Source organism: Callithrix jacchus, chromosome 3, assembly GCF_049354715.1.
Source record: "Callithrix jacchus isolate 240 chromosome 3, calJac240_pri, whole genome shotgun sequence".
NCBI lineage: Eukaryota > Metazoa > Chordata > Mammalia > Primates > Cebidae > Callithrix > Callithrix jacchus.
Window position 1 is genome coordinate 12,195,938 of NC_133504.1, and position 72,089 is coordinate 12,268,026.

Consider the following 72,089-nt stretch of genomic DNA (forward strand, 5'->3'; position numbering starts at 1 on the left):
GAATCCAAAATAAACTAAGAATTCTTACAACTTAAAGAGAAGGAAGTGGATAGCCAAATTAAAAACAAACAACAAACAAGAAACAGTTCTGAATCAACACCACCCTCAAAAACACATAGAAATAACCAACAAGTGAAAAGATGTTCAGCATTTTAATTAGAAAATTATAAATTCTCTTATATATAAATATATAGGAGTAAAATTGTTGGTAACAGTATAACTTTAAGTTTGATATTTTGAGAAAATGACAAACTATTTTGCAAAATGGCTTCATGTAATTTCTCCACATTCTTTCCAATATGTGTTAATTTTTCTTTTTGATTTTAGCTATCTTAATGCATATGTAGTAATACCCCACTGTGCTTTTGATTTATATCTCCCTACTGACTAATTGCATCACACATCTTTCTGTGTGCTAATTGGTCACTTCTATGTGTGTATGTTTGATAAAATGTCTATTCAAATTATTTGCTCATTTTATTTTATTTATTTTATTTTATTTTTTATTGCATTTTAGGTTTTGGGGTACATGTGCAGAGCATGCAATACAGTTGCATAGGTACACACATGGCAGTGTGCTTTTCTTTCCTTCTCCCCTTCACCCACATTTGGCATTTCTCCCCAGGCTATCCCTCCCCACCTCCCCCTCCCACTGGCCCTCCCCTTTTCCCCCCAATAGACCCCAGTGTTTAGTACTCCCCTCTCTGTGTCCATGTGTTCTCATTTTTCATCACCCGCCTATGAGTGAGAATATGCGGTGTTTCATTTTCTGTTCTTGTGTCAGTTTGCTGAGAATGATGTTCTCCAGATTCATCCATGTCCCTACAAACGACACGAACTCATCATTTCTGATTGCTGCATAATATTCCATGGTGTATATGTGCCACATTTTCCCAATCCAGTCTATCATCAGTGGGCATTTGGGTTGATTCCAGGTCTTTGCTATTGTAAACAGTGCTGCAATGAACATTCGTGTGCATGTGTCCTTATAGTAGAATGATTTATAGTCCTTTGGATATATACCCAGTAATGGGATTGCTGGGTCAAATGGAATTTCTATTTCTAAGGCCTTGAGGAATCGCCACACTGTCTTCCACAATGGTTGGACTAATTTACACTCCCACCAACAGTGTAAAAGTGTTCCTTTTTCTCCACATCCTCTCCAGCATCTGTTGTGTCCAGATTTTTTAATGATCGCCATTCTAACTGGCGTGAGATGGTATCTCAATGTGGTTTTGATTTGCATCTCTCTGATGATTCATTTTAATTGAGTTATGGTCATTTGTCTTTTTATTGTTAAGTTGTAAGTGTTCTTTATATGTTCTGGGAACAAGTCACTTATCATATATATGATTTACAAATACTTTCTTTCATTCTGTGGGCTGTCCTTATTAATGATGTCCTTTGAAATACATAGATGTTGAAATCTGATGAAGTCCAATTTAGTTATTTTTTCTTTTGTCGTTTGTGCTTTCATTTCCTAATTCGAGGTAGTAAAGATTTACTCCAATGTTGTATTCTAAGAATTTTACAGTTTCAGTTCTTACATTTAGATATCTTTTTCATTTTAAGTTAATTTTGGTAAATGGTTTGAGTTCAGGTTTCAACTTGTTTTGCATGTGAACATCCAGTTTTCCTACCACTATTTTTTGAAAAGTCTATTCTTCTATCATTGAATTGGATTGACATCCTTATCAAAAATTATTAACCATAATGTAAAGATTGATTCTGGACTGTCAATTCTATTTCATAAATCTACCTTTCTAGCCTTAAGTCAGTATCATATTATCTTAATTATTGTAGCTTAATAGTAAGTTTTGAAATCAAGAAGTGTGATTTCTCAGTTTTTTTTAATTTTTTTGTCCTTCAAGATTTTTCTTGACCTTTTGAGTTCCTTAAATTTTCATATGAATTTTGGAATCAGCTTGTCAATTTCTGAAAAAAATAAAAAACAAAGCAGGAATTTATAGGAATTTCATTGAATGTGTAGATCAATATGAAGAGTATTTACATCTTAATAATATCAAGCCTTACATTAAATGCAGGAGTGTAACTGTAAAGATACCTCTCTATTTGTTTGTCCTTTTTAATTTTTTCAATGACATTTGTGATTTTCAGACTTCCTCTTAAATTTTTTGTTAAAATCATTCCTGAGTGCTTTTTCTCTTTTTGATGCTATTGTGAATGAAATTATTTTCTGGCTTTCATTTTGGAATTATTCATTGCTGTTGTTCAGAAATACAAGTGAATTTTGTATATTGATCTTTTATTCCACAACATCGCTGAAATGGATTCTTAGTTCTAATAGTTGTGTGTGTATATGCGCGTGCGTGTTCTGTAAGGTTTTCTACATAGATCATGTCATCTTTAAACAAATATACTTTTACTTCTTCCTTTCCAATCCAGAAGTCTTTTATTTCTTTTTCTTGCTGAATTGTCCTGGTTAGAACTTTTAGTACAATGTTAAATAAAAAGAATTGTGAATTTTAGCAAATAAATAATTTTTACTTTGAATGCCTAATGACACATAAGTTTATTCATTGCAAAGGAGCAAGGCGTGATAATTTGTATTTAGCATTGCAAAATCCGTAAAACTCACTATCGAATATTCATCCTTTTAATATTCTCTGGACTTAATAGTCAGCAATACAAAACTGGTTTTGCACACTGAAGTGCACAGCCCTTAACAAGGGATTAACGTATAAAATAAGTTTTGTAATGAGATTGGTGATTTTAAAAAATAATCTTTATGATAATGTTCATATGAGTAATGACCATATCTATTAATTCAAATAGCCTTGCTGAAGTATCTTCTCATATAAATGTATTCAGTATCTGAAATTGCTTAGGCTTATCACTTCAGAACCAATATATCAAAACTTTTATTACTAGAAATAATATATCAGGATTTCATAGCAAGACTGATTGGTAATAGAAGGAGATACATTGCCAACAGTTTTGTAAGTTTATTATAGCCAATGATTTTCTTAAGTATTGTGGAATATTGTTATTTTTCTTTCTGCTTCTTCAATTGACCATCCATATTCCCCTTGTCATGGTAACCAAATCTTGATTTATACTCAACTCTAACTCCATGTCTGTGTTTTAGATGGAGTTTATTCTCACTAGCAGTGTGCACATGATCTAGGTCCTGTTACAGTAGTATATCCCCTTCCCTTGTGTTATTTATTTACGCATACAAATGAGGCCTTGCAAACAATAATTCATGATTTTTTAGTACGAATAAGCTAATGTTCTTTTTTTTTTTTTTTTTTTTGATTTAAAAACAGGGAGATATTAGCCAATAGCTACTACTAGATATGGGACATATCAAGGAAAGGCATGGCCAGAGAATGCAACCAGTTATTTATTAAGAATTCTATCCTCATCCTTTCTCAAGTTGAAACATGTAAACTTGTAAGTTCTTGATGTCATATTGTTGTTTCATTAGCAACTAATAGACTCAACTGTGAGTTATAAACTCTCTATTTTACAGTAAGTAAAGTATAGGAGTTATCCAGTTTTCTAAATAAAGGTATCAAACATAAAGAAGCAAACAAAAAACAACCAGATATTTTGGTGAAAGTCTTTAAAAAATTCATTCCTTCTTTCAATCAGTCCTAATACATTTATTGAATAACTACTACCTATCAGCCTGCCTTTTAAAATTGTAGATATAAGAGTAAGATGAACCCTTGGAAATCATGGAGGTTCTTTCCAATGGGAGAGGGTAAGACTATAAAGGACAAGTAAGCAGACTTTGCGGTGGTAAATGCTACAAAGAATAAACAAATATTAGGAGGGATAAAGTGTGAAGTATGGTACCATTTCAGATATAATTGTTAAGGATGTTTTATTGGAGGAGGTTACATGTGAGCAGAAATTCGAAAGAATAAGGAGCAAGTCATGCAGCTATATTGGGAAAGAACATTTCAGGGAGAGGAAAGGACAAATGAAAAACGACTTTAAAAATACTATTGTTTATCTCGCTGACAGGAACTGCTATCAATTCAAGTGTTATTATAATAATTACAAATATTTTTGTTAAAATTGTAATGAATATGTATGTAAAATAATGTTTTATGTGTAGGACAACAAAGTTAATTCAGAAAGTAAGATAAACTTTCTTTGACTTGATAACACCTTCTACGAGCTTGGTTTTCACATCCCACTCAAAAGGAAGGTGAATTTGTACTGGTGTTGGAGGTGTTGAAGGGCTCGCGTGTATGTATGAAAGTGGGGGAAGAGGGAATACTACCAGGTAAACTTTTCATATTTTTTTGTTATTGCCGTTCTTAAACATGGTAAATTTTGATATGGAGTCTGATATATATATTCCTATCACCTAAAAAACCTTTATTTTGAATGTATTTTCTGATTATATAATCATTATATTTATATTATTATAACTTTACGTAACATAAACTTAAAAATTAAAATATAACTTTCTTGTTTCACTCATGCATTATAATTTATTTTAAAAAACGCCTCATAATAAATCCTGGGTGATATACAAAATGCATAGTGTTAAAAATCTTAATTGCTATTCAGGCGATATGTTTCCTAAGCACAATTCTAAACCCAGCCTTTATTCCTACACTTTTTTCCAGGTATTGCGACGGTCTGCGGTAGTGAGTAACCTTACAGACCATGTCCTGTATGTTTAAAAGCATATAAAAGAGTTTACATATTTTTTGTGTTGATTTTGAACTCAAAATATCCTCGATGTATTTCCATGTCAATATGTTTATCTTCTTCATTCTTTTTAACAATCACATGCTTTCAATATATTCAATTATTCTCCCAAGTTGATGGGCAAAAATTCCTGTCATTGTATAATTTTGCATTAGCTCTTTAAGAGGGTTAATTTCTAGATTGTTTTCAGTGCAAACAAAAGCATTCTGTAATGTTTCATCAGACTTTGCACTCATCTACCCTTAATACTTCAAGGCTTCTTACATCACTCCAAGTCAAATCCAATACCCTGGATATTACCTCCAGGGCCACATAATATCCTCTCGCCCTTCCGCTCGCCACCATGACCCATTCCCACTCCCTCTTCATGCTGCTCCACGCACACTGGCTTTGCCACTCCTCCATTGTAACAACTACATTCTTACCTTATGTACTTGCACCTGCTATTTATCTGTCTGCAAAGTATTTCTTCTTTCAAAGCATTTTTATTATATATATGTATATATATAATATATATTTAGATGGATGGTTGAATAGATAGATAGATAGATAGATTCTACTATTTTAGTTTCTTCAAACATTTGCTCATTTCATCCGCATCAGATCTCTAAATCAGAGACCTCGCCCGCTCATTTTATGTTACCATGCACTGCCTCTGTTCCTTGCCATCTGCTTGACCCGCTTTATCCTTTCCATGTGGGATCTTTCACTTGGCCTGTTGTATATTTACTTTTTCATTGATTTTCTGTTTTCTTCTGTTGACATTCCATAAGAATGTAAGCTTTTGTTGGTAGGCTGTTTGTGTGTTTTGTTCCCTGATCTGTCTTTAGCAAGGATTTTCTGAAATGGCATTATAATATATTTTCACGTGTTTGTTTATCTTTTAGTATTTTATTGTGGAATTCAACATTTTAAATTTATATGTAGGAGTCTGGTATAGCTTCGTTTTTCAAGCATGTCCTGAAGAAGGACCAAATTCCTGTATTTTCTTATTATTTGAAGGAATAAAATTAATTATGAAACTTAAAAATTTTTACAAATATTATGTACTATGGTCTAGAGGTTTTATATAATTCTAAGTTGTTGCTACATAGTATGTACTGGGAGAAAGTATAGGAGATAAAAGAAGAAATTATTGTGATTAATGGAAGGGGATAATTTAAAATAAATCATGACTCCTTATTCTAAATGTTCTTAAACGTTTCATTCCCAGTGGAAGAGGAAAGGAACTGTTAAGATGTAGGGCTGGACATATCTCCCTGAGTTATAAAAGCTGAGGAGACATTTAGCAGTTCTTTCTACATTCAACCTAAATATTATTGGTTTAGAGGTCTTAAGAGAGTATGGTTGATTTAAACTCAATTGCATTTTGACTTAATTTATGATAGTGACTTTCTATAACAATACCTAGTTTGAAACATTTGCTAAAGAATGGAAGTTCAGTAATTTAGAAAATATTATGTCATAGTTAAAATTTGAGTACCCTTAATTATGAACACTTCACATATCAAATAGTTGAATAGGATTTAATCACATGTACGTGTGTTCATTTTCAAAGTTTTAAATTGTATTTTACTTACTTTGGAGACTCTAGGTTTAGATGAAGACGTTTTATGAAAGTGATCCGGAGACTGCTATTTGTTCATAATTGTGCCTGTTTATAACAGGCAGTAATCTCTTAATTTATGAACTGCACATGTTTCACATGTTTAGCATCTGTGAAATTAACTTGAGTCTTGCAATGGTTAACATAAAAATATAATTGGCAAGATTTTTCTTTTTTGGTGGTATAAGTAAAATTATACACATAAATATCAACTAAATATAATATTTTGCTTATTGGGCTTTGCTTTATACATGTATATGAAATTCTACTCATTTTTCCAATGTAATTAGAGAAAAAAAAGTAAGCAAATAAAAATGAAATTAAAACACTATTTAAATTAAAACTTAAATTTAAAGTAAAAATTAAACCTAGGTAATTATATAACTGGATATCCCATTTTAATAAAGAGATTGTACATTTTTAGAGAGTATTTTGTTTTTTTTTTTTACTTAATAATGAATGATAATTGCAGGAATAAAAACTTGAAATGATGCTAGGAATTGGATGCACACTATTATAATACACATACTGAATATCCTGGAAATAAATAAGTTCAGGTAAATATTTGCATAAATTATGTTGTTGCAATGACATTAACTGGCATTAGGAACATAATGACAAGACATATCATTGTTTCCACTTCTGATCCTGAATGCATAATCAGAAGAATCCAGACGACTGAGATTCTGCCCTTACTAATCATACCATAGAGCCAGACCTACAGGAGAAGTACATGCAACAAATAGCGAAAAGCCAAATAGCATCTTGTTGTCATTTTTTTACTTCAATTTAAACAGAAATTTGAAGAAACAATTATAGTAAATATACTGCATTTTAAAAATAGTCAGGACTAAATAGCTTGAAATTAACACAGACTTCCAGGCTCTTGTAATCAATGAAACGTATGAAAGTCAAAACGGGAGTCTCAGAATGTATACCTCTACATAAGAAGTCCCACTAAACAGTGCCGCAATGAACATTCGTGTGCACGTGTCCTTGTAGTAGAACGATTCAACCCAAATGCCCATTGATGATAGACTGGATTGGGAAAATGTGGCACATATACACCATGGAATATTATGCAGCAATCAGAAATGATGAGTTCGTGTCGTTTATAGGGACATGGATGAATCTGGAGAACGTCATTCTCAGCAAACTGACACAAGAACAAAAAATGAAACACCGCATATTCTCACTCATAGGCGGGTGATGAAAAACGAGAACACATGGACACAGAGAGGGGAGTACTAAACACTGGGGTCTATAGGGGGAAAAGGGGAGGGCCAGTGGGAGGGGGAGGTGGGGAGGGATTGCCAGGGGAGAAATACCAAATGTGGGTGAAGGGGAGAAAGCAAACAAAACACACTGCCCTGTGTGTACCTATGCAACCGTATTGCATGCTCTGCACATGTACCCCAAAACCTAAAATGCAATAAAAAAAAAGAAAAAGAAAAGATAAAAAGAAGTCCCACTAAAAATATTCACTCTACAGGTTGAGCATTCTTAATTCAAACATCTGATATTTGAAATGCTTCAGTATTTGAAACTTTTTGAGATATAGCACTGTCAGTGGAAAATTCCATAGCTGACCTGAAAAGACAAATCAAAAACACAGTCAAAACACAGATACACCACACAAAGTCTATTCAGAGTCCCCAAAAGAAAAAATATCCCCTTATACCCTGTCAGCGGCAATATATCTTCTTTGTGCATTCCCATATTCTCCCACCAAAGCACCCATGAAGGATAATAAAATGGCACATGTGTAGGCCAGATGTGACAATGACAATTTCTCCAAGATGCCTCACATAAGGTCAAGACCTACAGGAACTACTCACATGTTTTTTTTTGTTGTTGTTTGTTTTTGCTTATTCTCTGATATGTGGTGTAACGATATTATTGAAAATGTCAAAGAGGCTGGCAAAATGCCCATAGAGTAATGCAAATATTTCATGATCTAAAAAAAAAAAACCCAAATCTGAAATAGTTTTGGTCCCAGGCATTTTGGATAAAGGATTTTCAACCTGTACTAGAATATATCTAGTTGAAAGCAGAAACAGATTTGGCCCAAACTGATAGGAATAGGTAAGACGTGTGTGATCTATTTCCAGAATCTGTAAAATAAATAAAAAAATAAAAGTTTAAAAATATGCTTATTTTAGATTTATTAATTGCTAAGTTCTTCCTTTGAATACTTTGCCAAGTCAAATAAATTTGATTTGTAAGACCAAATATTATCTCCTTTTTTGGAATGAAATTTTTTTAAAAAACTAAATCTTTGAGCTCAATGCAGAAATTTTTTTTTAAAGTCATAAAGTTTCATGTTCAGAAATGTCCTCTGGAAATTTGCATCTTTGTCCAGGCTTTTAAATTTTTTTCCTGTTGTATCTCAGTTCCTCAGTGAAAGCTTCCAAAGTAATATCTTACAGAGAAGAGGAGGAAAGTACAAACAAATCAAAAAGTAGAAGAAATATCTTGCTTGCCTTCCATCACTGCAAGTTCTTGCCTGGAATCAGCCCTGTCATGGGGAGGAAAGTTGTCATGTTTTTAGGAAGCTGCTGATTTTATTTTATTAAATTGTAACTGACATTCAAAGTGCTGAATTAAAACTGTCTTGTAACAAGATTGAGTTCAGTTCCAACTACCAGGATACCCCTGTCTTTCTAAACTGCCCCTTAAGTGGATGTAGATAAGCTAATGGCATGTCTGTGCAGATTGTTGGTGTTAGCATTGTGCTTCCCAACTCTCTCCAACCCTACTTGTGTGAAGAGCAACACTGTCTTGCTTGTCATGTGGGCCATGTATGTAGAGACCCTATGTGCTCTACAGAGGAGCCAACATGATCACATGTCTGACAGGAATCAGGTACCATTCTGAGCACTTAAAAATATTAGTTGATTCTCTCAACAGCTGTAAATGGAAAGCATTGCAGTAATATGCATTTTAAAGCACAGGAGAACTATATCTAGAGAGCCTAAGGAACATGTCCAAGTCTCCACAGTTATAAATGAGCAGAGCTGAAATTTGGCCTCAGGCATCCTGGATACGGTGGACACTATTGTTTCCACTGCCCTGCACTGTAGCATAGTCCCTTCCTAAGATCCGAAGCAGGGAGTGGGCTTCTATCATTCTGATAAGTCCAATAGGCAGCTGGAGGAGGATGAGTGGGAGGGTTCAACTGAAAGGAGAACTGATAAAAGGTATCTGGGCAGGAAGAAATCAAGAACTAAGCTGAGACAGCAGCATACAACAAAGAAACAGTGAGAGGTGAGATAGTGAGGCAACAGAATGTAGAGGGAGGTGAGTTCATGATAGTCTAGGATTACTTCATTGTTCTGACTTTGCATTTAAAAACCCCCTTGCCTTTATTTACTTCTAATTGATTATTTCAATTCTGTAGATAGACAATTGTAGGAGATTTCTAAATTTTCCAATATATGTCATTATGTCAGGATGAAATAATTTGGTAAATACAGACCCAAATCTGAAATTCAGATGGAAATTTTTTTTTAAATGAGGAAACTTTAATGAATTACAAAGCCTATACTGAAATAAGTATTCTGTTCCCAAGGACACTCATTTATAACTTGCAATCTATGAACTTGGCTCAAGCTCTAACGAGTCTGAGCTACCTAAAATTATAGGCAAACTTGGGCCAATTCTTGAGTCCATACAGTTCTCTGGAGAGAGGTTCCCTAGCATGTGGAATACTCTCAGAGGGGTTTATAACAAAACACAGCTGGTAGACCGCATTCCAGATGCTTGATATGATGCCATACTTATTTATTATCACATACCATGGCATGGTGGCTATAGTCTGTGAACAGATTGCCTTAAAGTACAGCACCACCCCCTGATGTTTATTATCTTGATCAGGTTTCTTAACCTCGCCATGCCTCAGTTTCCTCACCTGAAAAATGGGGAGTCAATTTAGACCATGGTAAGGATTAATACAGATAAAGTAAATAGGGCAGTCCCTGGAACCTACAGTAAGGTCTGATAGCTGTCCTTATATTACTCTTTCTTTGAACCAGCATTTTTTTCTCTATGCAGCATCATATCTTCAATCACTTCAGCCATGGAATTATATTGAAAGATTATATTAACATCACATTGTGTAATATTATTAACTAAGTGACTTGTGAAATAAAGAAGTCCCCATCAGATAGGAAGGGGTGGCACTGATCATAAAATCACACTAAAAGAGAAAATGCACAGAAGTCACCAAAAGTGAATATTTAATGGATCCCAACCTGAATATGTCCTGATTCTGTAGATCTGCATTGAGACCAATATTTTTCATTTCGAATGAAGGATCTAGTAGAGTATAAATGATCAGATGATCCATAGATCAGTATGACAAGCACTGTTGTTTTGTTTCAGACAGAGTCTCTCTCTATCGCCCAGGCTGGAGTGCAGTGGTGCAATCTGAGCGCACTGCAACCTCCACCCCTTGGGCTCAAGCAATTCTGTCTCAGCCTCTCCAGAAGCTGGGATTGCAGGTATACACTACCACACCCAGATAATTTTCATATTTTTAGTAGAGACAGAGTTTCGTCCTGTCGGCCAGGCTGGTCTTGAACTCCTGACCTCAAGTGATCCTCCCGCCTTAGTCTCCCAAAGTGTTGGGATTACAGGTGGTGGCAGAGCACTGCTTTTATTTGCTCAAATTTTGCCTTTTTTTTTTTGTTGTTGTTACCCACAGACTTCTTTGTTACCTCTGTCAGGTCTGATAAGATTTCTTAGACCAACAAATCACACTCAAATTGAGTACACACCACACAGAAGTAGAATGGAAAACGACAACAACAAAAATGAACACTCTTTCTTTTCAGAAAAATAGCTTCTTTTCTCTCTCCTAAAAAAAGTTTACCTATCACCTTTCTACTCCTAAGCTAGCCTGTGTTTTAAAAATATTACCTATTAAAATAACTTTGATTATCATTTGAAGATTCTATATTTCCACCTGCCTGTATACCTTCATTCCCTGTCGTAAGAATGTCATTGTCACACTGCATGCAAGAAATGACCATATCAATCATAGTCCACAGTCATGAATAGCCACATTTTCTGTTTTCCAAGGACATATCTAAGAAGCAAAGCAGAAACACACACACACACACACACACACACACACATGCATGCACACACACAAAAACACCCATCATATTTTATCATATAAGTTTTCATGAGAAATATGAAAAACTGCAATGATTGCCAAGACTTGTAAGCATCTTGCGTCAAGACATTAAAGATATTCTAATTTTTCATATTCTTTAAAAATTAATTTCTTATCTTCAGTGTAGCCAAATATTTTGAAACTGTGTAATTATTCCAACATAGAAAAAAGAATTTAGAAACATATTTCTTGGCATATCATTCCAATGGGAATTTCATGCAAAAGTAATATTGTAACAGCAGGCTGGAAAGAAGACTCATTGCCTTGTCAAATGCCAGTTACAAAATTAGACACAGCCTTAAAGGGAATAAATGGGGGATTAAAATGTTTTTGAAGCTGCTCATTTGTCTAGACTATATTAAAATTTCCATGAAAAGGAAATGATATTGATCGATATATTGTCATATGTACAGAACAAAAACAAGGTGAACAAAAGAATGATAAATTATTTTGTCTTTAAAATTAACTTTACTTATGGCTAATGCTTTATGAGTAGTATTTAGATGAATTAAGCAGATGCTACACCTCCATTTTTAAAGAAAGACATTCACTTCAACTAAAACACAGAAAGATAAATCTTGGAAATATATGTAAGATTTAAAACCAAAGGCCAGGATGGTGGCTCACACCTGTAATCCTAGCACTCTGGGAGGTTGCAGTGGATAGATCATGAGGTCAGGAGTTTGAGACCGTCCTGGCCAACATAGTGAAACCCCATCTCTCTAATAAAAATACAAAACAAAAAAAATTTAGCTGGGTGTGGCCTGGACTTTCTCTTTTGTTCTACTGGTCTATGTTTCGGTTTTTTTTTTTTTTAATGGAAGTGCTATGTTATTTTGGTTACTATAGGATGTAATATATTTTGTAGTCAGGTAGTATAAGGCTTCTAGTTTTGTTTTTCTTGCTCAAATTTGCTTTAGCTATTCAAGAGGTTTTGTGGTTCTATTTGAATTTTAGAATTTGTTTCTATTTATATGAAAATGGAATTTTGATAGGGATTGTGTTAAATCTATGGGTCACTTTGGGTCGTATGCACATTTTAACTATTTGATTCCTCCACTCTGTGACAGGAGATATCTCTCCACTTTTTGTTTCTTCTTCAATGTCTTTCATCAATGTCTTATAGTTTTCAGTGAAAAGGTTTTTCTCCTCTTTTCTCAAATTTATTCTTAAGTTTTTTTTTTCAGCTATTGTGAATGGGAGTGTTTTATTGATTTCCTTTTTGGAGAGTTTATTGTTCACATGTAGAAACACTACTGATTTTTGAATGTTAATTTTTGTATCCTGAAAATTGACTGAATTTATTTGTTCCACAAAACGTTTGGTAGAGTCTTTAAGGTTTTTTTACATAAAAGATCATACTGTTTGTAAATAGGGACAATTTAACTTTTTCGTTTCCAACTTGGATGGATTTTTCTTCTTTCTCATGATTACATTCTCTGGTTAGGAATTGTAGGACTATGTTGAATAAAGTAGTAAAAATGACCATCTTTTTCTTATTCTTGACCTCAGAGGAAACTTTAAATATTTTATTATTTAATATGATGATAGCTGTGGATTTTCTTTCATATGTAGCCTTTATTGTGTTGATGTACATGTTTTCTATACCTAATCTCTTGAGAATTTTTTATCATGAAAGCATATTGAATTTTCACATTATTTTTCTGTATCTACTGAGATGACCATATGATATTAATAATTTCCTTTGATCTGTTAATGTCGAATGAGATTCTATTTTAAAAATGCTATTTTGTACATGGAACCAATAATGTATAGAAAGATTTTAGAAAACTCTTAAGGGTTAACATATAATAAATGAAGGAAATCTGTCATCAGGGTCTGCATATTTAGAGTATTGTGTGTTATGAAGCCACTCAACTGTATTTACAAATCAGTATTATGGCCATGTAAATAATATTAATGAGATGATTAAGTACCATGGTGGACTCTTAAGTACGGAATGGAAACTTTTGCTTTTAAACAACTTGAAGAAGAATGTTTAATACTATCAGGTTAAATTTCTTACACCCTGTCAATTGCTCAAAACTATATTATATATTAGATTGCATTATGATCACACCATAAATACTTGTAAAGTATTGTGGATTTCCTATAGTCTCTAGTTAATGTTTTTATACATAGATATGTCATATAAAACTATTTCAATTTCATTTTCCACAACTTGCGTTTTACTGATTGAGAACTACTTTTTGGTTGACCAAAGAGATATCTTTATGCTCCTACTTCTGACTCTTTAAATTTAACTAGATTAACCTTGCTAACACAACATTCTTCATAGAACCTCCTTCTTTTTAGAATCTTGTTTTCAGTTGCCTAGAATAGATATTGGACATCTGAGCCAGAATGACTCCAAATAATAGGGACATTAATAAAAAAATAGCATATTACTCAAATAAGTCCAAGATGGTTCTTGTTGAAAAGCAGTTCCATAATTGTTAGGCTTCTGTGCCATATTTCTGTCATTCTCAAAACATGGTCTTGTTCTTGTGGTCCAATATGTCAAAACAAATTTCCTCTATCATCTCATTATTTCTGCAAAAGGGAGGAAGAAACAAGAAAGGCAGTAGAATAAGGAAAGGTTCCCTTTCTGTGAAGGAAATAGCCTAGATAGCTCTCACATTTACATAGCATTGGTTAGAACCTAGTCAGAGAGCAACACATAGATGCAAGAGAGGTTGCGGGGTCTTATCTTTAACAGCATGATCATTGTCCATTGCAAGAAGAGATAGTAGAGGACAGTTAGCTCATACTGCCACAGTTCACACTCTTGAAAAGTCAAAAATATGTCTGAATATCTTAGTTTCACTTAGCAGCCATGAAGTTTGCTTGTTTATTGAGATGGAGTTTTGCTCTTTTTGCCCAGGCTGGAGTGCAATGGTGCAATCTCAGCTCCCTGCATCCTCAGCCTCTGGGGTGCACGTGATGACTCTCCTGCCTCAGCCTCTCAAGTAGCTGCGATTACAGGCATGCACCACCACACTTGGCTAATTTTTATTATTATTATTATTTAGTAGAGACAGGGTTTTCTCATGTTGGTCAAGCTGGTCTCGAACTTCTGACCTCAGTTGATCCACCTGCCTTTGTCATCCAAAGTGCTGGAATTATAGGCATGAGCTACTGCACCCAACCAACAGCAATGAAATTATATCCTATTATATCATACACTTCCAGATTCCTTGCTGATGTGTTGTCTTCCATGTGATGTGGCTACATATTAACTAAACTTAAAAAAAAAATACGAAAAACAAAGTTAGGATATTTGCACACGCTGCCCACCCCAGAACTCAATAAACATCAAAATAAAACACTTCTGTTGGAACAGGTAATTCCAATATAATATACCATGTGGAGAAGAAAATAAACACTGTCACTATCAAAAGGAATGAAATACACTGGTCTATAGCTATTATCCTATTTTGCTAGGCCAGAATTATTAAGACTTTCTGATAAACTATTTTTCAGCCATGGTTTGCTCTTTGGGAGAAATTCTTTGTCTGTTCTCTGCGGATGTTGGTTTTGCCCTCTAAGTGGTCTTTTTTTTTTCCTTTTATCCTCTGTACCCATTTTGAAATTTACAGATCATTTGCAGCTAAATGTTTGCTAATGCAAGTTGAAGTAGAACAGTCGCAGCCTTCTGTAATCTAACAAGAAGTCTAACAACATATTTTCAGTGCAACATAAAGTAGGTTTCCAATCTGTTTGCTTTTTGTCAGTTCCTTCTGCAAATAACCCATACATAGAGCCCAGAGAGATGCAGAGATTAAACATAAACACTCTTACATTCTATGTACTGGTTTTTGTATTTTTCTCCATCAAGATTTCTCTTGGACCACAGGAAACAATAATTGAAGCAGTTTTTAAAAATATTTACCAGTCAACATTGAGTTTATAAATCTGTATTTTTGGTGACAAGTGTGATAATTTTTTAATTCTTATTTCATTGTAGATAGCTCATATTTTCATCACATAAACCTTTGGATTTTTCTATTTTTCACTGAAATGTTGAAAATGTATTTCTGTGTGTCTAGGTCAGGGAACTGTGTGGTTTTCAACTAAAAGATGTAATCCCTTTATGCAACTCTAACAATTTATTCTAAATGGAAGATATGCAATAGTTGGAGCAGAATGGTTTATTTGGCAACAATTTAACTAGTTGCCAAAGATATTCTTTGTCTTCTTGGGCTCTGTTAATGTGTCTGTATTCCCATAACCAATGTTATTAAAAATATTGTATTTTGGGGGCATATTTAATGTAATTTTGATGGGATTGTGAGGGAGAAATGACACTTAATTCATGCTTATCTAAAGCCTCAAAAACATTAACCAATGTAATTAATAATTATAGTTTATGGATGAGAATATTTACCAGGTATATATCCAGCTACCAAACTATTTAGGGGAGCAGAAACCTCAATAATGTAAATTTAATTTTCTTTTCATATATAGCAAGCATAAAAATAGCTTTTGTGTAAATAAATTTACTTAATTTTTATTTTATTTTGTTGTTATCTTTCAAATATTTAATAATAAACAACATATTCTAAAATTAGATACTGTTAGATCTTTGAGTATTTTGAAAATAGAACAAAGTGAATAAAAGGATTGATAAAATGCACTACAATTTCTTCCTTGAATAGCACCATAAGAAAACACAGTGTGCTTTATATGTAAATAAATGCTGTTTGGATCTGTATTTTCATACTCATATGATGCTAGAATATTCTGATCTATGGTTTTATGTTAATAAACCTGTGAGATACTGCTTGGGTTGTTGGAAATGAAAAAGCAATTGAGCAGCGAAACACTGGAGAAAACCATGCATGTACACTATGAATATGGCTGCCTATTTATATTTAAAGTATATACCCAAAGGATTATAAATCATTCTATTATAAAGACACATGCACACGTATGTTTATTGCTGCACAGTTCACAATAGCAAAGACTTGGAACCAACCCAAACGTCCATCAGTGATGGACTGGATAAAGACAATGTGGCACATATACACCATAAAATCCTATGCAGCCATAAAAAAGTGATGAGCTCATATCCTTTGCAGGGACATGGATGAAACTGGAAACCATCGTTCTCAGCAAACTGACACAAGAACATAAAACCAAACACCACATAAGTGGGTGTTGAACAATGAGAACACACCGGGACCCAGGGAGGGGAACATCACACACTGGGGCCTGGGAGGGAGGGGGAACGGGGAAGGAACATCACACACCAGGATTGGGGAGGGATAGCATTAAAAGAAATACCTGGACATGACAGGGTGATGGATACAGTGAACCACCACCATGGCATGTGATAACTATGTAACAAACCTGCACAATCTGCACATGTACCCCAAGAACTTAAAGTATAATAAATAAATTTCAAAAATAAAATAAAACATTGTTTGCCATATTTTTCATAAATTTGTGTCATATGAAACTTTAATAAACCAATATTTAGAACTAACTTTTGTATATCTGTTTATAAATATATATGTATGCATTTAACTACTCGGGAATGATTGTCTACTCGGGAATAATTTTTTTTTTTAAGTGTGGAATTTTTTTTTTTTAAACTGTGTGTAATACAAATCCAGCCAAAACAATAGTGCAAAAAGTTACAAAGCAACAATCTCTTGGGTTAATGCAGTATAGGCTATACAGAAACACTCACCATGAAATGTGCAGATCAGGCACGATGAATACCAAGGAACCAGGGAGACGGTTAATATTTGAACCCACAGTTTGTGTTTTGGATTTTTTTCCCCCCAAAATTTCCATACAACAAACAGACATCTAGATCAGCCCAGCAAGCTATGGTGGAAGTGTGCAGTCCAGAAGAGCCCATGGAGAAACAAGTCTCCTGAGGCCATGAAGATCCGCAACAGGCTGAGTGAGAGTAGGTCTTGGAACATAGCCACGTTCTGAGGTGGAGGAGGTGGGCCTCGTTAGACTGCTCAGATTACTGGAACGTCGTTATCACATCCCGTGCTACAAGTTTTTCACTGAATGCTTCCTGACATCTATAAATGAGGGTGCCTGCCCATGTTAATGCTGATTAAAAAACACAAGTACACAAATCTATCGCCTTCATTGCTGGTGTATGGACCCAGAACACCACCACAAAATATTTCCTTGGCCTAAAAGATCACTGGATTAACAAGGAGTTTTAACAGAGGAACAGGAGTGCTGTACTGAGAGGCTTCCGAAGGGAAACACAGATACCGCCATTTCCGATGAGTTTCTGAAAATGCTAGAAAAATGACAGACTGCCAAAGACAGCTGTCATGCTGTTCTCCATGATAACAGCACTAATATTAAAAAATAAGAACTTTTAATGATTGTAATGTATACAGTTTGGGCTGTTTGGCAAAGCCCTGCAGATGTGCATTAATGATGCTTTATTTAAAAAAAAAAAAAAAAAAACAGTCCATGTTGAAATTGATCAGTGTAAGTTAAATGGTGGTTTTCAGGCTTGGACCCATGATTTAAGCTGTACCCATCCAGCTCAAACCGAAAAAAAAAATCACTTGAATGTTAAAGCAATTGTTCAGAGTCTTGAAGAAGAAACCAGGCAGGAAAATGCCAATAATGATGATTGGCAAAATCAAAATCGAAAACAAAGAAACTTTTTATCGAGCCGCCGACGAAGAAATCTTGCATGGAGACTACAAGTCTGGAGTTTCTGGGATGAAATTGTACAGAAATCTTAGTCCACAGTTTCCTCAATCGCTGCGGAGACGGAGCTGTCACTGAATCTGACAGAGCCCTGCACTCCCCGGTCCTCCGACCCTTTCTGTAATCCAGTCTTCACTGTAGCCTGATGAACTATTTCAACCTGCTCCTTTTTGATCTTCTTCTTTGGCACGACCTCAGTGGATTTCTCTGATTCAGAACGAGTTCTAATTGATCTTCTCTGTTGCTTCTTTTCTACTGAGCCTGTAGAACCAGATGTTGCTTCAGGAGATGATACACTCTGCGTTGGCTTTTCATTTCTCTGGTTTGGTGTAGAAATTATGAGCCTGTCTTGCCCCCTGACACTTATTTCTGTTTTGTTACCAATTCCCTTTGTTGAGTAAACAAATGGATCGATAACTTTCCCATCCCCTGTAGCATTCTGAAGAGCAAACACTTGTTCAATTTTCACAACTGGAGTCATGTTACACTTCTGCAAATCCAGGCTCCCTTTGTGCATTGTAATGGAAGCTGGTAAGGATTTCCTTGCTGCCGCAGTTTTCCAGGCTATTTTAACAGGAGGTGGCTCTTTCTCTTCCACACTTGTGTGCCGCCTCTGGCTATGGCTCCGAATTTCAGTACTTGAGAGTGAGGAGGCCACCTCCCCTTCATTGGTCTGTCCTGGTTGAGTATTCAGCACAGATCCAGGTTGTCGGGTTTTTTTAACTTCAGTTTTGGAGGCAACATTCTTTTCTGCTTGGGATAAAGCCTCTTCAGGCTGTTTATCAATATAGATAAAAGTATACTGTTCTATTCTTTCTTCTCTAGTCATTTTCAATGCTTTCTCTGCATGGGCAATGCCAATATCCCACTGAGCACGTTCTCTCTGAGGTCGGGGTTTCCGAATCTTTTGTTTCTCAGAGTGATTGCTGGCTTGTTTGGTTGCCTCAGCCAGTAATTCTTCATACTGTTTATGACCTTTATACTCCCGTACCCGTTTTTCATGAACCCACGCTCTCTCTGGCTGGTTGCTAAAAAACTGGACATGATATTCTCGTGCAGCTCTTGTGTTAATTTTGGTATGAACCTCAAGCTGGGGATCACTTGAAACCATACAAGGCCACCAAGGATAGGTTCCCACCTTGGACCACACAAGATCACCAACCTGAAACTTAACACCAGTGGACACTTCGGTTGTTGGAAGAGAAGATAGTATTGGCTGAACCGGGGCTTCCTCTTTTAGTACTGGATCTTCCCTTGGTTTTTCTGCTACACTGTCAACCCTCTCATTTGGTCTATTTTGTTCCTCTGGTTCTAATTTGGGGATTTTGTGTGACTTGCGCTCTTCAGATCTCGATGAGTCATGCTTGTTGCTTTTTTTTTTCTCTTTTCTTTTCTGCTTTCATGCTTTGACTTGGTGTGCTCACTTGCCTGTACTTCATTTAAAAGGTCTCCACAAAGGGAAGGCTCAAACAATTCCCTGCCATTCTGGATAGTTTTGGTGATTTTTAGTTTAATTTCAGGTGAGCCAGTCTTCTTTGGAATCACCGTTTGTGGTACCGAAGGAGGAGGTGGTGGCTGTGGAGGGGAAGGTTTTTCCAGAATTTCATGTGGTCTTGTGTTTGGAATTTCCGAATGGTAATAGTCAGTGGGGCTAAAGTTTCTAACTGCACCAAAGCCACTGGCTGACCCATTAGGATATTGATTATATGACTGGTATTTGGTTTGAGGTTCATACATGCTGACTGATGATGGATAGCCATTTGTGAGTGGAGGAAGATCTTCTGTTGTAGCTGGGTACTGAAAACCTTGCTGCAAGGTAGCTTCATAGGGTGTCTGGCCACCATCTTCAGCAATGTCACTGTTGTTATCAAAGGCATCCTCCTGACGGATGTTAGTGGAGTCAATGAGTTGAGGTGGTTGCTGAATTGTGTTTCCCATGATCCCTCGCATGAAAGAGAAATCCATTGTTCTGCTCCAGCATCCTTAACTTTCCCTTTCTCTCATCAGGCCTTCAGTTTGTTCCATTCTAACCCCCCGGCCATGTCAGTGCGATCACAGGAGAGACACGGAGGCCCGGAGTGGGGCTGGGGTGCGGGCAGCCGCCGGGGCCGCGCGGGGAGGAGGCGGAACCGAGCTAGGCCGCATGAAATCCCCGAGCTAGATTTTCCCCGCGCCGGACGCCTCTGCCATTGCGGCCGGCACCGAGGAGGGCCGCAGCTGGGCAGGGTTGGGCCAGGCCTGCCGCGGAAGAAGGAAGGGGAGAGAAGGGGAGGCCGAGGGACTGGGGTTGGGAATGATTTAATTAGATGAATAAGTCATATCATTTCTTAGCTTATTTAGATGACCTGACCATAATTTATTTTTCTCCAGAAACCCTAAATAATAATGAAAAATAAATATCCAAATGATATTCTTCTTTGTTTTTATATTTGACATAAATCAAATAATTTATTTACTTCACTGATATCCTAGGCATGATGAATGAGGTAGATTATTCCAATGATAACACGTCTTCCTTACATGTATTATTCCTTTAGACTTTCAATTGACTTATTTTATAATTATCCGTTAAGAAATTTGTTTTGAAAAGGAGATGTTATGAATTATTACTGTTGGTTAACTTTGTACCTGAATACAAAATTTAGTAGATTCATAGGGACCATAGCTAAATTTGAGTGAATTTAAGAAAAGTGACAAAAGAAGATACTTTGCAAAAGAGGGAAAATATCCTGGATGGTAGTTGTTTGGGAGATATGGGACCAAACAGGTTTTTGTTGTTTTTGGTTATTTCATTTCGTTGCTTAGTATATAAAGAGAAGTGATATATTTTTTGTTGCTGGGAAGACAGCAGCAGAAATTGTAAAATCAGTAAGAGAGTGGAAAATTGCTAAACAGTATACTTAAACAGAAAGAGGATCTGGTCTAGAAGGTAAGTGGAGGAATTGGCTTGGCATAGAAACTGTCAGTCAGTTAGGTTATCAGTGGGAAAGGGCATGGCGTGCAGATGTTGATAGTTGGGTATATGTGGTAGTGAGAATCCGTAGAACATCATTCCCAAAGTTTCAGTTACCTTAGCAAAGATAAATCAAAAAGGCTTCCCCTTTAATTAGGGAGAGGAGAGAGTTGGAGGTTTGAGGAGAGGAAGAGATGAGTCACTAAGGGGAGTGAGAGATGAATGACCTAGGGAAGTGTGATTGTCAGACAGCCCAGTAGGTCACTCTACTTTTGTATCATTAGGTAAGGCCAATTCGATGCATGGTTGCAGAAACAGAGGTATGAAGATGGATTTAACCAAAAAATTGTCTTTTTGTCACATGAGTTTAAAAAGTGAGATAAACACAGAGGAATCAAGGAATTATATAAAATAATTATTTTCACTGATCATGGTATTTAAGCTGGTTCAGAAAAAAACAACAAATGAATTACAAGCAGTGAAAATGTAGTAAGATTTGAAACCCTTTTGGGGTAGAATTGTTAGAGCCTTCAAATCCTAGTCAGTAGTGATCAGAAAATAGGATGAATGACACTGAAATTACAAAGTTTTTGCAGTTGTGTGTAATGACAAGACCTATAGTAAATTCCTTAGGTAGAAAGAATAAGAGCATCAAGGGAGAGGACTCATCTGAGAAGTCAGTGTGCTAAATGGCCATCTATGCATATACTAGAATCATGAAGAATTAAGACAGGGTTACTTATAAAGAACATGTCATTGAACTAGAAACTGAAGCCATCCAAAAATAGGGGTAAATGGTCCAGTTATTGAGAAATGACATCAATAAAGCTTCATAATTGGTAATACAAAGTGAGGGTAAGCATTTTAAATTTGGGCAATTTTAGGAACATGGGAGAGAAAATGGTCTCAAGGATACACAAAGAGCAGGAAAGGCAGGTGTCCTGCATCCAAAGCTGGTGTTTGAAAATCTTTTGTCAAGGAGAGTCTGTAGAAATGACCTCTCCAGCAGAGTTGAGGTTCATTGGAATAAGCAGATGAAAGAACTGTTGATAGAAAATATAGATGACAAAGTGGATTTTCAGAAGGCATGATAGAAAGATTTTACGGAAGATGACAAAGTGATGAGGATAAGGAAGATTTGGATTATTTTGTGGAGTGGAGTAGGGAGATAGCTGGTAAAATGAGAGGCTTAGGTGTTTTGTGACGATCATTTACACTGCATGAGGGGGTTCACTAACAACTCCGATGAGAAGAAACCAAGACCTCAACAAAGTGAATTTTGAATAGAAAGAAAAGCAAATGCAAAGACTCTAAAACAAAGGCAAAAAGCGTTTGATATGCTTAAGAAACAACAAACAGTCCAGATAGAATGGAAATAATTGAGATTAGGTCAGAAAGGTAGCCAAAGGTTAAACCATAGAGAAGCCACGAGGCTCTAGAAAGAGTTGGATTCAATATTTAGAATGAGATGAAGAGTCTTTGGACAGCTTTGAGCAGAGAAAAGATTTTATCTTAATTTAGGTTGTGAAAGCCTAAATTTGGTTAAATAGATATGTAGGCAAGCAAAAATGGTAGCTTAGAAAAATTGACAAGTGGTGGAGGTGTTGAGAATTCACAGGATGTTGCATATATTTTTAAATGAGAGCCAAACAGATCTGTCATTGTAATGTGTATACATTTGAAGAACAGTAAAAGAATCAGAGATAACTTGAAATCCTTGGTTCCTGCCAACTGGTAATTTCCACTTACTGAGATGAGAAGGCCAATATATAAGTCTCACCCCCTTGGAGAGAAAGTCAAGAGTTCTGTTTCAACATACGGTAACTGACAGGTGTTTTAGACAAGCAAATAGAGATGCTGAATGGGAAGCTGATTTCAGGAGTCTGGAGTTCAGCAATAAAGTCAGATTTGGAGATTTAAATTAATTAATCTTTTATTTATTTTTTGTTTACATGTTTTATTTTAAAACACCATAGGTACACTACTAGTTCTGTTTCGACAACATGTTCACTTTTCTCTCTGTGTTTTAAAGATGCAAGTAATACTTTCCTACTTTTTAATGTTCTCACCTCTTCCTTCTATTTCATACCATCTAGAAGTTACACCTCTTCCTCTATACACATTACCTTTTGCTTCACAGTTTCTCCTATAAACATTGGCCCTTCCCCTGAGAGAGCTGTCTTATTTCACTTACCTGTTTGTTAGGTTTCTCTCTCCTCCTCTTCTCATTCTGCTCTTCAGCTCATTTTAGCTTTCTATTTTCTTCACAACCAAAATTTTAATTTTAAAATATTTGCAGGCTATTTCATGGAAGTGCTGCCTCCCATATCATTCTGAAGTTATAATTTATATTTGTGTTATTTTATTCTGTTGCTTTATACATTGATGTTCATTTTGTTATTTTTAATTTTCTGTGTGTTGAGTTGATCACTCACATTTATGAGGTTATCTTTTCTGAAAGTTTGATTGATTCTTGGTTTTATTCTCATATTTTGAATCTGAGAATGCCCATGGCCTGTTTTACAAGTATAATACATGCTTATTATGCCCTGCCTGCAGTGATGATGCAGGAGGGGACAGGCATGCTTAAGACTAGTATTTTGGAAATGAAAACTTTTTTGAAATCCCTGTGTTTCTTTGTAGGATTCTTCCCTGTTTTCTATACACAAGGCCTATATCTTCTTTCTCTTTCTCAAGAAGATACTGTTGCCTACTGTTTGGTGTAAGTAAGTGAGGAGCAGGCAGTCTAATTAGGTCCGCTGTCCCTTCAAACAAACATCTCATGTCTCTTCCCCAGTCCCAAGATTTGCCACGTTTTAGTTCAGAGCACCTCTCACAGTAAACCAGGCTGCTACAAAAATGAGAGCAGGGTATGAAGTTTTGTACCCATCTTCCTGCTTAGTGTGTGGAAGGCATTCTGCTAAGCTCTTTATATAGATGGAACTATTTCATTCCCACAAGACATAAAATAAATCCTTTGGGCCAGGCGCGGTGGCTCAAGCCTGTAATCCCAGCACTTTGGGAGGCTGAGGTGGGTGGATCACGAGGTCAAGAGATCGAGACCATCCTCGTCAACATGGTGAAACCCCGTCTCTACTAAAAAAATACAAAAAATTAGCTGGGCATGGTGGCGTGTGCCTGTAATCCCAGCTACTCGGGAGGCTGAGGCAGGAGAATTGCCTGAACCCAGGAGGCAGAGGTTGCAGTGAGCCGAGATTGTGCCATTGCACTCCAGCCTGGGTAACAAGAGCAAAACTCCGTCTCAAATAATAATAATAATAATAAAAATAAATCCTTTATTATCCCCAGTTTACAGATGAGGATACTCTCAAAGAGAGTTTATGCAATTTTACCAAGGTTATAATCTTAAGTAGCTGATCTGGGCTCCAATTTTGGACAGGCTGGCTACAGGGTCCATGCCTGAGCTACCACAATTGATTACCAACACTCAATAACATTTTATATTTTCCTTTTCTGAAATCTGGGTGTTAGTCCTTTGACTCCTTTAGGTCTCTTCTCTAGGATTGACTCCTCTTTTCTCCACCTCTCTTTTCATTATAATGTTCTAGTGTCTTTGGCCTCTTTTATGCGATCTTCTGAATTTGTAGAAAATGCAAAAGTATTATGAGTTAAGTTTTGTGTATTAACCTACCCACTCGTATTCATTTCAAGTCTAGGTACAACACTGAAGCATTTTTAGAACTGCTAATTGTGGCTGTTTCCATTGTTTTAGTTTTTATTCTTTGTATATGAATGTGAAGAAAACCCGGGGTATATCTGAAGTCTCTTAAATTATATACAGCACTGTGTTAATGTATTTTTTTGTATTTGTATTTCTTTCCTGTGGGAAAGATCTATAAATTTTATTAGATCTTAAAATTGTTGAAAATCACAAAATATATAGGAAAGAATTGTCCCTGCATGTTCATATTTACCATACTCCTATTTTCTAAACAAAATGATGAAAACAAAAAATGCATACACACATAGCTCCATTGAATGAAAAATGCAATTTCCAAGTGGATTATTTACTTAAGAAATTTACCATTGGAAATGCGAGTAAAAAGAGATCAGTAGAAGCACAAAATGTTAAATTTTAAATCTTGCAAATATATATGAGCACAATAGGGGAATATCTCTCATTTCCTCATAAAATATAGCATTATTTACAAACCACATAAAACACACAAAATGGCTCTAATGGTAGTAAATATGTATTATCATTCTAAATCAAGCCATAACTAATGACACTCTGGGAAAGGTTTAGTGTATACTGAGACTAGGTGTCTTGCAAATGAAAAGCTATTTAAGTGCTAAAATCAATTGACTATATAATACCATGTTTTCTGATGGGAATAGTGCACAAAAGATGCCTGGAAGTTGTTTGTTACAATGGCTAAATGAGATTCTACCTCTGGTTATTATCAACCCATACATTCATCATTATAAACCGCTTCATTTTTATTTTATTATATTGATTTACCTTAGCACCCATGATAGTTTGTACTCCTACAAAATTCAGAAAACATTGATTTACTTAAATTATTCAATACTTTACTGTATGGCTATTATGTCATTTAACATTTTAGACAAATCAATACAACTTTTTTTAATTGCCTGTCACATACCTAAGGTATCACAAATGTGTTTTGCTGGAATCATTAATTTCCACTATGCTGATGACATTTTCATAAATCAACTGGTTTAAAACAATGAAGTAGTAAATGTGGGGAAAAAAAGTACTAGGATATAAAATGAATAATTTAAACTGGTTGGACTATGTAACACCGCAGAATACTTTACCAAGTTTCTAATAATCCTATTTCACAAATAGCCAAAAGGTAAGCTTCTGTGTTCTGTGGACAAAGTGCTTGTGTGTATGTGTGTGTGTATTCTCTGTTAAAATCTACATAGTATAATCGATGGAATGCTAAGTAAGCTTAAGCTAAATATAAGGTTTGGCATTTTGAGAAATCTACTGCAGATGATTTTGACTAAAAAGCATTGAACCCATTGTAATGAGAGGAAATCCATCCTTCAGACAATATTTACTCTATTTGTCTAGTAAAAGGGACTGAGAAAGTTAATAACTGAAAGGGCAATAATGAAATTATACAGCAAGATGATCATTTAAAAATGTTATTTCCACCTACCAATATTATCTTCTTTCTGATCATCCTGAAAGGAGTTAGTATGAATGTTGGGCTTATTCTCTTACCTAGAAGATAAGCCCTATATGGGCAGAGATTTATGTTGTTTTATTCATTTTCCTATACACATAATACCTATGACAGTCCTAACATAGAAAGATGCTCAGTAAATATTCATTAAATGAACATTGCATCAAAAGTATAACTATGTCTTTGATTTAATTGCTGTATAAGCACAAGCTGCTAGGCAAGCCTATATGTTTAATTTTCTATATTCTTAAATAATATTGAATGAAATAAAACATGAGCAACATAAAAAGGTATCAAGTGGCTGGGTGCAGTGGCTCACAGCTCTAATCCCAGCCCTTTGGGAGGCCAAGGCGGGTGGATCATTTGAGGTCAGGAGTTCGAGGCCAGCCTGACCAACATGGAGAAACCCCATCTCTACTAAAAATACAAAATTAGCCATGCATGGTGGCACATGCCTGTAATCGCAGCTACTCGGGAGGTTGAAGCAGGAGAATCACTTGAACCCGGGAGCCTGAGATTGCAGTGAGCTGAGATCCCACCACTGCACTCCAGCTGGGCAACAACAGTGAAACTCAGTCTGACAAAAAAAAAAAAAAAAAAAAAGAAAAAAGGGTATCAAGTGTAAGTGGACACAGCTATCATAATATATGTAGGCTGAATTTAACCTAAGTAATATTTCTAAAATGTCTATACATTATAGAATGAAAGAATATAATATAGCAGTGCTCCAAGAAGAATATAAGTCACTCAACATTAGAGTAGCCAGATCATAGCAAGATAGGAACCACAGGTATTTTGAAGAGTAATTTTGCATAGGCGTTTGAATGGTATGTTCCAGTAACTTTCTTGTCAATTCAGCTTAATGCCATCAAGTATTAGAAAAATTTTTTATTACCTAGTTAAATATAGGAATACTATACTTTGGAAGAATTTAAACTGTATGCATGTGTTAAATTACCATAATTATTTACTCACTGATTTTTAAACTACTGTGTATGAGACATATATTATAATCCAGAAACAGCTGTAGATTATTTCTTGCAATTAAAACACTTCAGATCTGAGAAAAAGACGAAATTAATAAGAACTTTTTTAAAAAGTGTGTAGAAAGATAGGGTACAAGAAGAATGGGTTGTAGGAATATAAATTATACTAATGCTTCTAAAACCACATGTGGTATAGGACCATTTCTCCTACAAATTGTCATAGACCAATACTTTTGAAAACCACCCCCAAAATTGAAACCTATAAAAATGAAATCTCAAAACATACAAAAATAAATCACAACTTTTAAGTATTAAATTTAACAAGAAATTTTTTATTTTAATAAAATGTGCAAAACAATTACAGCATCAAAAATACCCACAAAGAATGTACTTATTGATTGATTATTTGAAGTGAGCATTTTGGAGATAAGGCAATCACTATTGCACTTGTAAGTTTGTGCCATCATGCATTATAATTAACCAGAAATTTATGAATGAAGTAGGAACTCCCTGTATCAAAAATCTTTGGGTTTATTTTAATCAAATAATCAAATTTTAAAAATTTAATCAAATTTTTTAAATGTTCAATGTGACAAATGCCCAGCTACTTACCTATTAATTTATCAAATCTAAAGTAGATTATAACCTCGTTACCCAGAGGACATGATGAATATCTAAACTCTTCTACTATTTGTTTAAAGAATACTTATGGTAGATTAGCTAGGTTTAGAGATGCATGTTGACGAGAATGGGGAAGGGATTTATAAAGTAAGTTCAGCATATACATTTACAATTTTCATCTAAATAAGGTAGTTATGCTCTATTCTTGAAATTAATCCACCTAAAATTTTACAGTGTGAAGCTGTTAAATTTAATATGCTTTTTGATAAAAAGTAAACAAACAAATAAACAACAACAACAAAAAACAACCCAGATTCAAATCCATGAATCTCCTATGGTTGTATCCACTTTAGGAAAAAATACAAAGCATTGTATTAAATTCATAAGGAGACTGGTGATAACTTCCAACGATGTACAGTAGTAAGATCATGACCTATTTCACTGATAATTGTTCAGCGACGAAATATGTCACAACAATTCTTAGAAATACTCTTTTCTCAAACCTTTGACTTTCCTTTGTGCCCTTTGATCTTATCTGCTATATAAAATAGCCAGTTGCAATGTTGTGTTTCTTCCTTGAATGCAGAAATTAAGATCATTAAGAATACCACATATATGAGACATATAAGCAAGTTTGTCCAACTCATACCTTTAAAAAGTTGGGACCAAACTGGACTATTGTGTTACAGAAATACTGAGTTTCTTCTATGGTTCATATTTTCCCAACTTAACTTTTGCACTTGAGAACATCATATTTTATCACAAAATTCTACTTGTTTATGATAATTTTTAGATAATTCTTTATTTTATATTATTTAATAAAGTGTAATTTGATTTTAAGACATTTGTCTTTATATATAATGATTTCAATACATATTGCTAAATGCTAACCACTAAATACATTGTTTAGTTTATGTGACTTCTTTTTCATACCAAGTCACCCTCAACACAGAAAATAATTGTTGATATAAATTTTGGTGATAACCTTAATTAGATCCTTTTTGGCCATGAAAATATATTCTACAGAAAATGAAGTCTACCTCACAGCTTATGGCTCATATGTTCATATTGTTTACAACTAGTGTGTTTGTTGGCAATTGCTTTAAAAAACAGAACAAGTTCATATTTCATATCACCATTATGTTCAAAGAGTAAGTATATGAAAAGATGTTAACAATATCTGCATTTTTCAAGTCATAGTAAAAAGACTTTGCAGACATTATTTGTTCAATGATTTGGTCTTTTATATCCTTAGCCAGTTTCTGACTATGCCTAGATAGAGGGTCATTGGAGAGTGAACTCTGAGCTACCTTCTTTGCCACAGATTCATCTAACATTTTTAATAACATCTTTAATGCCATCTTGCACTAATGTGAAATATAGTGAATTTTGAAATATGTCAAAATTGATTTGAGCTGGCCTATAATTATCATTCTGAGGGGAAAAAGGAAAGATGTGTTTGCTAATGATGTATTTTTAAAATGTTCTCTCTATGAATTCTGAAGTGGCCTAGCCAGAAGTATATTCTATAGGCATAGTCTGAATAATACTTCACACGAGAAGTTAAATATAGATTGTTAAGGTATTGTGCATACTTTGAAATTGTTATTTATGGTTACTTTTTGTTATATTAGGTCTTTGCAGTTTATGCTTGATAAAAGCAATTTTTTCTATGACATGTCATGCATTAAGCCAAACCCATCCCGACTTTACACCCTTTATTCATGCCTCTACAGAATTACCCCAATTCTTTGCTATGGTAACCACCACTTACATATTATATATTAGGTTAAATATTTCCTTAGATGGGTATAATTAAACAAATAAATTCCATTTTCCCCTCTCAAAGACTTTATTTGATAAAGTTGTAGTGTAACTGCGGGACCCGGGGAAGGCTTTGCTTCCTCCCTGACAGGATGTGCCCGAAGTTCTTGGGCTTTCACTCACCCCAAAGTGAAAGGAGAGGAGGTCCCTGGCAGTGCGGTGAGCTTTCCGTTGATTAAATATCAAGAACCCAAAGAGTTTAGGTAATACAGAGAAATTATTTGGCAGAGAAAGAGAGAGAATGGAGAGTGAGTGAGAGTTCCCACGCTGCTGTGGGAAGGGAATCCGGAGGGGATATCCCTATTGGGAGAGAGGGAGAGACAGCTCCCACATTGCCTAGAGAGGGGATCCAGAAATGCAGTCCCTATAGGTAAGGGAGTAGGGGGTATTTTAACCCTGGAGTTACTCCCACCCCATTCAAGTTCTTGTCTAGTGAGATGAGTTTTTTGTTTTTGTTTGTTTGTTTTCCAAGCTTTGTCTACTTTATTTCACTACATTAAGTTAAGCAATAAGGCAAAACGAGATGAGTTTTTTTTCACACTTTCTCTGGAATGATTGATCTTTGACTCCAATATTGGATTGGCTGCTGGGCTGGCAACAGAGCCTCCTCCCTCAGAGCTTTTGGTGGGCTTTCTAAACAATGGAAGCTCACCTGGGCTTTCTACCCAGCCACGCGCAGGAAAGTTGGACAAAGAACTTTAAGTTCCTGGATCGGGATGTGGATGAAGGCATGGTGCTGGGAAGTTCTTGCTTCGAAACCACGCCCATTGTGGACCTGGGAAGATAAGTCAACATAGTCCCTCGGTAACACTATTCCAATTTCAAACTATGTATTATATGTTATTTTCTGTGTTCAATAAAGTTAATGACCATGTCTTATACATCATTATATATCCTAATTTTAATATATTATTCAACACATAGAGGGTCTTTAATGATTACTTGTTGAATGAATAGCTGAATATTATAAGCTGCAATGATATAGGTTAAAATACACTAAGTGCTTTACAGATTCTCCATTGATGCTACTCTTCCTAATCTCTCAACTGGATAATATAGTTCCTTACTGTGCTTCTGCTTACATTTTACTCATTAGAATTCATTTTGTTTACAAGGATGTCTTTTTTTAAAAATGAAGCTAAATTAAATCACTCTCTTCTGAAAACTTTTCACTGAATGTGATTAAAATAAGATGATTTTCAAGGCCCTCCAGGCAATCTGTATTAGTCAGGGTTCTCTAGAGGGACAGAACTAACAGGATACATGTATCCTGTTAGATATTTATAACACAATATTGCAACTGGCTATTTTAAATAGCAGATAAGATCAAAGGGCAAAAAGGGGAGCATATATATATATATATATATATATATATATATATATATATATATACCCACATGATGACAAGGTCCCACAGAAGGCCATCTGCAAGCTGAGGAGCAAGAAAACCAGTCAGAGTCCCAAAGCTGATGAACTTGGAGTCCGATGTTCAAGGACACCCAGCATGGGAGAAAGACATAGGCTGAGAGACTAAACCAGTCTGGTCTTTTCATGTTCTTCTGCTTGCTTTTTATTCTGGCCATGCTGGCTGCTGATTACATTGTGCCCACCCAGATTGAGGGTGGGTCTGCCTTTCCCAGTCCAGTGACTCAAATGTTAATCTCCTCGGCAACACCCTCGCAGGCACTCCCAGGAATAGTACTTTGCATCCTTCAACCCAATTGAGTTGACACTCGGTATTAACCACCACACCACCCGTGAGTGGATCACTGCCTGCTTCTCAGAAATGAGTCTCTGTCAGCTTTCTTCAGGATGTGTTTTATGTGCACTGGTTTTCTAACATTTTCTTCTATGCCCAAAGTTGTTCCTGCCATAGAGTCTATATCAGCTCAGGCCAAATTTTTAGAACAAATAGAATAAAAAATTAGTGGTTCATAGCTGATAAAAATTAATTTCTCTCATATATGCCCAATTAGGGTAGGCGAAAGAGCCTTTAACTTGCTGTTTGGATAACTACCTATGGTTTTGTTTTTGCATTACTTAAGCCATCAGGGCCATATGTGGATGTCTTCCCACAGGAAGAAGAAAAGAAAAAGTAACTTCTTCTTTAGATGCATGACCTAGAAGTTGGTTATATTTCCTCTTAGAGCCCATAGGTTGCTCATTTCACAGGGCTGCATCTCACAGTCTAGGAATGTGGTCAGTAGCTGTGCATATATGCATTGTTTTTAAATTTATAAGACATGGTTTTGTTTATGAAAAGGAAGAAGGAGAAAATGAACACCAGGGGAGACTAGCTAGCTCTTTTACAAGGTCTTGCAATATTCTATTTCCCCTGCCTGAAATGATTGAATCTTGTATCTTAAATTGCTTAGTTCCTATTTGCCTTTCAGGTGTTAACCAGAATTAATCTCCTCAGATAGGTTTACTTTAACCACAAGTGCATATGGGCACCATTGTCACTTTCTGTCACATCATTATTTTTTCATAACACTAATCCCTACTTGAAAACATTTTTGCCCAATTATTGGCATATGTTTCTAATGTATGTTTAAGCATCTTGTTCTCTTTTTGGTTCTCCATTAAAATAAATGCAGGTAGTTTCTTGAAAGCAGTAATTTTGTCCATGTTCTGCTCTATGCTTCCTATACATGAATGAGTGTCTGGTGCATATTAGTCTCCGAAAAAGTTATGGGATGAATGAATATAATTTTAATTTTTTGCATCTGAAATAGGTTTATGACATATAAAGAAAATAGTCTGTCTTCCTTTTTTATATGCTCTCGGGTTTGCATGAGACAGAGATAAATATCATGGTGTTATTAATATAATATTGTTATATCACATATGCAGAGATGTAACACTTAGAAGCAATTAAGATCATTATTTTAAAGACATTTTTGTTCTGATGTATGCACAAGAAACAATCAGTTCTTTAGTAAAGATCCATAGTAATGAATTTTCTTAACTTTATATCTCAACTCAATTTTGTACAGTGTGACTAATTATCTAAGGTACTTCTACCTAAAATATTTCTCCCAGAAAGGTTACTTGATTCTTGTGAGACATGAATTTCCATTACCAACAGCACAGCTATTGTGGTAAACAAATGCAATTACATCTATAAGTGCACAGTTATATATGGAAATTAATGACTTCAGTTCAAATGTAAGAACTGAAACTCACGTTAAGAATGCTACTCATAATGTGTGACTCTTTAGTAGTTTTGAAGGAGAAACAATTTATAAATAGAAGAAGAGCACTTCAGAAAATAGAATTGTATGTGTAATTTCTGGAAGTAAGAATGACCCATCTAATGTAGCCTCAGATGATCAAGGGGAATCAGTTGTTGATGGGCTTGGAAACAGTTTTCTTTCAAAAGGCTTTTTCAGATGCACAGCTACTTTTGTTCTGTCAGCTTCCCAATTTGCAAATTCTAGACTTTGATCCTAAAATATATTTAATCACCAGTATCTCATGATCTTTCTGGCTAACTCTTTTAAATTGTTTTTGCTTGTGAAGGGCAAATTGAACATTAATTAATTTAATTTTTGTTAACATTATCTCTAAATAATGAGATTTGGTAGCATCCCATTACCAGATTCCCTTACATGAGACAATCTCATTAACAGGCCCCTGAGATGTCACTTTAGATCCATTTGGTAAGGGAGATACAGACATAAACTTGTTATGTGATGCACTCTCCATTCTTAAATTGATGAGGTTTGCTCTGGCTACTGTTTGAAAGCAATATAGCTATTATGGAGTATTTCTGGAAGAGCCAAAAAGAAAATGTTTAAAAAGAGAAGAGAAAAAGAAAGGAAGAAAGGATAAAAGGGGAGAAATAAACTAGCAATTAAAGGCTGGAGAAGTGAAAATTATAAGTTCATTTTTTAATCACATTGCACAATAGAAATATGTTAATTGAAAGTTATAGGAGCATTTGTGCCTGCTTTACTTAACCCCATAGAGCCATTGATTATGATTCAATATTAAACTTTTCACAACCAGAAAATATAAACATGTATTCTTATCATTTCCAGCAAAGATAGTCTCTTATACTTTCAAGTTAATTAGTACAAAATGTGTATCTATTATTTGGATGTCAGTTAAGAAATTAAAAATAGATTAAGTCTAATGAATATATTGGTCAAGAAATGTAAGATCCTGCCTCACTTCAGTGTGCTCTGGTTACTGAAATATTGAGGTATAATTAGTGATGAGGTAGTCAGTGCTCAGGGAACCAGAAAATAAAGCTTCTTGATTTGTTCTATCCAACAGACCTTGATATAAACTGAGATGCCGGAACAACATTGTAACTGATAAAACCAAAAATGTCTCCACAGAAATAGTGTTTCACTTCCAAGCAAGGTGAGAGTCTGCATTTCTTTGCCTTGGTAACTTTTATGGGACTGAAATAAATAACTGTATAAAGATGAGTCTTTTTCAATTTTACTTTGATTAAATACATAAGCTTTGTTTGTAAAAATAAACAGTACTCTAAGACGTATAACTAAGAATAGCAATTTTTGTCTCATCACCTCCACACCTCTGATTTCTACTCCCCAAGGACAAATTGATATCACACATTCCACTGTTTCTTATGACATATTTCTCCATATTTCTAAACAGTGGTACCAGTGGTACCAGTGATACACGTTTTACGTTTATAGATTTTTTTCCCTTTCAGAGAACAATTAGCTGCCTACTAAGAAAGATAAGAATGTAACAGTCCTATTCAACATCCTCTTTGTCAGTTTCTTTGCCACATACTTAGCTCAGTACTCTCAGATCTCAATTTTTGGCTCAATAGGGGTTACCTTTATGACTATAAATAGCATTGAGAACAGATCTCAGTTACCTATGATGATTATGTTTACTGATTTTGACAGGGTCTTGCTTTTCTTAGCATCAATAATTATTTTATTTTTGTGTCTTCTCTTTCACCTATCACTGATTGATTAACCCAGACTTTCTGAGAGAACTATGAAACTCTTCTCAACGTATTTAAATAATTGTATCAGGTAAACTGTCAAATACAAGAAGAAGTTCCTTTTCAAAGGGTTTGGTTTGTTTGGTTCCTTTGTTTTTTGTTCCCCACTTTCAAGGCCAGACTTCCTTGTTCTTTGTGCCTCCCTGCCCTGGTTTCAGTAAATAACTTTCCCATGGGTTGGAATCCACGGAGCCTACATCTGCTACTCAGTCTGTAAATTAACCCTCCTACCACAATTGTTCTTTCCACCAAAAAAACTACCTTTCCCAATAGTGTAACTCACAACCCTGCACCCTTCTAGTTAGCCAACCAAGTTCAGCTTAGATTGTGCAGCTCAATTCAGCCAGTGGAGGCAGGGCACCGTAGCAGGGACAAACTGCAGTAGTAATAAAAACCCCTTTCCTCCATTGTTGTGTGTGTTCTTGTAGCGACCAGCCCTGTGAGCAGCACACTTCTGCAGAAGTAAATTTGCCTTGCTGAGAAATTCATTGCTTGAGTGTTCATTTTCTTTGAGACTCTGAGTTTTTATTCCCAACATAAACTATCTATTCCATTTTATTCTTGGATTAATTCTTTCTGAAACACACCATCCTAACCTTCCAATTTAAATGTATTGTGTTCTAGACCTGCTACACAGATATTGTCATGGGACTTCTTTTGATTGTATTTCTAGGAAGTCTCATTGCATTTTCCCTATGTTAATTACTTGCTTCCCAATTCCAGTATTAATTTTTTTCCCTTTCATGTTTAAACTTTATAATTTTTATTAAGTATACTATCCAATGGCTTCATGAGAAACAATGAATGATGGTAAACAATTTTAGAACTCGCTTAAATGGTCTTGCTTATGGTTTCAAAATTAATAGATATTTTGGTGGGACATGACATTCTAAGTTCAAATTTATTTCCTTTTTAGCCCAATTTATTACTTAGCTGCAGATATTTTGCTATTAGCTTTGTGAAGTTACTATTGCTTGTTCTTAATATCCATTTGCATCATTTTCCCAGTTTTTTCCTTTGTAGTCTCTGTGTGCTTATAAAGAAGACACCAACTATGTAACATTATCAGATTTGGTTGCTGTAGAAGAACTCTGAATAGCAATACCTTAAATCAAATAGGCATATTTTTCTCTTAGATGACTAGGTGATTTTTTATTGGCAGTTGGGAATTGACATGGTAGCTCCACAGTATTAGGGATCCTTTTTAACCTGTCTTATTTCTCTGCCGTTTTCAACATGTCACTTCCATTTTATTATTTGTAATAGCAGATCCAGTCGCTTTTGTGTGTATGCTAATCAGCAGGAAGTGGAGAAAGGGAAATGGAAGATTCCTTCCTGTTAGAAGCTGTGCCAACATATAAATTTCTTCATATCTCCTATGTCAAAATATAATCATATGGCTCTTTTTTCATCTAATTACACATTTTGCATAAGATCACATTTTTTTCAAAAATATTTTTTTTCTTTTTTATGTTGTCTAGTTTACTTGATTTTTTTTTAACTTTTTTTGTGACTTCTTTTTTGCTGTTTCTTTGGACACATATTTGATTATCTTTGACTAACTACATATAATTAGAAGTGAAGCACTAAAGGAATAATTGGAGAAAATTTATGGATGAGTTTCACTTTTTGATTAAAGAGTTTTGCTATTAGTGTGAGAGCCTGTTATTCCATTGAAGATGTCCTGAAGTGTCATTAGCTGTAGGTTTACCATTGGTCTCTCTACTGCCCAAAATGAATCCCGGAAAATAAGTTGAGGAAGAAAGCAGAGAGTGTCACTATTCATTATGTAGATCTGCATTAATTCCTAGGTTCACATCTGTCCTTTGCTGCGTTTAGTTCTTAGAGTCCAGAGCTTGCTGATTTAGAGAGTAAACTTTGTCTGTGTGGTTGCAGTAGGATAGATACATTTGCCTGGCAATGAAGGCTTGGTAAAGAAATCTGGTTACCTCCATCATACTGTTTTCAGCCTCATTCTCCATATTTTAGCCTTCAGAAAAAAACTGATACTCCCAAAGCCCTAAGCATTCTGGTTTTCAGGGGGGTAAATTAGCTAGTTTATTATTGGCTCCATGACCTTGAGGATTATCTTTCTCTCTCTACTCTGTCAGTTGCCGATCATTCTCCACTCCCCATTTCTCAAAAATGTGTTGACATTTCTTATCAGTACCTGTAACTTTTCCATCCATTCTGTCCTTGTTGAAATATAGTTTAAATTTTTTATTTATATTTTTTACTGTTATATTAATGGGAGTTGAGGAGGAAACAGATAAAAATATGTGATCAATCCTGCATGTAAAAGTGGAAGTTCCCTAAGTTTAGTAGTAAAAAATAACTTCCTCTGTCAATAAAAGGGAAAGAAATAGACATGGGTGGTTCCCAAAAAGGATCCATATCCCAATCATTGTCTGCTTTCCAGGAAGTGGGCACATGGTCAAGATAACATCTCTATGTGGTCCTTCCAGAGACTGGATCATAGGTACCTGAACTCTCAGCCTCAGGAAGAATTCTTCAAACCAAACAAAGCAGAAAGGCAAAGGACTTCATCAGTGAGGAAATTAGTAGTGACAATGATGGTCAAATAAAACAAGCCATTCTCCAATTTATAGGCCACCCAGGGAGAAGTGAGGTTCTTGTAAGGCACAGTCATGCTCTGTGCCTCCCTTAGAGCTTTTGAAAAATATGCCATCTAGACATATAGATGTTTGATTAAGTGCTATTTATTGTCATTATTGCCAAAGGCCTCACTTCTAATTACATCATGGTATTAATGATACTTCTTTTTGTTTTTTTTTTATTTTGTAGTTACCAATATTTTCCTATTATGGTTTTACTTTCCATTTTTTAGAAATATAGTTATCTGAAAATGCTAATTATTCAATAGGGTGACAGTAAATTCTAAGAAATTTCTCAATTTGTTTAAAATACTTTAACTAAATTGCTTTTTTTTAAAAAAAATCACCTCTATTTAAAATTATACAATTTTATGATACAGCCATAATCTTTGGGGGAAAAAAACATTAAATTGAAGGTACTGCCCTGGGTGTGGCTGATTATATTACACTGCACTTTGTTTTATTTTTACTATATACGATAGACATTCACAGAGGTATTTAAAAAGGTGTGTAGGCAATAGAAATAACAATTCTTGGAGAAATCTAGTACTTCTTTTAGGACATAGTACCAAACGTGCTATTTATAGATTGTCTTAACATATTTCATAGATTAATAATCAACTCCAATGCTAAAGTGTATACTTTATATTAAATAGCCTGTTTTTGTTTATTCAGTTGATTTTCTGAGTCTTTTGCCAATCAGTTAAAAATAAATGGAACATGTATTTATTGGGCTAAAAACACAATTAAAAAATTAGAGATTTGTATAGATTCAGCTGTTGAGATGATAGACAATGTGCAACATATTGAAAGTGAAAATATTAATTCCTCTAAATTTGACAGTTTAAATCCTAAACTCAAAGAAATTTCTCAGTTAATCAAGAATGCCAAACATGTATCTAGTTATTTTTGGAGTGTTGTAATTTCAAATATTTGATCACCTTTTCAGACCATTTTGTTTTGGAACATACACTCAGAATGCAATTAAGACATACTTTGAGGAACTGCAAGATACATACCAAGAGAAATGTTAACACACTCAGAAAATGCCAGAGCTACTTCCTCTTGTATTGTTAAACAAGCAAGGGCTTACTTTGTTTAAAAAAAAGAAAAAAAAATCTATGTTGGCTTTTGTGAATCCTCAGCACATGTGGTTTGCTAATTTGTAAAACTTTGTAGATGGAATTTCTAATTTACTTGCTTTTATTCCTGGCATTCTTTAGCTCTTCCTCTCCTCTGGATCTCCTCAAAACAAAATCATATGCATCCCTCTCATCCTTGACCTTCTCAGTTTCTGCCTGGTTTCCTTCGCATCTCTTTTAAGTTTCTTGAAAGAGCAATATTCTGCGCAATCCCAATTCATACTTCAGTCTACTGCCTTTCCTTTTTTAACTCTATTGTTTCTCTGTAGCTTCCTTCTAAACCTGTTTGTTCAAAACAAATTAGCATTTATTAAGTTCCTATATTGATTGCCAATTGTTTGATCACATATATACTTGTTCTCCTTTCTTTCCTCCTTGCACCTCTATTTCTGTTGTCCTTGTCTCAATATCTATAGGATTCCTGCACCCCATGATGAGCAGAATTCCCAGATGGCCTCCCAGAGCTGTGACATTGTCAGAAGCATTCGAACCAGAGTGACCCCTTTCTTACTCATAGGATGAGATAGAGGATTGGCACAAGATGCAGGTAAAAAGACCCTGCTAATAAAACAGGATACAGGAAAGAAGCCCACCAAAACCCGCCAAAACCAAGATGGCTATAAAGTGACCTCTGTTTGTCCTCACTACTCGTTACATGCCAATTCTGATGCATTAGCCACCAGTGCCATGACAGTTTACAAATGCCATGGCAATGATCAAGTTATCCTATATAGTCTAAAAAGGGGTGAGATCCTTTAAGACTATATAGGATAACTTCCAAAATCTCCACCCACATCCTGTTAAATTCAAGAATAATCCACTCCTTGTTTAGCATGTAATTAAAAATAACTGTAAGTATACACAGTCAAGCAGCCCTTGCTGCTTCTCTGTCTATGGAGTAGACATTATTTTGTTTCTGCGCTTCTCTGATAAACTTGCTTTCACTTTACTCTATGGGCTTATCCTGAATTTATTTTCTCAAGATTCAAGAACCCTCTCATGCTGTCTGGGGTCTGGATCAGACTCCTTTTTGGTACCATGACCCTAAACCTGTGAATATGAGGAGGCATTGCTCTTAAAATTATGTCATGTTATGTGGCACAGTTAACCTTAAAATAAAGAGAATATCTGTCAGACTGAATCATATGAACCCTTTCAAAAGCAAATTTTTTACTCTGGCTTTAACACAGGGGAAGATTTGAAGCAAGCAGATGATGTGATGCACTATACCTGGCTTGAAGATGGAGAGGACTATTTAGTATAGAATGTAGGTGATTTACAGAATATGAGAGCAGCTCCCAGTTAATGGTGATTGAAGAAATGGGGACTCGCGTCCTACAACTTCAAAGAACTCAATTTCCTCAGAACCATGCTATTCTTCTGACAGATTGAACTGTGAGCTAATAAGCAAATATTGTTTTAAGTCACTCAGTCTGTGGCAATCCTTTACACAGCAATAGAAAAATAATATACATCCTTTATGATTAGTCATTCCTTTGGGCTATTGATATTTTTTATACATTTATTTCACAAATAATCTTATTATTCTCCCCCTGAATATTCATTACTATCAAAAGTTATTATCTCCAAACATTAAATGTTATATTTTATACAAATTTCCTATTATATGTCACCTTTAACTATCAAAGAGATAATTCATACACAACTATTCTCAAACTGCATATGTAAACTCACCATCTTCTACAACTGGTTCTTCTTATGTTTTATAACCGATCATTTTACAAATAGCCAAAGCTTTGTACACATATGTTAGTCCTGACATCTCTGCTGATTTTAAACAAAAGTGCATATTTAAGCCATTCACCCTTCCTTTCACAATTGTACAGCTGGTATTACTGGAGGATTACTTTCAATGTACATGCAGAAACTAAAGTTATTAAAGAACTCTAAACTAAAAACATGCTTCTGAAACTATATTTCATTTTTGCCTTTTTATATTTTACTGATTTCTCGAAAGAATATGTGAATACAGTCATCTAACTATGATGACTTCGCTCTATAACATACTACGAATCCACAGTGACTATAAATAAATATAAACAATGACCAAGAGACACAAAAATGAAAGGAAATAAGCTGGAGGACACAAAAATAATTATTCAAAAGTTTCTTTACTCTTGTATCTTGAGGCATTTGCCACACAGGGTGTCAAAAACAAATATTTTTATTACTTTAAATTATTAAAACAATAGATTATTAGAAAATATTTGTATTACCTTGAATTATTAAAATAATAGATTATTAGAATAATTTAAATAAAATGTAAAATCTAAGTATATATTGAAATTTTTAAAGATATTTATGTTGATCCATCACAGCTGAGCAGCTAAGCTTTTCCTCCACTTTTATTTCTAGTAAATGTATTGAGCTAAAGGAAAATGTAAGAAACAAGGAAGAAAGAGAAAAAGTAGAAAAATGAAAATTGAGATCCTGAACTCTATGTAATGGAAGTTGAGATATCAAGTTCATGGTTTATCAATTCCTAACTAGCAGCAGTTTCTTTCTTCATTCTTCATGAATAGTTTCATAATTAAATGTGAACAGAGATGAGCTTAACATCCCAATAGGTTTGCTGCTCAGCAGAATCAAGGCATTCAGACACTTATTACACCAGCAATCTTACTTGACTTTGAAAAAGATAAAATTCAGTTAGTTTGGAGTAAGGATGAACATAACGTGTTCTCAGTGCCTTCCTTTTTATCTCTCAAGAAGGCTCAATCTGGGTTGATGTGCTTGGAGATTCTCTAGGTGAAGAAGTGCTGGGTCTTCCAATTCTCAAGCTATTTTCTATCAACTCTAGAAGACACTTCACTAACTTCCTAGCTCAAAAACAAAGTTTGAGAGTTAAACTGTAACAGATTCTTAATTGCACCTGAGTTTTTAAGCCCAACATGAATTTATTGAAGAGGCAAAACAAACCCAGCTCATGACCTGCCACAGTATGTGGGTCTTGCCCAAAGGCATATACTCATTTCAGTCTTCCTCTATTATCATGTTTGAGTAATGAGGTGGAAATAAATATTAGGTAGTATACAGATATTTCTCAATATCCGTATGCCCTTTTAAAAAATAAACTTTATTTGTTAGGACAGTTGTAAAATTTTAAAAGGAATTTACAGATAGTACTAGTCCCATACACCCAAGACCTAGTTTTCTCTATGGTTAACACCTTATATTAATATATTTGCTATGATTAATGAACCAATGTTGATATATTATTACCAATTTAGAGTTCTTCCATTTTTCTTAGTTTTCCTGTTCCAGGTTCACCTGATGGATTACATTTAGTTACACATCTCTAGACTCCTATTGACTGTGAGAGTTTTTCAGACTATCCTTGCCTTTAATGACTTTACCAGTTTTGAGAATTACTGGTCAGGTATTTTATAGAATATCTCTCTACTGGGATTTGATAGTTTCTCATTGTTAAACTGGGGTTACTGGAGGTGGAAGGAAGGCCGTAGAGGTAAAGTAGCACTTTCATCTCGTATCAGGGGCACATGTGATGAGTATGACTTATCACTGTTGATGTGGACCTTGATCACCTGATAAAATTAGTGTTTGTCCGATTTCTCTACTACACAGTTACTAAATTTACCGATGTGTATACTGTACTCTTTGGAAGAAAGTCACTGAGCAGACCAACATTTTTAAAAGTAGCAGTATTCGATCATAACATAAAGTACAAAATAAATATCCATTAGTCCATATTGAAGTAAATAAATTAATGAATAAATACATAGGGGAGAAAAAAACAAATCACTCATGCAAAATAATTCCAAAGAGTTTATATAGATATGCCTTATTCTGGAGACAGAGCCCAACTCCACACTTCTTACATGGTGTTTCTTTAGACTTCTGTTAGTGGTTCTATTTAAATGTATATCTAAGAGGATTTCCAGAATATGATAGGGTTAGACAATATTAAGCTTAGATTTTCCAAAAGTAAAGAAAACTACAGAAGTCTCTATTCAAACATTCTAATGAACTTTAAGTATTATATTTACTAATAACACTTTAGAACATTTAAGACAAAAAGAAACTTAAAAATCTTTGGGAGAGAAAGAGTATTTCTTTCAAATGGCATGTACTTTCATGGACATAGGAAACCTTAAGGATATAAGCAAAAAAGATAAGAAACATAGAAAAATACTAAATGGTAGAGTTGATGGCATATTTTGTGAAATTTTGGGAAAGAATCTCCAGGAGAAAGGAAGAAAAAAATCTCATTAATGAAATGATAGATTTGGAGCTTGGGTATATGTTAATAATAAAAGTTTATAAATTTATACTGCTCCTCAAATTTCTTCTTTATTCTGGCAATGCAAGTGTACATACTCCACATCGTTGAGTTTGTTTGTACTTAAGTCTGTACATATGTGTATGTGAATGAGTTTGCATATGTCTAAAAGAATGAAGTCACTATTAGTATATATTCTTATATGAGTCAAGTAGTTTGGTAAAGTGCTTGATTTATTCATTAGGAACCTTTTAAGTGCTAGAAAAGTGTATCTTAATCAGGAAATTATAATACATCATCCATGATATTCTAGCATATAACATTAAATTACTTAATATCAATGATCATCTATTTTTTCATGGATATATTGATATATTTTCTTTAATGTAGGTTATTTAAATAATATTCACTATGATTTAAATAAAATAAAATATCTGGCAAAGTCTGATACTCTTAGAAAAATAATTTATAATACATGCTGCAAAAAATACCTTAGTGCCAACCAGTAGTTGAATTTATTATATTTAAATATAGATATTTTGTAATAATTTAGAACAGCGTGTTATTTTTTCTTAGATTTAAACTAATGTAAAATACAATTGATTATGTATGTAATCTAATTGTGGCAAATATCATCCATTTTAAATACCACTGAGTTGAGAATTAATATGAAGATACAAATGCACCTGTCACCTACATGATTAACAAAATATTTTAAAAATGACAACGCTATGTTGTCAAAAACTGGAATAAAAAGAAAGCGCCTTTAAAAAAGCTACGTTGTACAATAACTAAACCCAAATCTTTACATTGGCAGAAAGATGGCTCATTGAAAGGAAATATAAAAACACTCTGGCTGATGTGCAAATTACCTTTACTTCTCTTCACTCTGCAGGGTGGTTGGGACTTCTTGCTTTTTTTTTTAAGCTTTAGTCTCTTAGGATCATACAGTTTATAAATTCGGAATTTTGTGTACTCAGAATTTTTTCTAAATGACACAATCTTGCTCAAAACATCACCCAGAAACCTATTTGCTCTCACAAGAGACTTTTTAATTAACAGTCACATCTGTGCTATTACACTATATTTTTGCGAAGTTAGCAACAACTTAAACCACATTATTAAATTATGGAAAAAATGTATAAATCTCAATGGACTTGTTTGGTGTTTCAAGAGCCAGAAGTAGTGATCTCTAAGCCTCTAGGGTTTGGGCTTGACTTACTTAAAATTTTGTAACAATGTTATTAAATATTTAATACTTTAATATTTCGAGCACCTTTTAAATATAAATGATATTAAAAATTAACCTGTTTAAGCTATTAAAGGTTACCTGAGTAAATCTGATTAGAAATCTGTTTCAAATCTATTTAAATTCACTGTGATGCCAGCAGATGCACTTTTTAAAAGAAACTAATAAATCAATAATTGAATATGTCAATGAAATATATATTTAATTAAACTATATAAGTTGAAAGTTATTTTGTCGAGTTGAGGTTGCTTAAAAAGACTGAGATAATTTATTTGTCATTGCTATATTAGCCTCATCTAACCTCTGTATACATTTTAATTAAGAAATAGTCATCGCTGGCCTAATTATTGTATAACATAAGATCAAATGTTTGCTGTATCTTTCTTGTTATTCAGTTTTTCTATTTTTTGATTTTCTTTTTATTTTACTGTTATTTAATTATTCATTGGAAACTACAGATAGTGGAAATTTTTCATGTTGTTTTAAATTTTAAAATTATAACTCAAAACCAAATTCATAAATTCATATATATATATTTGATAATAAAAGGCTACTAAAATGAGGCAAAGATAGAATCTATATTTAAGTAAAATCTTCTCTTTTAAAATCTTTGTAAAGTTAATAGCTATACTCTTCACTAATCAAGTACAGTATGTCAAAACTAGAATGAGCTACATATTAAATATATTCATATTAAGTCTTGTTAAGAAAAATATAATTGTGCATGGTTAAAAAGCATTTAATATTATGTCAAATATTTCAAATCATTGTATGAAAAATTGTTGAAGTTTTACTCAACTTTAAATCACATGCAAATCCGAGAATTAATTATAATTGATTTTATGGAACAGTACATCAGAACTTTTAAAAATCTGTTGTTTTTCAGTAAGTTTTAAATAACATAATTTAATTTTTCTTGATATCACTGAAGGCCAGAAAATGCTGATTTAATTTGATAGTGATAAACCTTACCCCCTTCTGAACTGAATATTTAAAATATTTCAGCCAATTCTGATGACATAATTTATATGAAAATTTAAGTGCAGCATATGATAATGTTACTTTCCAAAAATTAAAAAGGATCATAGACCGTGTTGCGTTTTATAATTTGAAACATGAATATGTTACAATTTGGTGTGTTTTAGAAAAGGTGTGATATTTATAAATTGATACTCCTTAATACAATCAATATAAAGTGTTTGCAGTTATATCAAACAGTATAAGAGTACATGAACTTGGGTTGTGACTCTTTTCTTCTTTCTGAAATACTTCTTTAAAATTACCCTTTCTCTTTATGTATTCATTAAATAAACCTACATAATGTTTTATTATGTCTAGACACATACTACAAATTTTCATTGAAATGAATTATGCAGCATCATGTCTCTTTTCTCCCAGAATTGCATATGTTTATATACACTGTATAATTGAGGTTGGGACTATTGAATGCATCTCATCTTTGAAACAAAACAGACTTCAGCGTGACCCAAGCCAGCAGAAAAGTAAGATTAGCCTTAGAGTTAAAACCAAAAGCAAAGCAAAACAAAACACCACTCTCCCTGAAGCAGCAGAGAAATAAGAAAAGTTTTTTAGATGCAGTTTGAGATTGTACACAGCTGATTACCTCTAGTGTCTTGAGGAAGTATGAGAGACATGAAAAACTGAAGCCATCAAACAGTTCACAAAGCCGACTAGAAAACTAGCAAATTGTCAAAAGATTACTCATGTTGGAGTCCTTGAATCCTCACACTGACACCTGTTGGCAGAGCTGTCTGGTTTGCCAGAACAGCATTTAGCATCCCAATAAAAGAGAAGGGATCAATGACTGTAGGATTCATGCAGAATATGAGTATGAGGGAAGAATTATCCTGGAAGAAAGGGAATTTTATCACTAATCAAGAATGTGGCTGGAAGGATGATCTGTATTGTCTGGAAAATAAGGTCAGGCAATAAGTTGTTTGGAGAAATTAGGAGAAGATGGTCCTGGGTAGGGCTGATAAGCACTAGTGGTTGAAGGCAGGGCTTGAATGAAATGGTGTGATAAAAAGTACTTAATAAAAATTAGACAGAAGGAATGTGATATTGAATAGCCAGGAACAATTTTTTATTTAGGAGCAGCAGTGAGAGTTGGTGGAGACGGTGAGAGTTGAAGTCCACTGAAGCCTACTTTAACATGTATTTCTCATGGAGACAAACTTTCAAAACCTCAGTTCCCCTATAAGACTGACAATAAAATAATGTGGCTTATTAAAGTACTGTGAGAATTAAACTATAAAAAGTAAGTGATTAAAACAGCACTGGGCAAACTGATAGGAAATATTTTCCATGTGTAAATGAACATTTTAAAATATTTTTTTTCATTTTCTCCCTTGTCTCAATAGCAAAGGAACCATATGATCACTTATTCTTTTGTTTAATTTGTAAGATTTTTATTTTTCAGATGAAAAAGTCTCTAGTGTCTACTTTCGGCTGGATTTCTACATGCTGAATTAGTTTTACTAAAGCAAATCAGTATCAAATCTGTCTCACGTTTTTGTATGTTCTGTGCTTTGGCCACTAGGTAAGTTATAACACCTTGTCAATCTTTCTGAAAGCTGGTTTTTGACCTCTGGGAAGCCAGCCCATCGTGGTTTGTTTAATGATTTTACATGTGCCAAAACCTTCTCACGTATTGTGGGTATTGTGGACTGAATCTTTGCATTCGTTTCATATAATGAAACTATCATATCATTTCATTTAGTTACTAGCAAGCATACAAGGAGATGCTTTGTTCCATTGCTCTGCACACTTCCCTGCCTGCATTGCGAACTATCTATCACTAAAGGAGAGGGAGTAATGTTAAAGAGTTTCTCTCTGACTGCATCAGTAATTTCACATCTAGTAGCAAAGTTCTTATGTTCCTGGAGCTTGCTCAAGTGCTCCTTTTTTCTATTAATTTTTTTTCAGTAAAACTGTTTTTGTATATTGGCCTGGAGTCAAACTAGAAATAATTATTGACTGATTTCTCCACCATTAACTCTGAGAGTCTCTTGCTTGTTGCTCAGCCATTTGGTTGTAGACATATTAATTACAGACTCTGTTTCACACACTCTTCCGGGTAGTTGTTTTAACATCTCTTGTGTCTTCCTAAAACCCCTAAGCCCTATATATGGAAATGTTATCAGCCAGATGTGTAACACCTCTTGTGTGGAAATAAGCTAGGATGAAAGAGCTGCGATTAAATCAAAACAGTCCTTTGATCTGCTTATCACTTCTACAATAGGTGTTTGCATGTTCGATTCATTTCTTTCCTCATTTTGTTCCTAAACGGTGATTTTCAGGGCAGCATGATGCTTTATTAACTCTTTCAGCTCAATGGGATTACATTAAAGTTAGGGCTTTACTATCTGAGAACTAAGGAGTAGAAAGTAGTGTGAACTTCTGAAGGGGCTTTGACACGAATCACATTCCCATTCCTGGGGTGTAGTTGCTCTTAACTGCACTAAACAATACCATGGCAATGTAAAAGTGATATTATTTAAAGGTGCCTAGTTGGTGACCAGAGAGTCACTAAGACCCCGTGAAAATCAGATCATTATATTGACCCTGCTTTGCCCATTTTTTCTCCCACCGATCTTCTATTATTTAACTATAGTTACTGCTAAGCAGTGTGAGTACATAAATACATACTGGCTTTAGAATTCTGATGCTGGAATATTAGTAGATGTATTAGATCTTCCTATCATCCTTTTTTTGGCTCAACGGGCAGTGAATTAGCACTGCAGGGCATAGGAATACAACATCACAAACAAGCTCTTTGTGTATTCCAGTATTACGTTATTTTTCCTTCAATAAAAGTAATGATAAGATCTCCTGAGTGAACATAACTTCTGAAGCATTTTCTTTGATCTCTACTTCCTTCTGTTTTTCTTCATTACTTTGATTTAACATTGAAGGTGACTCATTACAGAAAACACCAAGATATCAATGTAAGAATTTAAAGGAGGCAAAGAGCACTGTCCAAGGTACAGGGACATATCAAAATGTTTTAATTAAACTAATGGAACGAGGGATGTATTTTAGAAGATGGAATCTCTAAGCTTGATAAAATGAAAGAGCCATTTATTTGCAGCCAAGTTTATCTTTTATCAGAACATATACAATGAAGAAAATAAGAGACATTTAAATTACTATTAGAAATATTTGATGTTCAACAACATTTTTATTTTAACTTATATTCTTTAGAAAAGTATCTTTAAAGAGAAAACTTTCATTGCAGTAGAGTGAGATTTTTGGTAACATTTTATTTGTAGAGGAGAGAGCACAAATGGAAACCTGTTTGGCTAAGAAATGCATGCTAATTCTGATTTACAGAAAATATTTTCATATCCAGATAGATGAATTCAGTAGTTACGACAGCAATCTTGTAATTCAAATTCATTCAATCAGTTGTGTGATCATTTGGTGTGATTATTTTGCTGGACTATCTAAATATCTTAGTTGTAAAAAAATTAACATAGATTCTCGGGGAAACGTGCTTTTGTGGGAATAGCTCTAGCACTCACTGAGACCATCTGAGTCAATAAATAGAGTATTCCAATTTGTTACTTAAAATATGATGGCAAGAAGAGACTGCTTACACAATAAATGGAAAGAAGAAAAAAACTGTAAAAATAAGATTCATAAGCTTGTTAGGAGCTTAATAAATGTTACTGCCAGTATTTTATCAACAACTTGATAATCTAATGATATATGTCTTAGGAATTAATTTGGTTTTAAAGCATTATAACTTATAGCACCATGTTTTGACCCTAGCGAGGAGAGCCAAGAGCTTTTGACAGGGGCCTGGCATACTTGAGGGTCTCATTCTAGCTGCTGAAGAGTGTCCAACCCAGGGTGCAACCCCTCTCCTCATTGGAGACATACTCCAGGCACTGTCTGCCCTAAATAAGCCTGAGACTAGGTCCAGGGCCTGTGTCAAGTGCTTTTCCAGCCAGCCCTCTGGAAGTCAGATCGTCCCCGCAGGCTCAACGCTATTCTAGAGGGCCAGTCAAAAGGGAGCTGTTTGTAGCCCTGTAGGGTCTATGAGCAGGCAGTGTTTGAGTGAGTGGCTAGAGAACATGCATGGAAATCTCTTCATGGTGATGGAGATTACTGCAGGTGGAAAGAAAAGTGGGATGGGCAGCAAGCCTTCTAGATAGAAATGAAGACATGTTTTTTAATGGGAGGATAGAAGATAATTTATTTAATAGCTTGATATCTAACAAAGATTTAGACATTCAGTATATGTGATATTTTTCCATTTTGCTCCTTTCGGAGACTGCAAATGTTAAAGACATGCTCCATGGTATTTTTGCTCAACCAGAAATGCCATAAAATATAATGTGCACTGGGCCGGGCGCGGTGGCTCAAGCCTGTAATCCCAGCACTTTGGGAGGCCGAGGCGGGTGGATCACGAGGTCAACAGATCGAGACCATCTTGGTCAACATGGTGAAACCCTGTCTCTACTAAAATTACAAAAAATTAGCTGGGCACGGTGGCGCGTGCCTGTAATCCCAGCTACTCAGGAGGCTGAGGCAGGAGAATTGCCTGAACCCAGGGGGCGGAGGTTGCGGTGAGCCGAGATCGCGCCATTGCACTCCAGCCTGGGTAACAAGAGCGAAACTCCGTCTCAAAAAAAAAAAAAAAAAAAAAAAAAATATATATATATATATATATATATATATATATATATATAATGTGCACCATAGTAAGACAATGTGCTACAAATACGATTCAGAAACATTGACAACTCAACAGATACACAATGTTTCTTATAACTTCTATGTTTTATACTTTTTGAAAAAGCTTTTTAAACTTAAAAGCCCGATCATATGTGCCTCTGTGCTTATTTCAAAAGTAAAAGAGAAAAATATTTTTGTTATGCCTAATGTTTTCCATAGTCACACCCTGAATATTCTGAATCAGGTATTGATTCCGGTCTCTCTCTGTGTTTTTCCATACATTACTTTCCCCTGTGCTTTGAAGAGCTGTGGTGATGCATCATTTCTGAAAAAGTATTCCATCATTTTCTCTAGAAATTCCTCAGGCTACTGCCATTCATTTTCTAATATCTGATTTTCTGCATGCTACTATTATAAACTAAGATAGTATATGTAAAGGAAATAACATCATTGTGGCACTCTCCTAGCTAAGTGTGATTGCAGAATGTGTTCTAATATAGGAAATGTTAAAATGTGAAAGCGTGTGCAAGTATGATATGTGCATAACTGATGAAACATTCATACATAATGTCCTAACAATGTTAAGCCTGCAAAACCCACCTGGCACTCTCATTAGCGGGTTCCTGTTGTTTCAGCTCTTGCCCACTTTAATTTTCTTCTTTACCTTCCTCTTTTCTTTTCTGCCCTTCTTCTTTCTCATTTTCTTCATAAATTGTAAAGGTCTTTGGGGGCACTAATTTTATTATAATGCACATGACATACATATGCATGACTCATTAACTGTGAGATATTTCAATATAACTGAAGTGCTAAGGTTTAGGTTATCAAGTGATGTTGAAAATTCAGCTGGGGGTGAATTAGCTAATAATGAATAAATAACAGCTTACTTAGCTACATTTGATCTTAGGTCACTTTGTTACTTTGTAGATACTTTAGATAGACTTTATTAAATAAATAAAAGTATGCATTGCAAGAGCTTGAATTTTTATTTTGTCAAATTATACTGTTTTTTGTCTCATTATATGTCAATTATGGGTTTCATGGTGTTGAAAGAAAATGTATTTTCTCTAAGTTATTAATGAAAAGTTACTAATTTAAACTTGTTTACTTTTTGCTTTCTAGAACCTTGATGTGGTTTGGATATTGTCCCCTCACATCTCATGTTGACATATGATCCCCAGTGTTGGTTGTTGGGGCTTGGTGGGAAGTGCTTTGTCATGGGGGTGGATCTCTCATGAATGGCATGATAACATCCTCACATAATGAGTGAATTTTCACTCCGAGTTCACTCAAGAACGGGTTGTTTAGAGCATTGTGGCCCTTCTTCCTTGCCTTCTCTTGTTCCTGCTCTCCCAATGTGAGATGCTTACTGTCCCTTTACCTTCCACTATGATTGTAAGCTCCTGATGCCCTCACCAGAAGCAGATGCTAGTGCCTGCCTCTTGTACAGCCTTCAGAACCATGAGCTAATTAAACCTCTTTTCCTTATAAATTACCCAGCTCCAAGCATTTCTTTATAGTGAGGCAGAAGCAAACTAACATAAATCTTATACATCATCTCATAGATTTTGTCTAATTATTTAATGTGGTATCCATGACGTTCTATAATTTTGCCTATATCCATGCCTTCATTTCATGTTACTCTATTTACTCATTGTTTTGGAACCGCATTGACCTTTTTCAAATTCCTTTTAACCACAGCACCTCTCTATCCACTTTTCTGTTCCACCTAAGAGTCCTTTCTTATGAAGTTTACTTTTTTAGAAACTCTCCTCTTTGCTATCCCTAGTCTCTATGGATTTTTTTCTCTTTGATAAGTTAATTAAAGATTAACATTTTGGTTGTTTCAAGATTTTGTTTCTTGTTACTATATACAAAGTGGATATAAACATTCATGTTCAGGATTTTCTATGAACATAAGTTTTAATTCCTCCAGGATAAATGTTTAAGAGTGCACTTGCTGTATCTAATTTTATTTAAAAAACCGACAATTTGTTTACCAGGGTGGAAATAATAGGCATAATTCTAAGATAGATTCCAAGATTCCCACCCACTAGTGTACATGCGCCCTATAAAATCTTCTTGAATGCCAGTAGAACTTGTGAATATAAAAATTACTTCTGTGATAAGGCCAAAGGAATTTTTCAAACATAATTAATGTTTCTAGTCAATTGAGTCTGAATTAATCAAAAGGGAGACTACCCTAAGTAAACCTTACAAAGTCACATGACCCCATTAAAACAGACTCAAAGACCCATAGATTTTCTTGCCCCACTTAAAGGAACATATTAAATGGCATGGGCCATGTGGAAAGGGCCCAAGAGTAACCACTAGATGTGGAGAATGGTCTTTAGCCAATAACCAGCAAGAAAATTAGCACTTCCATCACATGACCACAAAGAAATAAGTTCTTCCAACAACCTGAGTCTTCTTAAAATAAACTCTATTTTTTTTTTCTTTTTTGAGAAGGAGCATTGCTCCGTAGCCCAGGCTGGAATGCAATGGCACAATCTTGGCTCACTGCAACCTCTGCCTCCTGGGTTTAAATGATTGTCTTGCCTCAGCCTCTTGAATAGCTGGGATTACAGATGCTGGTGACTGTACCTGGCTAGTTTTTGTATTTTTAGTGAGACGGGCTTTCACCATGTTGGCCAGGTTGGTCTTGAATTCTTGACCTTGTGATCCGCCCACCTCAGCCTGCCAAAGTGCTGGAATTACATGTGTGAGCCACTATGCCCGGCCAAAATAAGCTTTATTCTTAACCAGCCACCCAGTGAAGACTCGGCTACCCAACACCTTAATTTTAACCACATGAGACTCTGCACTGTAAAAATATTTGTCTTGCTTTCATTCTCAGATTCTGAGAGGTAGGAAGCCTCTAAATCTTTGGATTTTGCCAAATAATAGAGAAGTGTCTTTGTTATTCATTGTAGACCCTCCAGCTCACACTTGAGAACTTATACTGAGAAGGTGACTTATGGTAGCTCCTAGATTAGTTTGGGTTAAGGAGATGACTCAGGATCGAGTCTGGTCAAGCTAGAAAGAACAACCACATAATAAGAGGGTTGGAAATTTGAGCCCAACTGCTAGTGAAGAAAGAGGGGCTAAAGGTTGAGTCATATGGCCAATGACTCAATCACACATAGTTAATGAAGCCATCTGTAAAATTCTGGACACCAGCACTGGGTGAGCTTCCCTGATTGGCTGTAATCTGATTATGGTAACACATCAGTGTGCCTTGAGAGTAATGCATCTTGATTACATGGCAAAGGATAATGCAAGTTTCACATTTGAAACCCTCCCAGAGAGGATCAAGAAAAGCAACTAATGGTGCCAGGCTAATTACTTGGGTGATGAAATAATTTCTATGACAAACTCCATGACCCAAGATTACCTATGTAACAAACTTGTACCCCTGAACTTAATATAAAAATTTAAAAATAAATAAAAAATTTAAATATAACTCAAAATTAATAAACTTGAATCTATGTATAAGATAAAATGAAAGAAGAAAGAAAGAAAGAAAAAAAGAAAGAAAGAAGGAAGGAAAGAAAGAGAAAGAAAGAAAGAAAGAAAAAAAGAAAATAATCTCTCCCAGACCTCACTCCAAGTGCTTTTGCATTTGGTTGGTTCTGATTTGCATCCTTTTGCTGTAATAAAACAGTAATCATATTTCTAGGATTTTCCTGAGTTGTGTGAGTCACTCTAGCAAATGATTCAATCTGAGGCAGCGTAGAGACAATCTCAGAATTTGTAGCCAACTGGACAAAAGTGAGGGTAGTTATTGGAATTTCCAAAAGTGAAGATGGTGTCTGAAGTGAAAACAATTTTATGAAGGACTGTGTCATTAACCTGTGAAGTTTGCCCCAACTCTGGTCATTGGTGACAGAAGTCAGGCAGGCTCTATCTACTGGATGCCAGACTCCTGATACACGAAAACTGTGAGAACATGGACTGTTTTCTTTTAAACTGATAAGTCTGTGGTCAATTGAAACAATAGAAAACTAATGAAGTGACTCTCCCCTTTTATATTTCCACAATTTGTTAAAGCCCCAGTTGTTCCCCAGCCTCACCACCAGTGCTGCCAATATTTTTTATTTGAGCGATTTTACGACATGCAAGATTGTCTTAGCTTGTTGTGTGCTCCTATGCCAGAACACCTGCTAGAGGGTAACTTAGAAATAATATTTATTTGTCGTGGTTTTGGAGGCCAGGAAGCCCAAGGTCAAAGGGCCCACACCTGATGAGGGCTCCTCACTACATCATTTCATGGCAGAAGGCAGAAGGCAGTAGGACAAGAGAGAGAGCACATGCAAGAGGGGCCACAGTTGCTTTTATAACAAATTCACTCTCAAGGAAACTAACCAATTGCAGTGACAATACCGTTGCTCCATTCATGAGAGCAGAGCCCTCACAACCTAATCACCTGTTCTGTTAAAGGCCTCTTCTTTCAATATTGTTGCATTGGGTGTTAAATTTCCAACACATGAACTTTGGGGGACCCACTCAAAACATAGCAATGATGGTGTCTCATCTCGATTTTAATTTCTGTGGCTTTAATGGCTGATAATAGTAAACATCTTTTCATGTCCTTGCTTGCCAGTTGGTATTTTCTGTTATAGACTGTGCCTTCCAGGTCTTGTCTAGGAATATTTTCTCTAACCCAAATTCATGAAGAATTTCTCTTATGTTGTATAGTTTATAGTTTACATTTAGGTCGATTTAGAGTAATTTTTTCTAATACAGTGTGAGGCTTAGGTTGCGGCTCTTTATAAAAAATATATTTCACATTGTCAGTGTCGTTTGTTGGAAAGACTTCTCTTTCTCGATCAAATTGCTTTTGCACCTCTATAAAAATCACTTGGGCATATTTTTGTGAGTCTATATCTGGATTTTGTTCTCTGAATATAAGTCTAACGTTTCTTGCTGTTTTGGTTACTGTAGCTATATAATGAGTTATAACTGGGCTGCATGAATCCCCTAACCTTACTATTATTTTTCAAATGATTTTACTAATTCAGAACTTTTGTATTTTCTTTCCTTCCTTCCTTCCTTCCTTCCTTCCTTCCTTCCTTCCTTCCTTCCTTCCTTCCTTCCTTCCTTCCTTCCTTCCTTCTTTCCTTCCTTCCTTCCTCCCTCCTTCCCTCCTTCCCTCCCTCCCTCAGTTCCTTCCTCACAGAGTCTTGCTCTGTTGTCAAGTTTGGAGTGTAATAACAAGGTCTCCACTCAATGCAATTTCCAGTTCCCAGGTTCAAGCCATTCTCCTGCCTTGGCCTCCGGAGTAGCTGGGATTACAGGCATGCACCACCACACCTGGCTGATTTTTGTATTTTTGGTAGATGGGTTTTCAGACATGGGGTTTCACCATGTTTGCCAGGCTGGTCTCAAACTCCTGACCTCAGATGATCTTCCCACCTCAGCCTCCCAAAGTGCTGGATTACAGGCGTGAGCCACCACACTCAGCCATTGTTCTTGGTATTTTCTTATAAATTTTCGGAAACAGCATATCAGTATTTACCAACGTCTATCTGAATTTGACACAGATTGCATTGTGGAAAAATTGACATCTTTATTGTGTTGTCTTCTATTCCACAGACACTATGTTCATCTCCAATAGTTTAGGTCTATGATTTTTTTCAGCATAATTTAACATTTTTTTGTATACAAATTATGTAAATAGTGTATTGGAGTAATATCAAGTTATTTAATTTATTGGTGGTGTTCTAAGTGGCATTGTGTTTTTTATTTAATTTCTAATTTTTTATTGCTAGTACACAAAATAAGATTTATCTGTATTTTGACTTTGTATCCTGCAAAACCTTGATAAACTCCCTGATGGGTTTTCATTTTTTCTACAGCCTTAGAGGTTTCTGACTAGACAATCATGTTAACTGCAGCAAGGAATCTTTATTTCTTATTTTCCAATTTGTATACGTTTTATTTCATTTTCTTGTATTATTGCTGTTTAGAACTGTCTGTTGTTTGAAAAATAATTTACTTGTGTTCTTTTCCATTTCTCTTTTCAGTTCTATCAGGCTCTAATTCATGTATCTGAACTTCTGTTCTTAGGTTCATAGACATTTATAATTGTTATATCTGATGAATTATTCACTTGTCATTACTAAATAACTTTTCATAGAGTTTGTGATTTTTTTCCTCTACAATCTTCACCATATTATATTAATATAGCCATTCCATTAATATGTTTTGCTTTTTAATTGGAATGCCAGCTTGTTTGCCTTTAATTTGGTTATTGCTATTTTAGAGTTTGTATCTATTGTTTTGCTGTATTTTTTCTTATCCCAATTTTTTTAGTTTTTTTTTTTACCTCTTCCTGCCTTTAAAAATTATTCTGTATTATTTCCTCTGTTGGCTTATTAGATATATCTTCCTCTCTCTGTCTCGTGTGTGTGTGTCAGAGAGAGAGAGAGAGAGAGAGAGAGAGAGAGAGAGAGAGAGAGAGAAAGGGGGAAGAAAGAGAAATATAAGAGAGAGAGAGATTGTTTTAGGTTTTCTAGTATAGGCCTTTACTTATCAAAGCATACCTTCAAATACTTTTGTAACACTTAAACCTTTAACATAAAAAACCTTTAACATAAAAATGTTCACATAGAATTCCCTAGACATTGTACCGTTATTTTTATACATTAGTTTTTACATATGATATAAGTACTGCGACATATTGGTATTGTGTTTCAAATAAATATAAAACCATAAAAATATTTATTTTCCTATAAACCATTTCAAATGTACTTTACTTGTTTTTAGAGATACAAATTTCCATCTGGTATCATTTTATTTTGCCTAAAAGTTTTTTTCTTAACATATTTTAAGTGCAGACCTGTTGATAAAACCTTATAGTTTCTCCGTGTCTGGAATAATCTTTATTTTCACCTTTGTTTTTGAAAGATTTTTCACTTAGTATAGAATTCAGTGTTGGCAATTTCTTAAAATTTCTGAAGTTCAAAGAAATGCTGCTTTACTGTTTAATCTTGTTTTCATCCTCATATTTCCTCCTCCTGTCCTCCTCCTCCTCCTCCTCCTCCTCCTCCTCCTCCTCCTCCTCCTCCTCCTCCTCCTTCTTTTCTTCTTCTTCTCCCTCCTCTTATTCTTCTTCCTTGACAAAGTCTCACTCTGTGGCCAGGCTGGTGTGCAGTGGCACAGTCTTAGCTCGCTGAAACCTGTGCCTCCTGGGTACAAGCCATTCTCCTGACTCAGCCTCCCAAGTAGCTATCCCTAAGATGTCTTTTTTCACCTTTGAGCAATTTCATGATGATATAACTTTATTAATTTTTTTCATGTTTCTTGTGCTTGGAATTTGTTGAGATTCCTGCATCTAGGGGCTTATAGTTCTCATAAAATTATAAAAAATACTGTTATTATTTCTTCAATTGTTTTTTCTCTGCCTCTCTGCCTTCAACCTGCCAACTCTATTGGCTGTGACCTGGACACTGTCTCCAGGGAGTAAGCGGAGGCATTAATCCATCTTATATTCTTTACTTTCTGTCTTTCGGTTATCACTATCCAGCACTGCCAGATACCTACCGTCTGAAAGCTATCAATTTATATCCTGTGTGTGTCTTTTTATATATTGTATTTTAAGACAGAGCTAAAGCATCACAGCCGGAAACAGTAGGTCTCCTAAACATTCAAAAAGATTTACTCTAAAAGGTTCTTCTCAGGAATGACAGCATGTCTAAAAATAGTTTATTTATGCATTCTTCTCAAAAGTAATGCATTTTAGCCAACTTTACAGTGCAAAAAAAATAATTGTTACTTAATCTCATGGTAAAGTGATGATGTGAAAATGTAATCATTTTTCAAAATTTTCACTGTTTTCTCGACATTTTAATGGCAGTTTGTTCTTTGAATTAGTTTTGGACCTTCTTTTCTGTCCTATGCCCACTGCATTAAGAACTTTATCTGGTTAGACAGTTTTAAAAATTCACCCGTGTAATGGTAGCAAATGTGTAGCTCTAGAACATTCTTTCTCATGAGCTCTTCAGACTCCTATGCAGAACGGTGTACTTAACATCTCCAACTGAATATAAAATACAGAACTCAACATTCATTTAAAATACAAAAAGAAAGAATAAAGAAAAAGAGAAAGAGGGAGGAAAAAAGGAAAAAGACAACTCTAGACCTTACATCTGCTCTCCTCCCTGCTTCTCCATCTCTATAAATGGCAAAACTATTCTTGCAACCTCTTGGGCAAGAGATCCTGAGATGAAAGCTTGTACTTATCTTCTTCCCTTTCCTCCAATCTCAAAGCATTTCTACTGTATCTCCTAAGAATATATCTGAACACTTGTCTTCCCTATGCCAATACAATCTTTTTGTGGGCAATTTCAAGAAGCTTTATATTGGTTGACTGTGGTTTGCCTTGTTTCACATTCCTTAAATGTTCACTTCACTTCCTGAATACTTCCTAAACTTCACTTTCTCAAGTTCATTTCTCACCAGCAGCCAGATCACGTTTCTCCACTCCTCAACAAGCTCTCTCCATTTGCATGTTCCTTACCATGAATTATAATTTCTGGCTTCCTCAGACAGAACTTATTTCGACCACTCTTCCCTCAGGTTACTCCGTTTCAGAAAAACTGAATTTATTTCCCTTCATTAAGCAGTTTAATCTTGTTTTGAACTCAGGATTTTAACTTTTATATTTACTGTCTCATCTTCCTGGAATTCACTTTTCTTTTATCTTCAAATAGGTGTTTCACTGATATACTACTTTCTTATTATGAACATCATTGGAATTGACAAATTCACACTGCTGTCACTTCAAATATATAATGCATTTTATTTTTTGAGGAGAAAAACACCCATAATTTTGGATATGGAAATTTGAGATAAGAAGATCGAAGAAATTCTTATAGAATCCACATTTATCTTGTCTCTTTATCATGCTAATATCAATAAATCCATTAATCAGAATACCAGTGATAATAGTGAAGGTAGTTAGTAAATAATAAAACACAATCATTTCTAACAACTTCAGTCAATCTGATTAGTGGAAATATTTAATTACACATGTGAAAGGAAATAAAAAGTTTAACCTATGAAAAGTAACAACACAAATTATTTTGAACAATAAAAGCAATCAGACTACTTTGTAAAATTATGAAACATTAATAAAGTTCTCTATGATGATTTGTTTATAAATACATGCTTTAACTTTTTATTGTGAAAAATCCAAAAGCATGCAAAAAAGCTAATATAATTGTTGTATAATTATCCTATGCATCAATAATCAGCAATCCATGTCTAAAGATGTATTATCTATACCTTACCTACTTCTAGAAAATATATTGTTTTTCTGTAAAAATTTTAATATGTATTTCTAAATGATATGCATAAAATTCTTATCTTAGAAAAAGTAGATTTCTTTAAAAAACTACAATGCCATCATTATATTCACATTAAAAACTAACTTATATTATTAAATATGTCTTTATTGTTCATATATTTCTAGTTATCTGGAAAGTTCCATTATTTTCATTTGTTTGTTTGATGTAAGATCCACATAAATAAAACCAATTGTAATTGGTTGATGCACACATATATGCACACACCAACATACACATGAACATGAACATTCACACACAATATCTCATTGGCTAGTTTTTCCATCTCTTACTTTTTATCTTGAAATGTATTTGTTGACAAAGCAAATCCTTTTTTGCTGTAAAAATTTATATTCTGGATTTTGTTGATTATATCTTCATACTATTGGTTAGCACATTTCTCTGATACCTGAATTTCTGTAAATGGATAATTGAATCTGAAAGCTTTTATCAGATGGAGGCTTAACATTGGAATTGACAATTATTCATAAATCACATTATGTTTCTCCATCAGGTGGCATATTGTCTCTGACTTTCCCATATGTGTTATGTTAGTTGTGATAATTAATACCTATACTCTTTTTCTAATAGATTGATTAAAGTTAAATTAATATTTGTTAAAAATAGTATATCATATTTCAGTGATAATATTTTTGGCAAGATCTATTTAATTGTCAGAAGATCAAAGGTATATATCAGTTTAGCCTTGACAGAATTATTATTAACTTTGGATGATAATTTATGCCATCTGTATTATATTTCAAGAGTTGCTTCTAATAAATGCATTTCCTTTGAAAACATATGTGAATGTGTTTCATGAAGTATACTTGATTTAGAATACTCAAGTGAGGCAATATTTTAGAACTAATCAATTGAATATCTTTCACTTCTTAGAGTTTAATATATTATTAAGATAAAATTTAAATGTTGGGCCATTATATCAACAAAATGTATATTCAAATAATTTTCTATTGTGTTTACAAAGCCTAAATTGATTAAGATACAGTTAATATTATAGAGAATGTTAAACCTTTTAAAGCTGAATAAATCCTTTGAGATAAATTAGACCAAACAGTCTAATTTTTGTTGAAAATGCTTTAACTTATTTTTCGTGTTATTTCAGTGAGTGAATTAATATAAGGGCATATATCTCTTAAGTGTGACACTAAGCAAAACTATGAAGACAAATATATCTGCCATGCATCTTATTCTCATTTTTTATATATAATCAGACTTTTCTCTTTTTTTCTATGCAAGACCTCTGTGACATTACTTTCATACACAGCATGCCCTCATTCTACATCAACATGTCTTTTACCACCACTGAAGTTTTTTATTTCTTTTTTGATTCCTTGGTACTTTCATTCAATATTGTTTGGTACCATGAATATCCCAACATACTGATATTATGCACTTGTGGCTCAATATTGTTCAAATTTTTATTCTATAATAGAATGTATACTCTGCTCTAAATAAGGCAATCCTTGGTTTTGTTAACAAAAGACCATGTGACCTGCAGAGCATAAAGAGAGAGCTCTATTTTGTATAGAAAAAAATCCACAGATTAGGGAGACACAGCCTATATTGTACAAAAGTAAGTGTACTCCAAGGGGCAGGGTGGAGAGTTAGAAATGATTAAAGCAAAAACCAGAAAGCAAGGGAGGGGAGTCAAGAGAGTGAGAAACTGTTGTAATTGGATGGCCATTGAGGCCAAAATTGCTAGTATTTCTCTTAGTTGGCTGGTCCCAGGTGGTCTCACAGTTGGCCCCAGGTGGTCTGTTGGTGATCAGTTGGGAAATTTCCAGCTGCAGTTGTTTCCAGAAATTGTTACTTGACTTAGTAACAGAAAAACAAGTTTTACAACACTTTCTAGGACACAGAGAACTTGACCATTCCTTGACCCTACCGTGGCCTCTTGGCTCTGCTTTTACTTTGAGCCACAGGACGTTCACCTTGCCTGTCAACTGGGGGCATAATTTGACAGTATTTAGGGCTTTAGCCTTTATTTTTCTATTTGCATACAAATATTTGATTAAACCATTCTCTGGAGGTGGCATATTTATTATGCATCTTCATGAAATATTGCATATATTATTTGCCTTTAAAGGGAATACTCTAAATTAAAATTTTAAATTATATAAGCCCATTCCAACTTCATTTTTATATTTACCATATATTTTTTATGTTTCTGTGGAGTTATCATTGAGTATTTTAAATCTGTAATCTACCAGTTACTGTCAACAATTTAAGTAGCAGTCCTTCAGCCTTGCTTATATAAGGAGCTATTATAGTTAGCATTATGAGCAGTAAATTACACATTTTACTATCAGATTAATAACGGATGTTCTGCTAAACCAGGTGGTTTGCCTCCACTAAAAATACATCTGGCATGTCAAGTAGAAAAGCTTCTAAGAAAGCCCATCTATCAAAACATATGTCTCTGTATCTCGTTTGAGTAACTAACTTCTATGTGATATAACTCTTTATACATTTATGTGTTGAATTTTTATATAACTGCCACAATTATGTTGTATGTCATGGGCTTCATTTTCTCAAAACCCAGGTCTTTGAATGACTGACTTAAAAACTTATGAAGATATAACGACTCCATTGACTCATAAGGTGAAGTTTATGTCATGGGGCTTAAAATGGAGGGAGGGAGGGGGAGTTTAATGCAGTTATTATCAAAGTGCAAACTAAGAGTGATCAGCTCAAATTTTTTTGGTTTATATGTAAGAATGCATATTCCTAGGGATAATCAAGATCTACTGAATTCAAATCCATGGGGTGAGTTCAGGGATATATGTGTTTTAAGTAGTTCTTGAGGGTTCAGGGATATATGCATTTTAAGTAGTTGATTAGTTAACTACAGTTTGAGAATCACTGACTTAGGTCTTCAAAGATTACATTTTTGAAATAGTTGACAATTCAATCTGTGGTTCATTTTCTTAGTATTATTTTTTAAATCACTAAATTGTCTAGTTACTCTGTAAGATTTAAAAAAGAAATAGGTAGTCAAACATCTGAACAAACTTGGAGCACCACTATAATCCCAGTACTTTGAGAGGCCAAAAAGGGAGGATTGCTTGAGGTCAGGAGATTGAGGCTGCAATGAGCCAAGATTGCACCACTGCACTCCAGCCGAGGTGACAGAATGAGACACTGACTCAGAAAAGTAAAACAACACGTATGACACAGGTGAAAATAGAAACCTTTATTTTACAGGGTTAGGCCAAAAAAAAATCTTTTATGTTGTTGTTATCTTTTAATTTTGAAAGGCCTTAAAAGTGTTATTTTGAGGGCTCAACTATTAATTAAAAAGAACATACAAGGTAGCTTATTGAAGGAAGCCGAATTATCTCACCCCAAAATATATTTTCTTGGCATAGTTCAAAGTGCCTATTTAGAAGGGCTTGGAATACAAAGATAGCTAAAAAGCTGTCTTGCAGGGTGAGATTTGCATCTGCAGGGGAAATCTGTATTGATGCAGTCAGGTTTTCTCTGAGGCCCACCTTTGTATGATCTAGGAAATATTAACTGAAAATCAGACATCTTTAAAGGTTTGAAAGAAACAGTTCCTATCTTATTATCTCAGAGGACTGCTGCCTGTGAGGTCTCATCTGCTTATCAAGACCACCTTGTCTTGTCTCCTTTCCATAACCCAACTTATTGCCATAATGTGTTTTTGGCCATGCTCTGAACCCTCAGTGATCCTGTAACCAAAAGATGGTCTATAAGCTTCTGAACCTCCCTGGGGCTTGGGATACTCACTCTGTGAATCTCCTCCATGCATGTTAGTATATTTCTATACCTTTTCTCTTATTAATCTGCCTTTTGTCAGCGGTTCAGTGATCCTTCAGAAGGCAAAGAGGAAGTTTTCCTTTGGCCCCTACATTATATTCATAAGAAAAATGTAAATAATGATTATCTTTTTTAAAAAATTACAGATGAGCAAGATTGAAAGGGGAAAATTAACTTTTTCTTTTTGATGTTTTTAAATAATTATACGAGTAATATAAACTTGAGAGCTTATTGGAGAAAGAGGTAGGAGAATCATTTGAGCTCAGGAGTTTAAAACCAGTCTGGCAATACAGGAAAACTCTGTCTCAATTAAAAAAAAAAAAAAAACTAGCAAGACGTGGGTGGTACATGCCTGTGGTTTCAGCTACATGGGAGACTGAAGTTGGAGGATGGCTGGAGCCCAGGAATTTGAGGCTGCAGGGAGCTATGATTGCACCACTGCACTTCATCCTCGGTGACAAAGTGAGACCCTGTCCCCCCAAAAAAAGACAATTATAGAACAAAAAAATAAGGTTTCAATACATCTTGTTATTAATGATGGCATGTATCTACTATAATTTTGGGATTTTACATTAATAATTTTATATCAACCATATTTAAATATTTATACACTGTCCCATTACATAGGTAAGTGTTCTAATAAGTGAAAAATTTAGAAAATTTGCCTAAGGGCACCAATTTGCAAGTAAAATACCTGAAGTAGAAATTGAGAAAATTTTTATTTCAGGAGACATCTATTTACTGCACTCTTAATGCTTCCCTTCCTCCTTTTCCTTCTCCCATACATTCTTTTATTTTTTCATTAATTTATGTTGTGACCATTATATAGTTTCTATCTGTACACACTATTTGTGATGCTGCAAGCATTTTCCAGAAAACATAAACACCTTTTCAAAAATAAACTTACTATTTCTCAAGTGGATGGTTTATAACAAAACTTGGCTTCCTTTTTATTAAATAACAAAATATCTTTCTTTATGTGGTTAGGCTTTCTGTACCCACCCAAATCTCATCTTAAATTGTAATGGTAATAATCCCCACATGTCAAGGGAAAGACCAGATGTAGAAAATTGCATCATGGGGGTAATTCCCACATGCTGTTCTCATGATAGTCAGTGAGTTCTTATGAGATCTGTTGGTTTTACAAGGGGCTCTTCCTGCTTTGCTCAGCACTTCTCCCTCCTGCTGACTTGTGAGGAGAGTGCTTCCTCTTTGCCTTCTACCATGATTGTAAGTTTCCTGAGGCCTCTCCAACCTTGCTGAATTGTGAGCCAATTAAACCTCTTTTCTCTCTAAATTACCTGGTCTTGGGCAGTTGTTTATAGCACTATGAAAATGGATTAATACATTAATGTAGTTACAAAAGCATATTATCTATTGTTAATAAAATAAAAGACTATATACAAATCTTAAATCTTTACCCTAGGTTTAGCTCCTATATCAATAGAGTGTTTAAATTTCTTGCATTTTTTAATTTCCCTGCAATATACATGTATATAGAAATATGAGGTTTCCTAGGTGTGAGTTTAACACAAAATCATAGATAACAGTATGTGGTTTTGCATCTTGTTTTCCATTTAAGTTGGAAACTTGAAACTTTGCAAAACAGTTCATGCAAGTATGCTTAATTCTTTCAATTGTTGCATAGAATTCATGATGTAAAAACACTATATTTAATTTAATATTCACCAACTAATAAATATTTAAATGTTCCTGATATTTCCTATTATAAATATTCCATAAATTGCATGGTCATGTATGTTTTGTGGAAATGTGTGAAAATTATTTCAAATAAATGCCTAAAAGAGAATTTGGGATTAAAGTATATGTGTAATAAATACTATGCAATTTATGTTGGCCAATTTGCACTACAAGAAAAAATTATTAATTTTAGTTTTTACTTTCTATATTGCTGAAGTAGTACATTTTAAAATATGTTTTCACTTGCTATTTGTTTTATCTTTTTAAATGAAATAACTTTTTGTTTATTTTACTAGTTATGGGTTGTCTTTTTCATTATTAGCAATCTGTTAGGAATTTTAGTTATTTTGAAAATGGAATCTTTGTTGCATTTGTGGTGAATATTTATACCCATAATATATTTTTTCTTAATTGTTTTCTGTTGTACTTTAAACGGATATATTTTTATTTAGTAAAATGTGTTGACGTTCCTTTTTTATGGATTCTGGATTTTCTGTTTGGCTAAAAATTCTTCAAGATTTTATGCCTTACATTTTCCATAATTTTATTTGCAATATCATATTTACTTAAAATCTTTATTTCAATGCAAGCTTTTAGCAGGTTTCTGGTGAGCCAAAAAAATAAAGAATAGAGACAAAATGTAAAAGAGTCTCTTTTTTTTTTAGATGGAATTTTATTTTTTTTTTCAACTCACAGTGGCATTTCAAGTCCGTTTCTTCTTCTTTTTTTATTACGCTTTCAATTCTAGGGTACATGTGCAGATCGTGCAGGATTGTTACATAGGTATACACATCCCATAGTGGTTTACTATATCCATCACCCCATCATCAGCATTAGGAATTTCTCCAAAGTTATCTCTCCCCAATTCCCCCACCCCTGCTATCTCTTCACTGGCTCCCCCACCCCCCAACAAGCTCTAGTGTGTGATGTTCCCCTCCCTGTGTTTATGTGTTCTCAGTGTTCAACACACACTTATGAGTGAGAACATGAGCTGTTTGATTTTCTGTTCTTGTGTCAGTTTGCTGAGAATGATGGTTTACAGATTTGTCCATGTCCCTGCAAAGGACAGGAACTCATTTTTTATGGTTGTATAGTATTCCAAGGTGTATATGTGCCACACTTTCTTTATCCAGTCTATCACTGATGGGCATTTGGGTTGGTTTCAAGTCTTTGCTATTGTAAACAGTGCTGCAGTGAGCATACCTGTGCATGTGTCCTTATAATAGAACAATTTACACTCCTTTGTGTATCTACCCAGTAATGGGATTGCTGGTGCAAATAGTATTTCTATTTCTAGATCCCTGAGGAATCACCGCACTGTCTTCCACGATTGTTGAACTAATTTACAGTCCCACCAACAGTGTAAAAGCGTTCCTATTTCTCCACATCCTCTCCAGCATATGTTGTCTCCATATACTTTAATGATCAGCACTCTAATTGATGTGAGATGATATCTCAGTGTGGTTTTGATTTGCATTTCTCTAATGATCAGTGATGATAGAATTTTTTTCATGTATTTGTTGGCTGCATAAATGTCTTCTTTTGAAAAGTGTCTGTTCATCTCCTTCACCCACTTTTTCATGTTTTTTTTTTTTTTGGTAAGTTTGTTTAAGTTCTTTGTATATTCTTGATATTAGCCCTTTGTCAGATGAGTAGATTTCAAAAAGTTTTTTCCATTCTGTTGGTTGCCAGTTCACTCTAATGATAGTTTCTTTCACTGTGCAGAAGCTCCTGAGTTTAATTAGGTTTCATTTATCTATTTTGGCTTTTGTCGACACTGCTTTTGGTGTTTTAGTCATGAAGTCCTTGCCTATATCTATGTCCTGAATAGTATTGCCTAAGTTTTCTTCTAGGGTTTTTAGTGTTAGGTCTTATGTTTAAATCTTTAATCCATCTGGAGTTATATGAGGTGTAAACAAGGGGTTCAGTTTCAGCTTTCTGCGTATGGCTAGTCAGCTTTCCCAACACCATTTATTAAACAGGGAATCCTTTCCCTATTGCTTGTTTTCATCAGGTTTGTCAAAGATAAGGTGGTTTTACATGTGTGGCCTTACTTCTGAGGCTGCTGTTCTGTTCCATTGGTCTATATCTCTGTTTTGGTACCAGTACCATGATGTTTTGAGATGGAGTTTCACTCTCATCACCCAGGCTGGAGTGCAATGGCATGACCTCAGCTTACTGCAACCTCTGCTTCCCAGGTTCAAGTGATTTTCCTGCCTCTGCCTCCTGAGTAGCTGGGATTGCAGGTGCCCACCATCACGCCCAGCTAATTTTTGTATTTTTAATAGAGGCAGGGTTTTGCCATATTGGCCAGGCTGGTCTTGAGCTTCTGACCTCAGGTGATCTACTGGCCTCAGCCTCCCACAGTGCTGGGATTACAAGCATGAGCCGCTGTTCTTGGCCCCAAGGGTTTTTTTTTTTTTTTTTATTTAACACTTCTTCTGTTTGGTGCTACTTTACTTTGGCGATTTCATTCTCAGTTACTTTCTGTATGTGGTTAAAGGAAGCTCAGAGATGCAGCATTCATAGCCCTTCTAACTAGTGATCCCAGAAAAATGAGGACCTCTCTACTCCATAAATATTTTGTATCAAATCTCATTAAAATTTCTAGCATCTTGCTTTGTTTTCCAAAAGCCTCTCTGACTTTAGTGCCAAAACTAAAAGAAAAAAAATTTTCTAGTAAGCCTAAAAAATATGTTCACTCTGAGACATGTGTTGATCGAGGGAAACTCGACAAAATCTCCACTGCCCAAAGTTCACTATATGCAGTCAGAGAGTTGATAAAATATACAGGTTGTTAGAAACGTCTCATATTTTAGTTGACTATGTTTGAGTTTCATAGTAATGTTTTATTATAAAGATTAAAAAAGACCCTTGATAAAATATAAATGGGGGAAGATATTTTGAGAATACACTTCTCAAAGGCATTTTATGTGGTTCTAGGGTGCGGGCAACTGCATCAGCACCACGGAGAGCTCCATGACCAAGCAGCTGCAGCATTCCCTTCGTGTTACCATTTATGTTTCCTTGTTTTCATCTCTTACAAAATGCCCATCTTATTTATGCATATTTTTCACCTTTTTCACTAGAGTCACTACTGCATTTTTCATGGTTGTAAAATATTTTCTCTCTAATAGTTCCAACAACTAGGGCCTATTTGGTTTTGTTTATTACTTTCTCTATTGAGAGTGCTTACTATTCCTCTTTCTTTGCGGTTTTATGGTTGAAAGCTGGATATCTCATGCAAATCAACAGAGACTGAGTTAAATCATATCAATGCCTGTCGATGGCGTATTTATTTTTCTTCTAAGCCTTTGTTGTCGGATTTTGAGTCAATCTACTTAGGAGTTATCTGGGTTGGTTGCATTGTTCCTATGACTATTCTCACACACCATGGGCTTTGAATTCCTCTATAATTATCTTGTTCTTCATGTGGGAGTTAATTTTACTCATGGTTTTACTTAATGTTTCTCCACCCCCAGTTTTAGTTTTTTGTGTGTTTGTTTGTTTGTTTGTTTTGCTTGTAACTCAGAAAATGTGTCTCTCAGGTTCTTGAGCCTCTCCAACAATGGATTGCTGCTGTTTGTTACTTGGTGCTTCCCTGCTTCTGGATGAGTATGATGGGGTAATTTTCTGTTGTCTTGGTTCAGCCTCAGACTTAAGTGTCTTCTCAGTGATTCTGAGATAGGGCATATCTGTGTACTGTTTCTACCAATCTCTTAGGTGTGGGAAGGAGATTTTTTCTTTTCTCTTCCCCCAGATGCAATGGATCTTTACCTCTGCTCCAAAAGCAACAGGGTTTACTCCTCTTCTCCCAATGTCTTGATGTCTTTTCTCACAGGAAGAAAAGGATCCAGGATCATTCTGAGGTGGTGTCACTTTCCCACATAATATGAAAGGAGGAGCATACAGCTCTCCTTTTCCAATTTTGCACAAGGGATTCTTTATCTGGTCTCTCATCCTGACTTCAGTCTTTCTCATAAGCACTCAATTGGGTTCATGCTAAAGAGCCTATAAATGCTAATGGCTATGGGTCTGAGGCCTCCAAGGTGTATGTAGCCCCATAATAGCCTACACCCATTTTATGCATTTATTAAAATCATTGTTGTAGCTCTTCTTAAGAGTATGTACATCAAATGGCATCCAGTGCAAGTTTCGAGTGCTTAAGAACTGAACCTCTTTGGAGTTGTGTTTTTCCTTAGATTTCAGGCTAATTGATTGTTCTTTTACTTTAATTTTCTGAGAAGCCAACAAAACTTATGTTCTTACAGGTTAAAATTTTTTTTGTTTAAAATATAAAGAGGTGTCTTTTTCAGCCTTTCCTTCTGTTTGGTGCTATTATCCTCTAGGGATTTTATTCTCAGTTACTTTCTGTATGTGGTTAAATAAGACTCAGCGATGCAGTATTATCTAACCCTTCAAAATAGTGATCCCAGCGGAATAAGGACCCTCTCTACTCCATATAAATTTTGTATCAACATCCCATACTGAAGGCCTAGAAGCAAAATAAATGTGCCCATCTGCAGGCATTGATATTATTTAACATAGTCTTTGTTGGCTTATAGGAGATACAAGCTTACAATCCAAAATCATTAAAAAAAAACCCACAAAGAAACAAGAACAGCAAGCATTCTCAATTAAGAAAGTAATCAACAAAACCAGACTCAAATATGCCCTAGCTATCAGACAGAAAATTTATTTTAACTATGAAAAATGCATTAAATACTCTAGCAAAAGGGGTGGAAAATATGCATAAATAAGATGGACATTTTGTAACAGAGATTAAAAGCAAGGAAACATAAATAGTGACATTAAGTGAATGTTACAGCAGCTTGGTTGTGGAGCTCTCCATGGTTGTGATGCCCTTCCTCTCCTAGAACCACACAAAAGGTCTTTGAGGAGTATAGTCTGAAGATATCTTCCCCCATTTATGCTTTATAAAATATTTTTAATCTTTATCTTTATGATAAAATATTACTATGAAATTCAGGTATAGTTAACTAAAATATGTGACATTGTTAACAATCTATAATGCTTTATCTCCACCTCCCTCACTGTGGATCAGCAATCTGGTGCAGCTCGAATGGGGGCCTCTAGCTCAAAGTCTGTAAAAGAACTCTGTTGAGTTATTAGCTGTGTTGGCAGTCATGATGAAGTTTGATTGGGAAAGGACCTCCTTGCAGACTCCCTAATTGATGTTAGAGACCTCAGGTCTTTGTTTTTTATCTGAGATAATGTTGATTGCCACATGAACTTCTCCATGGGTAGCTATATCATGGCAACTTACTTCTCTGTGAAACAAAGAGAGACAAGAGAGGACTGATATAATTAACATATCAGCTGTGTTGCATATTTTATACATTATCAAAAATTCACTTGGTTAAACCCTCCCTTGAAAGGAATAGATTATTCCTTTCAACATGACAACAGGAAAATGGAGAACTGAGGTTGAGAATTGGGTATACACCTGACTTCTTCTCCAAGGAAATAAACTTTTTTCTATGCAAAGCAAAGTAATGTTTCTGTGCTGTGGAGTTTGACTGTCTCCATTGTTTTAGCGAAAGTCATGCATCAAATTTCTAGTCTCCCTACTGTGCATCTTCGCATATCTTTAAGCACGTAAACGTCTTTAATTTTTTTCAACTTAAAAAGGCTTTAAAAGCTTTTAAAAGGCTTGACTATGAAAGGAAAAATTGCTGTAGAGTTATGACAATATGTCCCAGTCTGTATGTTTACCTTCCATTCACTTCTTTACCCATTTCAATCTGACTCTTGTATCTTACTCTTCACTGAAAGATCACTCAATAATACTTTCAATGATTGCACCACCAAGTTCAATCAGCACTCTTCTTCAGTCCTTATTTAATTTAGGTTTTTTTTTTTGGCATTTGACACTCTAGGTAACTTATTTGTTACCTTGAATTTCTCCAAAGGATTTACTAAGATTTTTCTGTCGGTTTAGGCAGGCATCAATTTATACCTGCATTAAAAAAATGCTCAAGGTAAAACCAATTCAGCCATGATATGTGAAATAGAACATTGTGAGCTTAAGTCTCAAGTCAACTGTGCAGTAAAGTGAATTAAAAATCATTGTCTGAAGTTAATTTTGGCTGCTCTGCCTGGGGCCCCTCCAAAGGCTAATGTCTGAATATAGGTTGAATGTTCTACAATTCAGAAGCTTTTTAGGATGTTCAGCTTTCATTGAAGTGTATTAATAATACCTCTTCAGCTCAACATGTGTCTGATGAGTGCCTTATATAGTTTTCAATCAAGTTTTTGTCAAGGAGTATAATTTTGTATTTATTTAATCTCTCTGTATTTATCATAATCTTAGTTTGGATAAATAATATTGAGGAAATATTGATATAAACATATACAAATTACTCCCTGTTTTTGATATGCTAAGACACCAACACACTAGCTCCTCCCACCCAAGCAAAAGACATCTGTGCATGTATATCCCATTACGTTGATCCCACAAAAAATTGTTATATATTGAGAAGACAGTATAATATAGAAATCAAAAACTTCTACTTTGGAGTGAGTCAGCCCTAGGTTTGAATTTAGTTCAACAAATTCTTAATTGGGCAATCATGTAAAATCCTATTTCATCTCACTAAACCTAAATGGAATGACAAAACACCCACCTGTATAAGTCAGCGTTCAATTCTAGTAAAAAAAAAAAATCACTCTAATAATATTCATTATACTCTCTCATCCAGCTGGGACTAACAGTTCCCCTAATAGTATTACTTGTATTAAAGTTCTCAGAAATCAGAAGATTATTTTATACATTTACATTTATGAATTTTTCCTGATACCACAAGCCCAGTAACTGTTTATCAGTTAGTAAAACGTCTGTACTGCTATTTTCTCTGCCTTAGGAATACTTAGTATCCTGTACACCTGTAACCACTATAGATTATACATTATATATAATTTCTTTTAATAATATAGACTCTGGATTTTCTAAAATGTGTTTGTGAATGTGGGTGTGTACGTGTGTGCATCTCTCCACCTCAATGACCAGATGTATAAACTTTTAAGAGTGGAAGGTGGATTTCATTTGTTTTTCTGTTTTTGTGGTTTTGTTTGCTTTTTAGATTTTTATGGCCATTAATTAATACAGTAACTGGTAATTTAAAAACAGTACAAAAGCAGTTGCTGGATGTACATATAAATATGTAATTGACAAAATGAAATATGTCATAGTTTTATCTGGAGTCCTGTCTTACTTCTGTTTTATGAACATTTTGTCAATAATTTTAATCAATCTATGGAAAATATCGAATTTGAAGATGACATAGAAGAGAACAACACATACATGTTTAAAAATTTATCTTAGAATGTTTGACTGGATGAAATAATGAGTTGGTGCTAAAACTGAAGATATAGGTAAATTTTTCAAATATAGTTAGAAACCTCTCTGTGCATTTACAAAATAGAGAGAATATAGATTAATGGACAAACAAGTAAATATGACTTTAGACTTTTTTATGCTTAAGAAGATTTTATAAGGCTTCTACTTCCAGAA

The 72,089-nt window shown here is 34.7% G+C and overlaps 1 pseudogene; it reads right to left on the reverse strand.

The window, feature by feature from the left end:
* Positions 1-18,042: 18,042 nt before the first annotated feature.
* On the reverse strand, positions 18,043-20,302 carry LOC100894411 (histone-lysine N-methyltransferase NSD3 pseudogene; annotated as a pseudogene).
* Positions 20,303-72,089: the final 51,787 nt, after the last annotated feature.